Raw genomic sequence first — 61641 nt, forward strand, 5'->3', positions numbered from 1 at the left:
AAAAGGAAACTAATCAGAAGTAGGGTTTCCATTTTCGGAAACCCTCTTCTCTCTCTTACCCCGCGCCTCCATCACCTTCTCTCTCTTCTCTCTCGCCCTCTCCCCGATTTTCTTCCTTTCCTCAGAATTTTCACCGACGATCTCGCCGACCCGTGGTCTGTGTCACGCACCTCCGCTCCCAAAAGCTTCGCACTGCCCTCCTCGTCAAACCCTCAGAAGATCGTGCCCTCCCTCGTCGCCGTTCATCGCGTCGACTCACCCCGCCCTCTGCTACGAATCACCGTCGTTCAAGCCCTTCTCCGCAAAGCTAGGGCGCAGAGCAGGTGCGCCTCCATCATTCCTCAACCTCTGCAACACCTACGATCGAAGGAGGCGACGCGACGACAACTCCTCGAGGAATCGACTCGATCGAAGCTCCACCGTTTGATTTAGGTGAGGTTTGATGAAATTAATTGTTGTGTGTGATTGTATGATGTTTGGGAGTGATTGGGAGGATTTAGGAATTGATTTGGAAGGATTTCGGAGGAGAATCGGAGGTGTGGAGGAGAATGGAGCACCGCCGCCTTAGGCGGCGCGTGTGGTGTCATGGGGGAGGTTAGGGGCGGCGTGAGGGCGTGAGAAGGAAGAAGGAAGGAAGAGGGAGGTTTTGGGCGCGGCGGTGGCGTGCTACGCGCCGGTTTTGGGCTCGGCGCGTGTGCCCCACGCGCCGGTTTTGGGCTCGGCGCGTGTGCCCCACGCGCGGTCTACCGGAGGTGGCGCGTGCACCCCACGCGCCGCCACGTGCAGCGGCGTGAACAGTGATTCCGAGAAGGGTATTTTGGTAATTTACTTACGTACGGTAAATGTAAATGTAAATTTTATTTACGTACGGTAAATGTAAATATAAATTACTTTCAGTAATTATAAAAAGTAATTTGTAAAAAGGTAATTAGTAAATTTTATTTACTGAGATTGTATTTACATTTAAACAGTATGTATACGTACAGAAATACATAAACATTATGTATACATACAGAAACCGTATGTATACGTACAGAAATACGTAAACAGTATGTATACGTATAGAAAATACGTATTATTTTGTGTATTGGTACATTAATACATGAACAGTACAGTGAATAGTAACCGTGAACAGTAAATTTGTAAGACCGAAAATTGCTGAACAGTAACCGATTATTACTGTTTCGGCATTTAAAGGTTTACGAAACGTTTCTAAATTCTTTTCTTATCTTTTCAAGGTGATCTATAAAGCGAGGAAATGAATTCTCTTAGGAAATTGTGGGATTACGCTCGACTCGATAAGGTGAGTAAAATCTCACTTATGTACGAATCTACCCTTGCGGTGATTCCAAGATTTTTGCAAGAGTTTTTAATATTGAATTACGACACGTATACAATATAGTGGATTACGTATATATTGTATAAATGGTAATAAGTACATATATATATAGTTTGCTATATTATATACTGTTATGAATTCATTGGAATTGGTCATTTCGAATGACGAGAATTAAATGTTGAGCATGTGATTTGATTTTTGTACAATATGAGGTGTGATTATTGTACGTGATTTTAACATTGAGATTGTTAAAATGTTGATTTGTCTTCGGACATGATTTTTGGTACAATATGATGTGAGATTATTGTACGTGATTTTAACATTGAGATTGTTAAAATGTTGATTTGTCTTCAGACATGATTTTTGGTACAATATGATGTAAGATTATTGTACGTGATTTTTAACATTGAGATTGTTAAAATGTTGATTTGTCTTCGGACGAGATTGGTACAATATGATGTGAGATTATTGTACGTGTTTGGCAAGTCGGAACCTACCCTTTGGCCGGGCGAAAGTTACGATACAGTTAGAGCTCTAGTATGTCTGCCTTAGTACTGCATGTGAGGTAACGGGTGGTTATCTGCTCATGGGTACTCAGATTGTTTTGGATGTTGGGTAGCGGGTGGCTATCCAATATCGGCGGTGTATTACGAGAGGGGTAACAGATGTGTACCAGCGTTCTTGGTACCCGTATTATAAATGCATTTGGGTAACCAGAAGGGTTACTTAATTTCTCATGAGAGCTTCTTTTCATATTTCTTTGGGACAACCAGATGGGCCGTCCATTGACTCATGAGTGCATTTATATTTGTTTGATTTGTGGATTTTCGTATATACATTAATATGCGAGTTTTATTTTCATTTTACTCATACGAGCTGTAAAGCTTACCGGGTTTGTGTTTACAATCCCGGTGCACCAATTCGATGGTGTAATGGATAACTCCGCAGGTGTGGATTAGCGGGATTTGACGGACTGCTCAGAGGACTTGAAGTTATTTATCTCCAGCTTGTGTGAGGATTTGGTGTGACTATCTTGTGAGGTTGTTGTGAGGATTATACATTTCCAATTGTTATAATGTTGAATTATAAGTTTGGGTTGTAATAATTGGTTTTTCTGAGTTGTATTGAGAACTCAGTGATGATCCGCTGTGCACGTTAAATGATTTCGATTTCATTGAGATTATTTTGGTGTTCTAACGACTTTGAAATTTTGAGTTTTTAGGCTCGAAATTTTAGGGTCGTTACAGTGCAATTATAAAAAATTGTCCTCAGTTTCTAGGGAAATCTTTGGTATGTAAATCACTTGTACTGGGTAAGAATTTGAAGGTGCTAGTTTAACGACTAGCCCCAATTCTGGGATTTATAGCACAGTTTTATTGTGCAAGTACAGGAAAACCTTTGAGTCCTTATTTGTAGATCACATGCTTCGCCTTCTAGTCTGAACCTTAAAAATCTTACATATTCACCACATAGTCCATTGGTCAGCTTTACACATAAGTCATAGTTACACAAAATGCATGTTACCTTTCAGAAATAAATGAGCACTCCTTGCCACATTACATAATGTTTTCCTCATTCCAGTTATTACTGAGGATAAAGAAAACATAATGTTTACTTATTGGTGCTATGATATCAGTTTCTATACTAACTTCATCTGCAATTACTCTGCTTCAGAAATGTACTTAACAAATTCATATGAAAGCCTTTGTTTTCCCTCGTGTTTTTTAGTATTCTTGTCGCGGGTGCCAATAATTGAAAAATCATGTTTGGTGTTTGCTATATATGTGTTAGAGTTAATTCCCTCTTTTCTGTTTTTTCCTGGCCAGATTAAATCCACAGTTATATTCTTATGCCGTGAATTAAGTTTAGTCTGGCGCGCGCAGTGTAAAAATTGTAGGTCTAACAAGATAGAATGATAGTGAAGTTAGAATCGACAAGGACACCTCTGGCGTCATGGCTAGCCCTGGTATGTTAGGTCAGCCAACTCAGTCTATGCACATGTTCTTTGAGGAATCAAACTCTCTTGCATAATTTTCTGGATGATTTCTGTTGGGTTACATTGGATAAGTTCTAGAAGAAATTGTCATGCATAGCCTTTATCCCTTGATTTTTTTAACAAACTGACGCAATATCTTGTCCTTCAAATTGAAACAAATATAAATTTCACTTATATGTCACTCTGCTATAATCAGAACAAAATACAGAAAGGGAAAATATTTTTTTGTATAAAGCTCTCTAATTGAAGTAGGAACTAAAACATATAACACAAAGTCTCACTAAGAACCACGTACTGAACCACTGAGAGTGAAGAATAGTTAACAGACGTACGAGGATAATCTCATTCTGATGCTTTCAACCCAATTACACCAAGCAAATCACCGCATGTAATGGTATGCTGTGAGTTGGACAAATGCTGCAACCTTTGAGTTGATAACTGCTGAGAGACTTGCTTCATTGTTGGACGAGATTGTGGATTAGCATTAGAGCAGGGAAAAACAAGCTTCACAATAAAAAGCACTTCCCCTGCACCTTCATCTAAGACATCCCAGTGTTTTTTACTTCCCCCGCTGTACTACTCAGAATTTTCGGGTTCGAATTGTATGTGTTCATGTAAATTATTAAACTTGAAAAATTGAATAAATCACATTTTTCGTTCTCTCGACGATGTCAAAACGAAATGGAACCGACTTCGGGAATTTAAAATTTAAAAACGTTACGTTTCGCGACACGGGAGTCGACTTTTACTCCGTCGCTCGTCTCTGAAAACTTCATTCACAAAAGTTGTAGAGCTCATCGATACGAGTTCGTGGACACTTCACGTGCTTTAATCAGATGTCGTACGTGAACGTTATTGTCGACGAAAGTTGGTTTCTGATTTTGGAAATTGTATAAAAGGAGATGTTTGGAAAACCCTAGTTTCCAAAACAAGAAACCCTCTCACCCCGCAGCCTCTCTCTCTCCTCCCCCCCCCCCCCGACTCTCCCTCGTCTCCTCCCCTCTCTCTCCGGCGATCTCCCTCCACCGGCCACCGTGCACGACACCGCCGATGTCATTGGAACCGCATGGCCATAACGCGTCGACCGGTGATGACGGCGACTCACCCCAGGCGGAGCACCAGCAGCGCCGACGAAGCACGGCGTCACAGGAGCTCGGGGTCACGACTACGAGCCCTCCTTCCTCCTCCTCGATATGATTCCACCAACGGTGAGGCTTGAATCGAGCTGCAGCAGTTCCGATCTCCTCTCCTCGATTCGAGACATTGTGGCGGCGATTGCGGCGGTTTCCGACCTGTTCTGGACAAGCTGAAGGTACGGTTGTGATCTCCTCCTCATGCTCTTCATTTTTCATGTTAGATGTGTGTTGTTTTGATGGGTTTGGCAGGAGGTGGTGGAGTGGCGCGTGAGCGCGAGTGGAGTGATACAGAGGCAGCATTAGGCCGTGGAAAGGAGGAGGAGAGGAAATGAGTGGGTTTTGGGTGGTCGTAGGCAGGCCACGCGCACGATTGGAGGAGGCGCGTGAGCCCCACGCGCTGTTACTGTGGGCGGCGCGTGAACAATGATTTCCGAACAGTAATTTTTGTAAAAGTAATTTCCATACATTAATATAAAAAGTAATTTATGTACAGTAAAAAAGTAAAAATAATTTATGTATGGTAATTGTAAAAGTAAATTTCAGAATAGTAATTCAGTGATTAGTATTTACATAAACAGTAATACATGAATAGTATTTACACGAACAGTAATACATGAATAATATTTATGTGAACAATAATTACGTAAAACCGTAATTTTCTCAACAGTAAACAGTAGTGCTGATTTGGCATCTGAGGTTTTACGTAATGTCTCTAACCACTTTATTATACAACTAGGTGATCGACAAAACAAGTGAAGGATTGCTTTCGGTATTGTGGAAAATTACGCTCAGGAAAATAAGATGAGTAAATCTTACAATGACGAGTCTACCATTGACGGTGATTTATAATTACGTTTTATTTAAAAGACCGAACTATGACATGTATATAGTATAGTGGGTTGTGTATGTATATAAATGGTAAATACGATACATATATATGGGTTGCTATATTACATACTGTCATATTCTTATTTCCAAATGAGTTTATTTATAGCACCAATATCTATTTTATTTAAGCATGAGTTGCTTGGTTGTTGTACAATTACATGTGAGGATTGTTTTGTACGTGGTTTTAACTTTGAGTAATGTGAGGATTGTTTTCTGTCTTCGGACGTGTTGGCAGTATTGGAACTTAGCCTTAGCCGGGTGACAATTACGATTCAGTTAGAGTTCTAGCCTGTCTGCCGGTATACTGCATGAAGGGTAACAGATGGGTTACCTGGGTCTCATGAGTACCCATATTTTTGTGATATTGGGTGACATATGGGTTGCCCAGTATCAGATGGCGTAGTGCATGAAGGGTAACATATGAGTACCTCGGTCTCATGAGTACCCGTATTATAAATGTAATTTGGGTAAACAGATGGGTTGCCCAATGTCTCATGAGTACACATATTTACAGATATTACTGGACATCTAGATGGGTCGTCCTATGTCTTATGAGTGCATTTATATTTAAATGTCATTTGTATCTTCTTTTGGTTACTATGTGTGTTATACTGTTGATTTACTCATACGAGCTGCAAAGCTTACCGGGTTTGTGTTTACAATCCCGGTGCACCTATTTGATGGTGTAGGGGATAGTTCTGCAGGTGCGGATTAGCAGAATTAGAGGGCTTTCACTGAAGATTGTCGAAGTTTGATTATTCGATTTGTGGTGAGGACTGAGCGGATTTTGCATTCCCATTTGTTATAATGTTTGAATTATAAACTGGTTTTGTAATAATCAAATCTATTGAGTCGTACTTTGAACTCAGTTCGATTCGATGTAACTATAATATGATTTCAAACTAATTGAGATTGTTTTAGAGTTTTTCATGGTTTCGATTTCGAGTTCTTTCACTTGAAATTTCGGGATTGTGACACCCGCGGCTGGACACAGGTGCACATCTGTTCTTGTGTTTACTAAAGTTTACTAAAATAAACAGTGACAGTCAGTTTTGATTTATAATTTTTTTTTACTTTAGCACTACAAGATCATCAAACACCATACCAACTAATAAACATAGAGAAAAAAGAAAAGAAAAATCAACAAAAGAGCAAAGAAGCTCTATAATCTTGAATATACTTAGTCCTCCAAATTGCCATAATATCTTAAAGTCAGGTAATCACTTGATAAGCTTCCTCCAAATCACCGTAATCTTTCAAGGAATAAAGGTCTCAGGATAATTGTACATACGTAGATAGTCATCTAAAACTGTTGAGGCTGCTACAGTAACGTCACCTAATGGGTATACTACACGGTTGACAAAGCCAGATCTTACATCTACAAAGAAAACATAGATTTCCTGAAGAGTGTTACTCGTGCAATACATGACATGTTCCCATTCCCCCAGAGGATATTCAAACTCGGAAGGGAAACAGTCTGGTATCTTGTTATTGTAGTACATCTCCTACAGTTTTTCTTCTTGATCGAAATCTTTCAACGCCCATATCTTGATATTCCTCATCTTACCACTGCTAAATGACCAGGAACTCTTTGTCCTCACAATGGCTAAACAGCCTTTCAAAGTAAACAAACTCATATTCGAGTCCAAGTAGTCCTCCTTCGAGCTTTGTTGCAATGCGGGAGGAGTTAGGAGTAGGGGTCCAACAGAAATCTTCTCTCTATTCTATCATGTTTTGTTCCTGTCAGCAATGCACAGCTCCATTTGCGCATGCCGGCATCTCGTCTATGTATATCCAACTGAACTCACGAGGAGGGAGTGAGGATATTTGTCTCCACGAGTTTGTACCCAATACAAGAACATGTACTCCATTGCTCTATGTCTAATTTGATCATCTCTTTCATAAGTAACACATAAAATTTTGTATGTACTGGTTTTATCATCAAATCCCATACCAAACCAATAAACAGGATTTACTCGGGAAAAATCTCTCCTGTCTGGCAGAAATACATTCGGGCAGCCGTTGAACTCCCCTTTCCCCAAGAGAGTTAACTAACATGGAATCTCCAGTCAAGCAGAATCCAAAGCAAATAATGTTGCGGAAAAAAAAAACGCACATAGGCGGCAGTGGATGACGAGACAGTGGTTGTATATCTTTTGTTGAGGTATTGTCCTTGTATCTCAGTGATTGCAAAGCCAATACATTCTCATTGCGAGAGCGACTTATGTTTTGAGGTACTTGATCAGCAACGGCAGCCCATAAACGCGTGTGAAGTGTAGAGAAGGAGATGTTGCTCACTGTCTTTAACAAGGTCTTGCATACACATTTGATGCAGGCTACTGACTTTGCAGGCAGTCTCAAAAGAATATCCACTAGTGTATCGACCGGTAGCTCCATCAGCCGCCCCCTTTCCCTCTCCATCGGTCTTAAATTTTTGTTTCCACGAATTAATTGTTAAACAGCGACAAGCGTGGCCCGTGGACCAACTGTACCGATATTGTCCAAACTTAACCACCTCACAAGTGTTGGGTTTTAATCACAAAAGGCCTCGGTACAATTGGTTATTATCCACTCACTTATAAGCTTTATTTTCTTTGTCACTTCTTAAATGTGGGATCTCTCCTCTCCAACACGCCCCCTCACGTGCAACATAATTTTTAGGTTTGCACGTGACAGATTAACATCCCACATACTGGGACGAAATAAACCAAGGTCCAGTAACCAACGACACTTGGTGACCATCCAATCGGAAACTCTCCGATGACATGATAATGACACCCATCTTGGGCCCATGACAAAGTGGCACCAAACTCGGGCCCACGACAGATTGGAGGCGCGACTGGAGAGTGACCCGCTCTGATACCATGTTAAACAGCGACAAGCGTGGCCCGTGGACCAACTGTACCGATATTGTCTCAACTTAACCACCTCACATGTGTTGGGTTTTAATCACAAAAGGCCTCGGTACAATTGGTTATTATCCACCCACTTATAAGTTTTATTTTCTTTGTCACTTCTTAGATGTGGGATCTCTCTTCTCCAACATTAATTTCAGTTCCTAGTGAGGGCTGGATGTCTTGTTAAATAAGAAAATCTCCTATTTGGATTAGAAGAGGAAATCTAAATCATACACTAATCATGAAAAGGTATAAAAATCCATTTGGCACTCGGTGAATTTGTTTGACAAGGAAAGTAACAGGGTGAGGAGGTACCCCTGTTAACTTGACGTCTATACTAGCGCTAAGATAGATATCAGTTGCCATACTAACTTCATCTGGAATTTCTCTGCTTCAGAAATTTGTTTGGTGCAGTGATGGTTAATTTCAGCCTTTGTTCCCCTTGTGTTTTTCGGTATGTTTCTCGCGGGTGCCAACATTTAAAATATCATATTTGGTGTTTAGTATGTGGTAAGAGTTATTTCCCTCTTTTCTGTCTATGCACATTTCTTTGATTCCTTATACACTCTTGCTTAATTTTCTTGTTGATTTTCTGTTGGGTACATGGGATAATTTTATAAGAAAAAGAGAAATTGTCATGCATAGCCTTCAGCCCTTGAATATTTACACTTATATGTCACACAGAATTGTTTGAATACAAAAAGGAAAGTGATTAGATTTTATTGAATACCTACTTGATTCATTGTTGGACGAGATTTTAATTTACCATTAGAGCAGGCAAAAGCTAGCTGCACAATAAAAAGCACTTCCCCTGCAACTTCAATACAGAATGGTCTAAAACAGAACACAAATCAATTGCAAATATCAAATCCCAGACCATACAGTTGAACTATATCCCTCCATATGTTTTATTACAATAAGCAAACGTTTGATATTGCTCCAAGTAGAGGAGGTTTAGGGTTTAGGGCACTGAGGAAAAATAAGATAAGACGGGACAAAGTCTTGAGGTCGTCTAACTATTAAGAGCAAGCAATTCCCCACATGTTATCATAGATATTAAATTCGACACATGCAATCTTGGAGTTGAGAGGTGTTGAGAATCTTGCTTCATAGTTGGACGAGATCGTGGTCTGAGATTTAAGCATGCAAATGCGGTCTTCATAATAGAGAGCAACTCCCCTGCTACTTCATGTGTAGGAGCGGAAATGCGTTTGTCCAATACATCCAGAACTGGCACTTGATGGACTGATATTGCAGCTGATGATGAATAAAAGCTTAAACAAAATATTCAACAATAATTGGACATGTTCAATTTTCTGTTTGATTCAAACAAATTAGTTCTGACAATGGTGAAAAGAATTGAATGTTTTATCGGTACAAATAAAAGATGGAGATCAATATTACCTGGTGCCACATATCCATATGTGCCTGCAAGGGCAGTCCAATTAGCCGAGTCTGGGTTTAAGTACTTTACAGTGCCAAAGTCTGAGACAGAAGCCTCATATTCAGAGTTTAGCAATATGTTTTTGCTCGATATGTCACGATGCACAATTGGTGGCAAGCAGTCATGGTGCATGTAAGACAAGGCATGAGCTATGCCTTTCACAATATTCACCCTTTTACCCCACCCTAGTTCCTTTACTTCATCATCTTTACTTAGAATGGTGGCCAAGCTACCTCTTTCTAGATATTCATACACCAAAAATGAGTGTCGTTGATGCGAACAAAAACCTAGAAGCTTCACAATGTTTCGGTGCCGTATGTTAGTTAATGCCCTTATTTCATTCAAGAATTCCTTCTGAAGATTCTTCTCATCATTGAATAGCAGATGAAGTTTCTTCACAGCCACCACCTTGTTTGCAGATGACAAATTAGCTATGTAGACGCTTCCATGTCCTTCTCCGATACAATACTTGGGATCAAAATCTTCTGTTGCCTTTATGATTTCCTCATGCATCAACTTCCCATCAAAATTTAATTCAGAAGGAATCATCTCGGCATCCATGTTTTCTTCCGTATGTTGATCCTTTTTTCCTTTTGCTAAAAAAGAAAATACACAGACAGCAAATAGAAGTGCAAGTGCTCCTAGAAATGGGAAGGTAATTAGAAATATCAGTCTGTGATTCTTCTTTGAGCTACTTCTAATGCAGGGTTGCAAAAGAAGAACATTGCCACATAACCCTTTGTTTCCTTGTACTGCCTCTGGTGGAGCATTTTCAAATGCTTTGTTTTTGGGAAGGGGACCTTCCAAGTCATTGTAGGATATGTCTACATAGGATAATCCGCGCATGCCTCCAAAGCTTGTCGGAATGACACCGGAAAGATTGTTGTGGGAAAGGTTGAGGATCTCCATACTCTCCATGTTGCTCATTTCTGCTGGTATCTTACCTTGAAGTGAATTATGACTCAAGTCTAGCTCGGACACATGATCTAACTTCCCCAACTGGAATGGAATTTCTTGTCCGAACTCATTGTTGCTCAAATTCATGTTAATTTGAGAAAGTTCCCTAGAATGCCTGGAATTGACTCATTTAGTTTGTTAAAGGAAAGATCAAGGTATTCTAAACCCACAAAGGAACCAAATTCTAATGGTATACTTCCAGATAGTTGATTGCCATTCATCATCAGCTTAAGCAAAAAATTTAATCTTCCAAGGGCCTTTGGAATTGTTCCAACTAAATGGTTCGAAGAAAAATCCAGCTCTTGCATTTGGGTTGCATTTCCGAGATCAGGTGGTATACTGCCTGTAAGGCTGTTCCCCGCCATTAATAGTGTTGCTAACTGCGGGCATTGTCCCCAGTTTTGCGAGATTTCACCATAGAAGTTGTTGTTGCTGAAATCTGCATAAACAAGATTCGTAAACACGCCCAAGTCTTGAGATATATTGTCTGTCAACTGGTTCCCATCAAGACGGAATCTACGTAAGCTCTTACATGCTTTCAAGCTTTTGGGGATTGGGCCAATAAAATAGTTGTCTCTGAAAGAAAGGGATGTGAGTGATCCACCTTTGCAAAGGTTTTGGGGCAGATAACCAACAAATTGATTATCACCCAATTGCAAGTTTGTCAACTTCGACTGATTTCCTAATCCTTGGGGGATTGAGCCAGAAAGGCGGTTGCCTAAGAGGTTCAAGACTTCCAATTTGCTAAAGTTTCCAAAGGAAGTGGGAACTGAACCCGAAAGGTTGTTGTCTGACAGGCCTAATTCCACCAGAGACTTCAAGTTTCCTAGTTCAGAAGGGATAGTGCTAGACAGAATGTTCACACCAAGATAGAGAACTGTAAGGCTTGTCAGATTGCCTAGTACTTTTGGAATTGAACCACTGAGATCATTATTACTCAATCCTAGAGCCACGAGAGATTTCAGGTTCCCTATATAACTAGGAATAGTTCCAGAAAGCTCATTTATACCGAGAAAGAGAGAAGTAAGGGTTGTCATATTGCCTACAGATGTTGGGATTGAACCGTTGAGTTGGTTATTAGAAAGATCAAGATAGACGAGTTTGGAAAGGAAGCTGATTTGAGGTGGGATAGCATCAAAGAGGTTATTTATGCTCAAGTCGAGATATTCAAGATTAGGGAAGGACAAGAATGAAAACTCTCGGAGCGTACCTTGTATGCCAGAATTGGTCAGATTCATCCTGCTGACACTTCCAGCAGTGTTGCATGATATACCAGTCCAAAAGCATGGACTTGATTTTTTTTTTCCGGGAAGGTAACTCCACGAGGTGAAATTGTTCAGTGTGTGGTTTAGAAGGCTCGTTTTCCATTTGAGAAGCGCCTCTGCTTCTGTAAAAGCAGAAGCTACTTGGTTTGGAGATATAATTAGATGAAGATACAGTATTAGGCAACATGCTAGGAGACATGTTTTATCATAACAAGATGAAAAACCCATGATACGGTGTTCTCTTTCTTTCTTGTTTAAAAATCTCATGAACTTATACCAGTAGTGAATTTTTAGTAGCTGTTGTTCAAATATAAAAGGTCTTTCGATGTCTCTATCTTTCGCTTTTCATTCTATACAGTTTTCAGAAGACTTTGGTATAGAAGTTTGTGTCTTTTATCTCTAAAGTCTTAACAAACTTCCAGCTTGTTCATATCATTTATTGAATTGAAAATGACACAGAGAAGTGAGTTGAAGAATTTTCTGGTGTTTATATATTTTTCTCCCACGTCTTAAATATAAATGAGAAGAAAGTGCAGACTAATCAACTGTTTGACTCTTGAAGTTTTGAAGGTTTTCACACCTTATCCTTTAAAGTAACAAAGAGCATTAAGAACTGTTCCATTTCCTCAATCCGTTTTTTTTTTGCAGTTGCTTGGGTGAATTTTATAACCTCTTTGAGAAATAACTGCAGTTGAGGTTCGCGTTTCCAATCCTTCTCCAGTTAATTTATTTTGATCACATCATGTACATTCATTTGCATTCTTATTCATCTTTTGAGACATAAGATCCTAAATGAGTACAAGATACCAGATTCTTCAAGTAACTTAACAAATATCTACTAATCTTTAAGAATAAAGTAAAAATAAGAAAAAAAAATGTAAGAGCTACAAAAGTTCATCAGCAAGTTTCACATTGTTGGCCTGTAACCAAATATAAAAGTTCATCTGTCTAAAAATTAACAAACAGATCATTCCTGCAAAATACCAGATCAAATCTCACCAAACAGATCAATCTCCTGCCCCTTTGCATATCCAGTTATCCACCAGTGTATCAACTGGTAGTTCCATCAGCCGTCCCCTCTCTCTCTCCATCGGTCTCAAATATTTGTTTTCACATATTAATTTCAGTTCCTAGCTTGTGAGGATTGGATGTCTTGTTAAATAAGAAGAATCTCCTATATGGATTTGAAGAAGAAATCGAAATCATACAGATATACACTGATCATGCAAAGGTACAGAACTCCATTTGGCACTTGGTGAACTGGTTTGACAAGGAAAGAGATAGGGTGAGGATTGAGGAGGTACCTTTGTCAACTTAACGTCTATAGTAGTGCTCTGATATCAGTTGCCATACTAACTTCATCTGCAATTACTCTGCTTCAGAAATTTGTGAAGAGCAGTGATGGCTAATTTCAGCCTTTGTTCCCCTTGTGTTTTTCGGTACGTTTCTCGCGGGTGCCAACATTTAAAATATCATTATTTGGTTTTTTTTATGTGGTAAGAGTTATTTCCCTCTTTTCTGTCTATGCACATTTCTTTGATTTCTTATACTCTCTGGCATTAATTTCTTGTTGATTTTCAGTTGAGTACATGGGATAAGTTTTAGAAGAAAATGAGAAATTGTCATGCATAATTTTCTTTTTTCCTTAAAAAATAGATTATTTTTTTAATCCATTCCTAATTTTAATCCTCAAAATTAAATTTAAAGAATTAACCAATTAAAATTAAAATTTATTGAATACATAATTACAATTAATTGTATTAATCATCAAAATTAAAATTAATTATACTAATCAATACAAATTAAAATTAATTGTACTAATAAACTTAACATAATTGTACTAATCATCAAAATTAAAATAAAATGTATCAATCATAAAAAATAAAATTAATTATACTAATTAACAAAACATAAAAGTAATTGTACTAATCATCAAAATTTAAATTAATTGTATTAATCATCACAATTTAAATTAATCACATTAATAAAAAATTAAAATTAGATGTTGTTGATAAATTATAAGGACCTATTGAATAAACAAATGATATTTGCTCTCTACTCAAATGGCTAAAAGACATTGTTAAGGGCTAAAAAAGACATTGCTTTAGTCCTTAACAATGTTTTTTTAGCCCTCACCTAATGCATTTAGCCCTTAATTTAAGGGAGTTGGAGATGACCGACTCCAACAATCACATCATTTCCACATTCTTCAACTTAAACCCATCACTGATAAGTTTGGTCAACCCGGGTTGCTGGAGTTCCTTCACAACCAGTTCAATATCTTTTCCTTCAAACTGAACAAATGAACAATGAACACAACACATAGAAATAGTTAAGCAATTGCATTAAAAAGAAAAAAAAAGCATAAATTACATAAGTTCCACAAACATGTACACTCGTACACATGATTCATGAAAGAATCGAAAGAGAGTATTAAATTACCAAAGAAATATCATCACTCCTTGCATGTATGTACCTCTCTCATGCCAAAATAGCTCTGGGGGTGAGCTTGTGGCCGTCAATCTCTGTCACGAGTAATTGATGGATAATGATTTTTTTTTCTTCACGTTGGATGTTGATATGGTGGAGAATACTATTTTCAGCTATGAGGTTATATATAGTACTTGAATTTCATGAGAGAGAGAGAGAGAACTTGATACATGCATGAAAATCGAGGAAGAGAGGGAGGGAGTAGACACTGAGTCAAATTGAACATACTCCTTTTACATAAGTGTACATTTACATTTTTGTTTTTACTTACCTTGATATTTACGAGAGAGAAAGATAAAGAGTTTGTTCAAACTGAGGGAGGGAGGGAGTGTGTGTGTGTGTGTGTGTGTGTGTGTGTGTGTGTGTGTGTGTGTGTGTGTGTGTGTGTGTGTGTGTGTGTGTGTGTGTGTGTGTGTGTGTGTGTGTGTGTGTGTGTGTGTGTGTGTGTGTGTGTGTGTGTGTGTCAAACTTAATGCTTAATATTATTTTTTTTAGAAACTTAACTCTTAATTTGTGCATAATTTATTAAGTTATTCTTTTTTCCTAAATTTTCATCCTGATGAATAAACTGCTTTGCAAGATGAGTTACTCGTGTCTTAATGCTCAAGTGAGAGACGAAATTGGGGCTTCTCCATAATTTTGCTTCTGCCATTTGAATATGTCTTCAATCCATGTTTATGATTTGAACATTTTTTCTCATTAATTATCTTTTCTATTAACTAAGGTTCAAAAAAGCGATAATCAATACTTGAGCGGACATATACCTCCTAGCTCCTAGGTGGATTCAAATTATTAAATATTAATTTATTTATATATATGTATTTATAATTATAAAAATATATAATGATAACTCATGTAGTTTTGGTGGATAATGATGGTGGTTCAGAGAACCCGTACTATTACTTTTGACTTTTTGTTCGGACTCTCTATTGTATTTGAGAATTGACACTCATATGTGAATCTAAGCACCTTGTTCTGAATTTTTATTTTGGTTTATAATCTAAAAAGAAATTCTCTACGCATATGGTTATGGCCTTATGATGTCACCATTATTTTATACTTTTAATCGCATGTCATTTTCACAAAGCAGTATGATTAAATCTAAGGAGCAACATGGTTAGGGCCCAGTATAAATTTAGGGTGTTGGTTTATTTTCCTCTGCTTAGTCCCTCTGATGTTTCGAACCTTACTTCTCTAAGTTGAAAAATTGAAAATACGGCAATGTAGTGTTAGTTACAAGTTGAAAATACGACAATATATATTAATGGTTGAAAATGTGATTTTTGCTAAATTTTTGAGTTGGGGTAGGTTGAACATATGCTCTTGATCTTGGAAATTTGGTAATTGTGATAAGTTAAATTGGGTATTTAAAGAACCTACCATGTAGGGTTTTTTAGACCACCTCTTTGGTATCTCTGTTTGCACATATTACCACTTTTAATCTCCACCTAAAATAAAATAAAAAACAAAAAATGATCTTGTCCTGCATCAAATTGAGGAAGGAATCAATCACTTAGTGTTTCCTTGAATTCAAAAAAAGCTTATTATTGTGTAAAAGAAACCCATTTGTTTATAAGAAAAAGTCAGAGCGGGGAAATGATCATCACAAAAAGAAGGTGAATGAGATTTCTTAAGAAGACCAGAATAATGCGGGAGCGAGTATTAATCAATTAACTCATTCATATAGAATTATATATATATATATAACAGTGTGAAAAGAACCAATTGATTATGCAACTGCCCATTTATATTTTGCACCAACTGATTATGTGGTTGCCTTATTTATTGATAAGAGTGCTTTTCTCCGGTTGTATTTTGACTGGGATCTGCTTGTCACAAAAATTAATTGATTATAGATATGATTTTCTCTTCTTGTGTTTGACTACTAAATCACATAGGAAACTATTTTGTCCGATGATGAAACTAATTTAGAGGATGAGTTGACTCATGTGTTGATGGTGGAGGTCTTAATGGCTCAGGTGAAAAAAGAAATTGGGGAAGCCTTGTAGTTATACTACTGCATGTTTATGGTGTGAACTTTTTTATTCATTATCCTTTCTTGCAGCTAATGACTATGCAGAATATCTAAAAGAGATGAAAGATCAACTAATGGCTATGCAAACCATGTGTCAAAAACAAATTATAGAGAAGCTAATAGCTATCGAACAACTTGAGGCTGATATGGATGAGGTAGTACAAGGATTATTAGAGGTTGCTCTGGACAATGTTTTGAAGTCTAGTAATGCTGCTTTGTGGGTGTATGCAACAACAGCTTCGGGATACATATGTTGAACTAAAGAGAATGAGTGACTTCTTGAACAAGGACATTTCAATCATGTTAAAGGAAGTGATAGAACAAGAAGTATCTGCTCTTATTTCCGCTTTGGAGGAAAATATACTTTTAATTATATCTGATTGCTCTAAGGTAAGAGTTTAGATTGTCTGGCTTTTCTTTTGCTAAAATTGGCTTTAGTGATCTAATTGATGCATTGCTATAGAGTGAGATAACATTAGTTGGAGCGCATTTAATCAATTCACAAGAACGATCTACTCAAAACTTGAACATATTATATCCATGCAAATCCAGGCTCAGTTTCAAACTTCGGATAAACAAGTGATTCATGTATGTTCAAGTATCATAGTAACTTTGCATTTGTGATTTCAACTAAAATGCGCTTGATTTGGTTCAATAAACCTTTCAACTAATTATGTGTGGTATTTTCGCATAGGATGTTGTCAAGTATAACATGGAAGCTACAGTGGCACCTACCTTTGAGTTGTCATGCAAATCCATGTTTAGGTAAGTACATGCTACATTCTCGAAAGTAATTACTAAACATACAAATGCTACTCAAAAACACTTTGAGTATGCGAATTAGCCATTGACACATGTTTTAAAAGTCAATTTACTCAATCGAAGGTCCACACCCATATGACTCTCTCTTTTTTTCTCAACAACTCCACCATAGAACTCTATCTCGGTTCGCTGAAAGTAAGCATCATGAAATAAAAGTTGTTCACTTCTCACATTTGCGAAACAAATGAACAATAGATAAATTTATGAATTTTTTATTAAAAAAAAGTTCTTTGGAAACTCCAAATGAATTCACTCTCCCTAATTTTTGTGCATACATTACTCACTTTCTTTATACCTTCCCCTCTCTCTTCTTAATCTCTTGTCCTGATCTGGCTAATATGTTAAGAATATGATTATTAGAATAGGGATAGAAAAAGAACAAGAGAGATTTAATAGTTAATCATCATCCCTCATAATTCACCCTACTTTAGAATACAATAGATATAGATGTCTAAACCGTCTTGGTATTAACTACCTAAACTTAGGCCTTTAGGCCCTACTTCTACATAGATGGGCTAAGCCCTTTACATCAACTATAATCAAGAAGAAATTCTCCTACATAATTACATAGTCTACTGATAATATTATAGCATATAAGAAGAGCTTCATCAATACTGCCCCTTGAAAGGAAAACTGACCTCGATTGCCGAACGATCTACATAACTTGTTCCCCTTTATCCTTCTAACGATATGCATATGCACCATCTTCATCATAGGTTGTAGATTCTAATAGTAGATTGACTGATTTTGTACAAACATGATTCTTGGACCACTTTTCATAATAACAAAAACATAAACCTTGTGCCCGTCGTTTTCTCTGTTCCCGTGCCGATAAATGTAGAAAGTTTGAATCATAATTTGGCCTTTGTATATTTGAAGTGATTGAGATGGTTGAGAGAAGATTGCAGGTTCATATTGGTGCCTGGCGGAGTAGCACACCACGAAATAGAAGAACGAGATGCATAATAAGCCTTTATGTTTGCGAGTATGGCTTCATACAATCGAGCTAATCGATGAGCCATCACCAAAGTTTGAGATTGCATAGCTTCAACATCATATCGAAGCTCTGGTTTCAACCCCCCAAGAAACATAGGTAGCAAATAGGTGTATGTCCAACACTCCAACCATAGGCCCTACATGACAATTTAGTAAATGCTAAAATGAAATCATTTACCAATGTCGTTTGTTGAAGATGCACAATGCAGTTTGAAATTCAATAATTGCTCCAGCCCCATAATGCTCCAGAAAGACAGAAGCAAATTGATGCCAAGCAGCCATTGGATTGTGCTCCTTGAAGGCATTCATCCACATGCAAGCATCCAGACCAAAGTGAGAATCTACCATTGCTATGTATTCATATGGAGGAATCCGTTGTAACCTGAGATACCGCTCAGCCATAGTTAACCAATCGAATGCATCATCGCCACTAAATTGCGGTAAATCAAATTTTGAAGTCATAAAGTAAGAAATATTGTTTGGTGGTGGATTAGTTGGTGGAGGATTATTTGGCGGAAGATTTGTCGGTGGAGGAGTTGACGGCGGAAGAGTAGGTGGTGGAGGATTTAGGGCATTGGTTGTATTAATGGTGGAAGTATAGACCAGACTACTATTGAGAAAGAGAGTCTTGAGGATTTGGTGATTAACTTAATGTCAATGCTTGGAGTAGTGTGTTCTGAAGGGAATAAAGTTGGGTAGAAATTTGGTTATGAAATGAGGCTTGATTTTGATCAAGAGTAGGCCCGGGACTTAAGACCTGAAAACAATTTAGAACCGTCTGAACAACACTGAAATGATCAATTCGATTCCAAAAAAAAAAACTAACTCTAGATGAACCGCACCGAAACAACTAGTTCGATTTGACTCTAGTTCTTATTTTTAAAAATAATTTGAAACTGTTAGAACCGAGTCCTCACGACTATATAAGAAAAACAAAAACAAAAACAAAAACGTATTTTGTCGCCGCTCCCTCATCACTTTCTTTTATTTATCTCTTACACTCTCATTGATCACTATATAAACAAAAAACCTTATTTGTTTTGCCTTATGCCCTCACTTCCTCATTTTTCTTTGCCCCACTTCCTCTATTATTCTATAACTCCCTAAAATCCAAATTGTCCTAGGTTTGGACTCTCTATGTTCTATTTTAGATAATTAAATATGTTAATTGTTGATCATTGGGTAATTGTATTAGAGATATTGCTGACGTTCTGTATTTACATTTTGAAGTTGGTTTATTATATAGGTATTGTTTATGGCTTGGAGGTAAACAAATATTACAGTGAATTTTTAAAACTGTAAAATCTAAAAACTGACACTATATTTGCCGGTTCCGGTTCCTTTTGGTTTTAAAAAAATGATACTGAATCCGGACCGCTTTTTCTTTTCCGATTCTGGTTCCGGTTCCAGGAAAAAATTATTATTTTGGAACCGATCCCAGACCTAGTTACGAGTAGTGATGGTTTGCTGCATTTCTTCATGCAAAGTGGTAATTGCGTTTTGAATTTCTTCAATTTGTAGTTGAGTTTGATTTCTAGGTTGAGATGAAGAAGAAGGTGAAGATAGCAGTGGAAAAGATTGCGAGGACGTAAGAGGTGGAACATTGATGGTGGAAGTAGGTATATTGGAGGGTTGGGAAGTGAATTGATTTTGTGTTACCGGAACCATAGCGGCTTTGATACCAGACGTTAAGAACAAGATTATCAGAATAGGGATAGAAGAAGAACAAGAGAGATTCAATAGTTAATCATCATCCTTCATAATTCTTCCTACTACATAATACAATAGATATAGACGTCTAAAATGTATTAGAAACCGTCTTGGCATTATCTACCTAAAGTTAGGCCTTTAGGCCCTATTCCTACATAGATGTGCTAAGCCCTTTACATCAACTATAATTTAGAAGAATTTCTCCTACAAAATTACATAATCTACTGATAATATTATATCATATAAGAAGAGCTCCGTCATCTTACTATTAATAAAGCAAACATGGTTTGTCAACTAAAATGTACATGAAGTTACACATACATCCTTGTATCATATGTTAATTTGAAATTTATTTTTAATAATTAAGGGGTATAAAAATAAATAGCAAAATCAAAATAAAATATTTTAGATATTATCCACACTTCTCTCTGCAAATAACTACCAACTAGCTACCATAACATACTGATCGTAACCGCTCACTGTCATCACTCTTGCGTATTTTCTATAAAAAAATTAAATATGTATTTGCAAGTTATTTCCGCATGTGTTTATGGCCAGTAATCTCTTGCTAGAGTATAGAGTAAGGTATTAAGGTATTTGGTAAGAAAAATTTAAACATTTTCACACAAAAAAAAATAGAAATATTAAAAAAAACATTAATAAAGAACCAAACAAGAAAAGCAGGCATTGAAAGTTTGCTCAACCAAAACCAAAAAAGCCAAAAGCAAAGGCCACAACTTCAGACGCCCCGTTCGTCAATTTCTTCTCCCCAATCCCACTCTCAATTTTCAACGGGGTCTTTCTTAACTTTCACCTCTCTATTTTATTTTCCATTTCCAATTTCATTTTCAGTTATCTCTTTTAGATTTCCTTAGGTTCTTCCCTAGATCGAGTCGCAGAAGATCCAAACCCCGATCAATCTCTAGGGTTTGAGCCGGAGGGCGCGAAACCATGGAGAATATGATGAACAAGCTCCGCAATTTGGACGCCTACCCCAAAATCAACGAGGATTTCTACAGCCGTACTCTCTCCGGCGGCGTCATCACCCTCGCCTCCTCCATCGTTATGCTCCTCCTCTTCCTCTCCGAGCTTCGTACGTTCTTCCTTTTACTGATTCCTAAGCTTTGATCCTAGTTTGTGTGCTTTGATTGAAGATCTGTTGGATTCTAGGGTTTTGAATTGTGCAGTGTTGTGAGTTTTGAGTTTTCGAGTTGATTTTGGCCTGCATTTGGGAGATGATTGTGTGAAATTGTTGTTATTGAAAGTCGAATTGTTTTCGGATTGTCGATTTTTTGTTGCTGATTGATTTTGTGGAATGAGCAGACTTGTATTTACATGCCGTGACGGAGACGAAGCTTGTGGTGGATACTTCAAGAGGAGAAACGCTGCGTATTAATGTAATGTTGTTTCGTCTGATATCGCCCGATTTTAGTTTTCTGATATTGTGATTCAGTTAAGCTAAGGATTGCCGTTTTATATATATGCTTGTATAAGTGCAGTTTGATGTAACCTTTGCTGCGCTTCCTTGTTCGATACTCAGTCTTGATGCCATGGACATTAGTGGAGAGCAGCACCTTGATGTTGTACGTATTGAGAATTACATTATTTGGCGCACTGAAATTCTTACATGCGATTGTGCTGTAGACTTGTGTTCTTGTGCTTTAGTCGAGTTTGTCACTCGGTTTGTAAATTCTGTTTCTTACTTGACTTTGCAGAAACATGACATTATCAAAAAAAGATTAGATTCCCATGGAAATGTTATAGAATCAAAACCAGATGGAATTGGTGCTCCCAAGGTAAGTAATAGCATTTTTCAACTTTGAACCACAATTTTCTGACAAAATTTTGTTAATATATTACATTTTGATACATCTTTGGAACTACCAAACTTATCTAAGAGGTTATCCTAGATAGTTAAATTGTTTTGCTCTCCTATTGATATTTCAGCAAAGTCATTTCTTTCTTTTTACTCTGTTGTTATTGTACTTATTTTTTCTTGATTGTAACAGATTGACAAGCCTTTACAGAGGCATGGTGGCAGACTTGAGCACAATGAGACCTACTGTGGCTCGTGTTATGGTGCAGAAGCGGTAAGCATGTTTGTTTGGATTATGCGTTCGTTGGGTTAAATAAATGTGGAAGCTTTTATATATATCTATTCAATATATTGTGGGTTGGTGAAGTATAAAGGACGCAGCAATCCGTCCTGTATTTTCAAGTATTGTACCGGTTATGATGTATAGCAATGGTCAAATCACTCCAATGAACTTAAGATATTTTGATATATAATCATATCCTATCTGATTGCACTAAACCAGAAAGATAGGGGGTGGGGGTGGGAATTTTGGGTGGGAAACAGAACGTCGGGCTGCAAAGGGTAAGGTTGAGTTTGTTGAGGGGGTGAAAATAGGATATTCTATTGGAAGTGGGAGCTTTTAAGAAAGTATCATTTATCATATGCCCAATAAGTGAGGATTTCTAATGGGTTATACCAATATGGTGGCATAAATTATTATTTTTTGAAGAATCAATTATTTTAAAATGCTTGTAATCTTCTTTTCCATGTTATCATTGTATATATATGTATAGTTTATATAATTAAGACTTGTGACTTTATTTATTCCAAGAGGTAATGTACTCAGCACGTCTTGGTACATCGGTGTTTTATCAGTTAGTTATGCTTGTCATTATCTCTCCATTCCAACTGCGCACTTCTGTATCTTTGTGTATTCGTTCTGCTTGGGATTCGTGCAATTCAAGTTGTAGAAATCTTTTTCCTTTTGGATTTTATTCTGGGGCTATCACAAGGCTTTACTAATATAAGCGAAAAAGTTGGTCTGTAATTGATTATCTTTTATTCGAAGGAAGTTTTGTTACGGGTTTCTTACGTCTCTTTTGGTCTCCATTTCAAATTAATGCAGAATGATGAGGATTGTTGTAATAACTGTGAAGAGGTCCGTGAAGCTTACCGGAAGAAAGGCTGGGCCATTTCAAATCCAGATTTGCTTGACCAGGTTTGTGAGATTAAGAGCTTAATCCAGGCTAAAAATATAATAGTATTTTATTCCTTTGATTTTGACATGCCTGTGTGTGTAAAGTATATGTTTGGGATATATTTTCCTGTATGGGTCATATTTGGTTCAAACATTATATGAATATTTGATTGAGATATTGTGTAAATTCCCCTGTTTCTTGTTATGTAAACCTAAATTCTTGTTATTAAAACCTATATCTGAAAATCCTATTCCTCCATCTCCCTTTTTCTGAAATTTTGACTTTAGATAGTCATTTATACCAAATATAATACCTTTCATAAGCAGTTGGATCTAAAACCATGTGCTAGCTTTCCCTAGCAGTTGGACCTTTCTAGCTACTACCATATTTTGCAAAGTTATTGATGGGCTAGCTTTTGAGTATTGGTGATTGGACAGTAGTCTGTTGTATAGCCAGAGGAATGCGACTATAATGGGTAGTGTACGGTATCTGATAAATCTAGTAGTATCAAGCTGCAGTGATTCGTATTATTTTGGGGATGAGATGCATACTGAAAATTTAATAGTGATAGTTTCATCATAATGCACAAGTCATTTGGATTTTTCCCAATTTTCTTGTCCTATCACTGTGGTCCCTGTACATGGACCTTTTCTCTTCCCCACTCGGTCCCTTACATGCTGATTGGTATTTCTAATTTTATAACACTATGTTTTCATGTGTGGCATGACAGTGCAAAAGAGAAGGGTTTTTGCAAAGAATTAAAGATGAAGAAGGTGAGGGATGCAATATCTATGGGTTCTTGGAAGTCAATAAGGTGGCTGGAAACTTCCATTTTGCACCTGGGAAAAGTTTTCAACAATCTAATGTTCATGTACATGATTTGCTGGCATTTCAAAAGGATAGTTTCAATGTAAGATGTGATCTATGACATTTTTTATAAATTATTTCTGTACACCCAGTATGTATAATGAATATACAGAGCTGAAGTTATATATCATTACTTTTTCTTGATGCAAGTTTTTAAAAATCTCTTTGTTGGAGAAGCCATCTAATGAATGTGTTATATGACACAGATAAGTCACACAATCAATAGACTGTCTTTTGGAAACTATTTCCCCGGTGTTGTCAATCCTCTTGATGGGTATGCTCCGCTCCTCCTTTCTTCTAGAATTTATTGAATTCATCTAGGTGGTGGCTATTTGTTTAATACACATTGGATACTAATATGTGCATGTGCATGCTAATATGTTACTGGTTAATCTTCAGGGTGCACTGGACTCAGGACAACCCAAGTGGGATGTATCAATACTTTATCAAGGTCGGGGTCCGGCAAAAATCTATGCCTCTTTTCTTTTCCGATGAAAGGGGCATTATATTGTCTCAACTTTCTTGCTTGTTAATAGAATCTTTGTTCTTTTTTTTTACAGTATTTTTAATTTTAATTTTTAGAGGAAAATTGATATCATTAGGGATTGATATCCTCTCAATCTATTAATTTCTTTATAATGGCCTTAGCTGCCATTCTTGGTTTGAAACGAAGGATGATCTATCAAAGCAGAAAAAAAGCTAGGTGTCAACTCAGCTGCATGCTTGATATGATTGGACATCTGCCCAACCACTACAAGCATGCAAAGAATATGTTATAGATAGTAAAGGGAAAGAATTAAATTTTAAGGTTAACAAGTTTGCTCATTATTGGACAACTTTTCTACTAAATCTAATAAACCTCTGCGTCTCTTCTCTCTTAGCTATGGTACATGCTTTCACCACATTGTTTTTTTGGGATAGAAGACAGTGCCCCTTTGCATGGTCTGCATCTAGAAATTGACTGTACACAATTGTGCCCGTTGATTTTGTCTTAATAATAACATTCAGAATTTCAAGCAAATTACTTTGGTACTGCATGATGATTCACCGAGTTTGTATTTTGCAGGTTGTTCCTACTGTGTACACAGATGTCAGTGGGCACACTATCCAGTCAAATCAGGTGCGTACCTCAAACCAGAAATAGAATAGCAGGTGCCCCAAAATCTTGAATTTTATTGTGTGCTAGCAGAATATAACATTTACATTTATAATTGGATTTTTGCAGTTCTCTGTCACTGAACATTTTAGGGGTACAGAATTCGGCAACATTCAGTTCCTTCCTGGAGTGTTTTTCTTCTATGACCTTTCCCCGATAAAGGTGGGTTTTTGCTGCTTATCCAATTTAGCAGGAAGTTTTTTTTTTATATCTAGGTCACTTTTGTCGATGGGTTTTTTTGGTCTGGTGTCTCATTTAGCTGATTTGCTTGTTCCAGGTAACTTTCACAGAGGAGCACATTTCTTTCTTACACTTCTTGACAAATGTGTGCGCCATTGTTGGAGGTAATTACTAAATGTTTCTCATCCTTATCTAACTTCCCGGTATTCTTGCACTGTCAATCTCCTAGTTTCCATCCATTATTGTTTGTTCTTGTATGTATATATAGCGTTTTATATGAACCTGTATTAACTTTGTGGTTGAGTATAATCAATCACCTCAACTCTTGAGAACTTGTTTGGAACCTTGGCAACATGGTACTTTCTTGAGAGTCCTTTCTGTCAGTTATATCTGATCCATGTGGAATGTGGGTCTCGAAATCGCTCATACATTTTTCATCGCTGTTATGGGTGTCTTTCGTTTCTTACTGTTTTGATGCACAAACCGTGTTTCTTTTTTCTCAGGTGTTTTTACTGTGTCTGGAATATTGGATTCATTTATATACCATGGTCAGAAGGCTATTAAAAAGAAGATGGAAATTGGCAAATTCAGTTGAATGGTTCTGTTGGCATAAGTTGCTGCTGTAATTGTTGATTTGTCAGTCAATGGCTTTCTGGACGGAGGCGAGATAGGAATGAGGAAGCATGTAATGTATTCGTCAAAGTGGATTCGGCTGGCATCGTATGACCCACAAACTAAAATTTTGTCATGAATGGGATTTGATCAAATGGATTAGAATTAAATTTTCTTAATTTAGAGATGCCAAATGCCACAATAGAACAGTTTTGTAACCGCAGTCATGATGTGAATATGCTTCAAAAGTTACGGCGTTTCCAATTGTTGCAAACACCTAAAGTAAATCCGTCGTTCGCTCCCCTCTTGCTTTTAAATGGAGTTCGCTCTTTCCTAAACACTACTGGTTCTTGTAGTTTCTCAATTCTCACCCTTAGTTGAAGGTATCTTCAATTCTCAACTTAGAACCAAGAGTGGGAGGCCATCACGGTCCCCGTGACCGGTTGAACGGTTCAGCCGTCAATGAGTTGGATGCTCAGGTATATCTTATTTCTAGGTTTGCTAAAATCGATATATAATAGTGTGGACTTTTTCTTTCTTTTTTGGTCAAGAAAAAAAATAGTGTGGACTTGGTTATGGAAGTTTAGCTAAGATGAGATTGTCGCCTGTCGGTCACCCGCGATTGCATTCAGTACATAAAACTTTACTCAACATGACTTGGGTTAGGCCATCAAGCATCATTTCATTGAAGTGATTGCATTGCGGTAAACATCGTCCTGATGATGGATAGGAAAACATCAGCTACACATGATAAAGTTTTGAATTAAACTAGAAATTGCTAAGAAAAAAAAATAAAAAAGTGATTGTAGGACAGTCCTATACCAGGTTGCACAATGAGATGGACGAGTGTCTTCTTAACCCGCGGGGCGCGGCCCTAAAGCTGCTTACGCCCCGAATCCTTTGCTAAATCATATTTGATTTTGCTACCCACCCATTGAGGATGGGGTTTCCTACTAACCCGAGGGAGGGTGTGCCTAGCATTGCTCACCATAGTGGGCTAATAATCAAGACTCGGGCACCTCTCTTAGTAAGGCAACCAATTTCTACTACTATAAAGTCAAACATTTAAAAGCTTCACCAAATTGTGAATTATTAAATTTATCCCTCTAATTTTATCCTCACATATAAGATAGATTGATAATATTGTAAAATTACACATATTTTTACTAATATGTTTTACCAAACTATTCTTTGTAGAAAACTGAATTATATAAGAAGATTATATTTCAAAAATATATTTTAAATAAAATTATGTAAACCGTGCCATCAAAACACATGTATACGAAACTAATCACTTTTAATTCTTTAATACCCTGCTTAGTTACAAACCCACGCTACTAGGTTCGGCAGTAACTTAGGCAAGTACAATCTATACAAAGAGTTGTTTATGCAAACTTTATCTGATGTGGGATTGTACCAAATATAAAATACTTTTTAACCTCCATTAGGACGCACTAATATGTCTGCAAATAGATTGATATACAAGATTAAGTCATGGTGTTTTTTATCGAATGAAGGTAGGTCGGAATTTTGATATCATCTATCGAAGAAGTTTTAATTAGATAGAACAGTTCAATTAATATGCTAAAAGCCTCAAATGTCTTGAACATCGCAGACTCTCTAGGCCAGCTCTAGGTGGCACCATGGCAACTTTTGAAGGTGCGTGCATATCCAAAGAAGACCACGGTTGAGGCTTGAGGAAGCGGTTCTGCAAACGCCACACTATCGTTTCGGCCGGAAAGTTGCCGGTGTGGGATGGTTTGTAGATGCTCTGCAGGAAATGTGCAAGAGTGTATCAACTAACTAATCCACATTAGCCCTCTGATTTGGCTATGGGCAAGTCATAGCCGCTGCTTCATCAAGATAACATTGGAATTTCTCAAACTTTTTGGCACCTAAATTTCTCACACCAAAAACAAAATTAGTGGGCACCATAGAAAATAAAAGACTGAAAAAGCTAGCCTATTCAAATCTTCATATATATATTTCTTACAGAGCAAGTTGTGGGGATTCTTCCACAACTTATCAGCAGAAGGATAGCCTCAGCCTCAATGATCTAGTCACCTTTTGATCAAAAAGAAAAAAAAATGCCAAACATATATCTATTCCCTTCATCCAAAACATCCTTTGCACTATTATCCTATAGCCATTTCATACGTCCATTGCTTTTCCCATAAGTGCTTTTAGAATGTACAGAAGAAGAAAAAGTATTAGCACATTGTCCTTGTCTTTAAGGAGCAATCACTATAATTTATGTTTAAGAATCAAACCCAATTCCTTGAATTTGTAGCAAATGGATTCCAAATACCCTACCGGCTTTATCTCTGGACCTTTTTTTTTTTGGCAAACTATCTCTGGACCTTGTTTCACCCTCTTTCTGTGAACTTTCTTATGCGATATGGCGGCTATGCAACCTTGGAAGTTGGAAGGAAGAATAAGAATAAAAATGAAGATCAACATCAAAAGAATAAGAACAAATATTTTGGCCAATCTGCCTATTATATATAGGGAAACCCATGTATTTTAATCATGGAGCATCAACGATAATTGATCCACTGTTTGTCCCTTTGATCGTTACCGATCACATTGATCTGTTTCTTTTTTGAAGAATAGAGAAAAGAGTTTTCATTCATACATTGATACATATATATACTATAATAACCAAAACAAGTTTTGGCAACTAAAAACTATGTGAAAATACATTAAAAATCTTATACTATAGGTTTTTTTTTAAAGGATACTATAGGTTAAATAAAAAGCAGATTTTAATATATGAAGGATATAATTGTAAAAATCAAATTAATAAATAATAAAAAATTCAAAAAAGACAATAAATCAGGAAGTTATCCTCCATATCTAATTTTTCTCTACAATAACTACATTTTACAGTTAATTTTTCAAAAAATAGGTTTTCCACACACATTTGTGTGGACTGACGGTAGTGTTGATTAGGTAAACCGTAAACCCATCACTTGAGTTGGCTCGAAGTATGTTTGCTACAAATTAAGACTCGTCAAAAAAGTAAATTTTTACGCCATGTCTTAACCATTTGTTCCGAACTAAACTCACAAGTGGAAGTAACTAGTAAGAGCCTAATCCTAGATGGAACGAGTGGTACTCTGATCATGAGTTATATCACTTATATCTTTCATCTTAGCTATCCAGAAGTGAGGTTTTAGTCATGCGGTCAAACCATTAGATTTGTCCGGTATGAGCATCAATTGATGTTATATGTGCAACTTTATGGTAAAAAAAAAGGACCTTTAGTTTATATATATATATATATATAAGAAATTAGGAGAATTTCAAACATGAGAATTATGAGACTCCAATTGGAGGGTGGAATGCTCTACGTACCAAAATACTCAAAAATCACCTTCTAGGCGAGACGGTCATAATACTCAAAATTCGATGACTTTCTGAGTTTTGGTATCAAATGACTTATGAGTTTCCCATTCTTCTCTTCCCTAAGATCATTTGACATAAAAACAAAAATGAGGGCAATCTAGGGTTCTATCAATGGCCTGCATCGCAAGACACCTAGTATTGCTGAAAGGATTAGTTAACTAATAACTCTGCTTCCGAGTTTCACCATTGCATCTGCTTCGTGCACGCATAAATCACCAGGGCAGATCTCCAATACTCTCAATTCTTTATTTTCTGGAAATATTTGACTAGTTTTTGCGACATAAATTTCACAAAGCACATGCACAGACTGCTCTTACAGAAGTGAAAATTCACATCTTACTATAAAAATTGAGCAATATTTTGCTTTCACATTAGTCTCAGTGACAGTGCCATGAACCTTGGGAGAATATTCTTCCTATAGCAAATATTTTATTGTGAAATGAAAGCATGATGAACTAATTTTATTCAAGCACTTATTGATATTGTCAACTTTGGCTAATTCCAAATTCAGTAAATCATGTAACCAAGTTCTGCTTGACACTTGGTGTCATCTTGACGTATAAATCCTAAAGATTTCTCAGATGAAGCTAGAGGACATTTCTTTCAATTTACTTGAATAGTGGTTTGAACGCATAATCCTTTTCTTTATTTAATTTTGTCTTTAGTACGAGAGGTACTTAACAATGTGCACAGTAACATATCCAATTCTTTGATAGATTCAAACCGAGTGTGGTCATTGAAATTGGAACTTCTTCCTTCATGCATCCACTTAGCTGGTATTAGTAGAGTTGAATGTGAGTTTCAAACTAGAGATGAATCGAATATAGTATATATCTTTCAGCTAAGAACTTGCAGACCTATAAACCTAGAGTTCTTTGAAGCACAAAAGGTTTCTACTTTGCTCATGTGAAAGTAAATGTTGTTTTTCTACCTTCATAAGGAAGCACTTGATGAATCCTTAGATGAAGAAGCTCCCTAGTCCCTATGCAACTTGTTCTACTTGTTAACCTAGCTTTAGTCTGCTTGAAGCAGTTCGTCCAACATTAATGGATCATTTTCATTAATGATGAAGGGTGTTGCAACCTTTGCATCTGCAAGTGTTGATGCTGGCGCTTCTTCATGTATCAGCTACCATGCCTCATCTTTAAACGCATTTAGCAGTTGCAGAAGCCACTGTTAAGTGACTTAGAGATGAAGGGTGTCTGGGAACAAATCTGTACGTGCATCATTTTCCAGATTACTTGGGATCTAAATCTCAATGAGATCATCTTCCCTAGTGGTCATAATGGAGAATAACCTACACATGCCTAAATGATTACTGCTCGTACATGAATCAAATGAATCATTTTGCTTGGATGAACAAGCCCACTTCATTACTTCGATTGATCTCGATTGATAATAGAGAAGAAAGGCTGGCACCACTCATCCACAAGAGAGAAAGAAACCCTAAACCTAACAACAAGGCGTGTTAAATCTGAAGGGAAAAGGCACCGGTACCCTTTACTTGATTTAGTAATAGCTGCTTCATCTACTAGGGTAAATTGTTCAATGTCCGAGTCATCCAGCCAACCCTTTCAATGTGAAACCACAAGGACAATGATGGAGTAACCAAGTTAGGTGATCCGTGACTTTGCCACTTTGAGAAACCAGAACAGTAGTCTACCCAGATCTCTCGGCAAAATCTAAATCCAAATCGGGTCCATTACACGTATGAAAGACAATCTCTTGACTCAGCATCATATGATGTTTGAATATCTTCCAGATTTCTGTACCGCTGAAAGCCTCAAAGCTCAACCACAGAGTACAAACTCAACCAATACCATCATCAACATTATCTCCAAATTGTTATCAAAGAACCAAAACGAATGCGCGACTACTCACTCGATAAAATAACAGTAGGATTACATCACTTCAAAATATGAACAACTAAAAGAGTACATACTAGAATAGAGGAATATTATTACATAAAAGTTCAATCACTCATGGTCTAGCAAGAAAAAAACCAGCTGACCATGATGAAGAGGATTACATTCATAACATTAACATAAACCAACTACTAGCTGAAACGATTCACTAAACCCTAATTTTCCAATACTACAATTAGGCCCTGCAACCGCCAAAAACTTGCTTGCAGTAGCCATCTAAGTACTTACTGACCTTAAGACTCTTTGACTCTTTCTTTGAACAAACTAAAAGCATACCCAATTACAATTACACATGACCGAAACTGACTTAATTCGAGTTTTGATTGAGAATCGAAGCCCAATCAATCTCGGATGGATACTTCTCCAACATGTAACTCTCCGGTCCGTTGTTCTCCCAAGGCGATGAGGATTCTGTGTAGTCGGCAAAGGTCAGATCCGATAGAGGAGATGACCCTGCAGACCCATCACTATCTGTCATCACCGGCGACAAGGAGGAACTCTCCACCTTCACTGTCACAGCCTCCGGTTCTGGTTCCGGCACTGGTGCTGATTTCGGCTGCGAGCGGGCGGCGGAAGATTTCTTGGCACCACCACCCGCCTGCTTCCCTGCCTTGCCCTGTTTCTGCGACTCAGCCAAGCCTTCGCAAATGGCCTGAAGCTTCGCGTCAACAGAGGAATGCAGAGGCTTGTACTCGCCGAACTCACCACCAACGACGGAGCCAGTATGCTTCAAATGAGGGAAATTGAGACGGGCAAAGTCACCACGGAGCTTGTAAGCTGCTTTGTCATAAGCCAAGGCTGCTTCTTCAGCCGTGTCGAAAGTGCCGAGCCAGAGGCGGGTGCGGTTCTTGGGTAGCCTGATCTCGGCGACCCATTTCCCCCAGTGCCTCTGCCTCACTCCCCTGTAAAGCTTGGTGGGCTTGGGCGGCGAGCCGGACAGCTTCATGGGAACAGGTTTGGGACAGAGAAAGCTTAGAGTATGAGACGGTGGCTGCCACGGCATTTGGGGTTGATTCTGGAGCTGGAACTGGGCCTGGATCTGGTGAATCTGAGTAGAGGTAAGATGGTTCAGCCCGATCGAACCTTGGTTCTCAAAACCCATGTTAAAGGTTGAACTACCGTCTTGGAACAAACCGGGCTGAGGAGTAGGGATGGAAGGAGAGAACGAAAGGTAGTTGTAGGAAGGAGAAGAAGTCGAAGGAATAAGAGGGGTAGGAGAACAAGAAGAAGAAGAAAAAGAATAAGAAGAAGAAGAAGAAGGGGTTGGGATAGAAGGGTTGATGAGATCATATGAAGAAGAAGAAGAAGATAAAGGTGGCGGAGGAGATGCACTCTTCATAAAAGGTTCAAGTGCTTCCATGAGCTCACCGGTAAAAGGATCTGACTGAAGAGGTCTGCTACTGTAGATATCCATAGCTGCCATTCCTTCCGAATCAAATTCTCAAATGATACCAACAATAAAAATTTGTTAAAAAAATTAAAAATAAAAATCGAACCTGGTTCTTCGATAAAATTAAAGAAACAACAGGTCACTAAAAAAAAGGGTTAGGAGCTCGAAAGAGATTTCAAATAATCAACCTCTTGATGCTCCAGAGGGATCATAAACAACCCTCGAAATAGATTAATGAAAAACAAAAACAAAAATAAATACAAAAGCTGGATCTCGATTCCGAAGAACACCTGAGAATTTTCCGAAGAAATCAATATGTTCTAAGCTTGAAGAAAACAACAAACCCAAGAAACCATTAATCTTTTTGAGAAAACACAGATGATTAAACAGAACGGGACTCAGAGAAGTAGGGGACAAATTACAGAACGGGGATTTTTTTTAAAGACACAAAGCAAGAAACCAACACAGAAATCTGATCTGATCTGAAACTCTCTCTAACACTCCTGTTTGGTTTTTTTTTTTTTTTTCGGTGACTCTCGGCCTCACTTTGTTTCTCTCTGACTGGCAAAGCTCTGCCTCTTGGCTTATATATAGGCCGGGAGGGGGCTTAACCGCCTCCCGTTAATTACGATGCTAATCATGATTATCTCACTCTAAGCCCCACTTGCTTTTTTTTATTTCATTATTGCATCGTTCTCCGGTGAACCGGTTTCGGGAGTGACGTATGTATAGTTCATCATATGAGGTCGGGCGAATGAGGGCTCGAAACGTGCTGTAATGCGTTCGTGATTAACACCTGTCGCTTCGGTGACGGGCACCTGTCGGTGTGGTTTTGGTTGGGCGCGGCTCTGATTTGTTGCCTAGCTTGTTGACTATATTTAAAGGGTTTCACACCTTCCTCGATCTCGTCGGGTTCATTTAGTGCTCACTATTTGAGCTTAATATATTTATTTAAAAAAAAACGATTATGCTCGGTAAGACAAATCCTTATTACTCCTATCCATTCCTCCATTTTCTAAAATAAGTTTTCTGTGCCGGGGAAGTTCAGGTTATTAGGTATTTGAAGCAATATACAACAAATATGGACTTTTGATTAAGTGGGCTAATTTCAGGTGGTAACAGTGTAACGAGTAATGAGCTAGTGAGACACTTTAAAAGTTGATGAATAAAGTATGTTTTGTATAGTCGGTGTAACGTTTTATAAAATAACATTTCGATTACTGTTTTGAGTCAAAACATATTAACATGAGTCTGGAAATAGTAGAGGCTTAACAAAGTGATTTCACATTATTCATTGAATGAAGTTGAACATAGTATTGAACTATCAAAACAACTAAGACTTTTCAGATTGTAACGTACTCTTAATGTTTAAGTTGGTTTCTTTATATTATCGATACATAGAGTGACGTCCTTACATTTAAAAAATAAAAAAACACCTCAAAAATATTTTCATTCAAATTAACTTTCTTTTGCAATGACCTCTCCCAATAAGTACCTCTTGTTTGGAGTACGATTATTTTTCTACTCATCGTGTACGAAAAAATGTCTAATTTTTCTCATTTTTAACTAGTACTAATCTCAAACTAAATACGGCCTACCCCAAACGACCTTAGGACAATAATTAATAAAACAAAGTAGTAATGAGCACACGAACATGATCCTCCTAGAGTCGCCTATGCGAGCATGATCCACTGTGTCTGACAAACACTCATTGCCTCACCCCTTTATATTTAATTTAATATTATCCGCTTGATCAACTTTAGCTCCCATTTCGTTGAAAAAAACCGACGGCTAGTGATCATCATAATTGGATCACCACTATCGTGACTCCTAAGGCAATTCGCTAAATTTTGATTTTGGTCTTAAAATATAACTTTTCATTTCCAACGTCTTATTTTAAGAGGTTTTAGTTTAATAGGACTCGGCCTTAAATTAAGTCTTATATCTAATAATTTTTTAAGATCAAGACTTCAACCATGTATGGGTCAACATCAATTTAATTATGTCATAACACATTCATATAACACTCAAAATCATATTTTAATCAATAATTGTGTATATAACACTCCATATAGCAAATAATTGTTGGAAATAGATAAATGAGTCGTATATGAATAATACAATAAGGGGTGCTAAAAAAATATAACACCCCAAATAGAGTTTATGGTTGGAATTGCCCTAAGCTCCCTAATTTCCCAGTTGACAATTTTTCCATAACCATTATTTTTTTAACAATGTACAAACTAGTGCAGAGCTTAGTATAATTCGTGTTGAGTACACCAAGTTTCTTTTTTTGACAGATTAGGACAACCCATTTTCGAAATAGACCCCTCTGAGCCATAAATAATTGATGAAAAACTCCTATTAGCCTAATCTAATCCAGGCACTAATCAATCATGCATCCTCATCCTAATCTTGAAGCCTTTCATTTCTATTAGTTAACTAATCACGTATCGTTTTCAATGGACGTCGTATACGCGTACCAAAAGCAGAAGAAAGGTAAAGTGTTGATTTCCAATTTGCATTGTGCGTGAGTGATAAGGACTTAAAGGAGGGCACGACAGCCGTTGATGAGGGGAAATGAGGGTTTTTGACGTCAAAATGGCATGGATCAGATGGCTGAGGTTGACTCCATGTCTGTTTCATCATCCTTTAGCCCTTGGGAGGGTTTGTATTCGCATAAAACTTTGAGACGTGGAAACCCTCATGCGTTTCATCTCTTTTGGGTTTTTCCAAAAAGGCAGCGAGCGACTCTCTCTATCGGAGTATCAAACTCCTGCCCAAACTTGTGATTTGATTCTTTTATATGTGTACGTTTGATTTCGTATGATTTGAAGTATACCAATTCCTAATTATTTGATCCGTATATACCTTTTTTTGGTTGTAGAAGTTCATTACAATAGCTAAGGCCCTATAGCATCCGGCAAACACTTTCATTATGAGTTCAAGTTTACTACTCTAGCTTTACATTATGTAAGTCTATAAAACCAGTAAATTTTAATTTATTTAATTTAACGTGATTTTAAACATTAATATCGAATCATAATGATATAATCTAAGTTTGTGACCATTGTATGAAATATAAATCTGAAAATTGAGCATCAAAAGGAATTTATAAGTTATAACTAAAGAGTTCCGAAGCTAAAATATGGTTTTTCATGTTATGGAAAGTAAAGAGCGAACATTCTAGTATTATGTTAAATATTCTAGATTTTTAGTATTATTGAATCAACCTAACCATGGTTTCTTTCCTCGTCGACCGTGGGTTGGGTTTCGGCGGAGAATACGCCGTATAATACAGACGGAGCCAACACGTCACGTGCCGCACCCACGCGAGTGGGACAATCTCTTCAATTGCGGCGCCAGAACCTTCTTTTTAAATGTTTGACCCACGCGCACCACAATCATTAAAACCCACCCTTTCTACTTGTCTCTGTACACTTTTGGATAGGGTGAAGCCCACGCGCCTCTGTTAAACGTGAGCTGATTAATGAGCGTGATAAATGCTTTAAATAAAGGGAGTAACTGAGGCACGAAGGCGTTGGTTAAGTTCGTTGACCAAATCGGGTCAAGAGAGTCGCGAATAAATATTGGGCCATGTCGGGTGGAACCCGAAGTCCGATACTATTTCCTCGTGCAATTATTTGTTTTCCTAGTCATACAAAGGCATGTGTTCAAGTCTCTCTGATAGAACCATCGCATTTGTTTCCCACTTTGTATTAGAAAACGAAAATAATTTTGAATTTTCAACTCTTTTTATAGCATAATTCTTGATCAATTATGTTAGTGTGTCATTGCACGTTAATTCACTTTGATTAAGGTATGAGATTGCATTGACACACTTTATATCCCATAATACAGCTGAATCTGGATCATAATGGGAGGTCTGAGTGGTCTGACTCTAGAAGCATAATTCAATATAAGTCTCGAATAAATCACTGTTCAATTTATGTATCAAAATTAAGTTTATGAATTCGAAAAGCTAGATTCATTTATTGCTTATATGTGTTGAAAATTAGTAAAATGATCACGTTAATTGTTCGTACAGTTTCAATTTTTCATTTACGATTTTAAAGTTAGGATAACATCTTTGATGTGGCTAAGCCGTTTAGGTATTTAGTGTTGAAGTTGGTTTATGATCTTTACGAGATAACAAGTTAGTTCTAAATTGCATTATAAAGTTTGTTGTATTTGAATGATACACAATAAGAGAAAAGGAAACAAATATGGTGCCAGACATGGTTACTTATCATACTTAGGGCGACCCTTAGAGACGCAAAGTAAAGCAAGTGCTTCAGGTGATTAGCTATGAGAAGGGTACATGTATCTTATTATTTATAGCGCATTCATAAAATCTAAATAAATAGTAAGCAAACGCTAAATATTTTTAAATTTCTATTTCTCATAATCAAGGTCTGTGCTGCTTGAGTAGCTTCAAAGTTTTTATTTTCCCTTACAAATTACTTAAATCCTCTAGAGCATGCATCAAGATTTTGACTAGCTGTTGTTGTCTTGAAATCCCTAAAATTACTGATATTAATGAAGCAGTACTCTGATTAATTTTGTAAAGTTGCTAGTAGGTAGTCCTTTACAAGTCACTCTTATCTAATCGTACATACATGATAATTACCTTTTGACTTCGTTACCACATTCCTCCAAATATTGAGTGTCAATTTCTTGCTTCATTATGAGATCATCCAACTGTTCTTGGCCGCTTTTATAATTTGGGGGAAGAACACAACCAAAGCAACCAGAATTTTCTTGAATAAGAGGAAAGGAGATCGAGATCTTTAATTTAAATTCCAATTCTCAGACAATATTAGATGGAAATACGTACTCACATCATATCTGTCAATCTTGTCTACTCTACGTCTCTGCTTGTTTTCTAATCAAGGATGCGCTTGTATGTGTAAAAAAAAAAGAACTTGATTATATTTGTCGTTTTTTATAATTTGAGGGTTACTGATGGACAATTTGTCTTTTCGAGCTATAATTCAGGTATTAAGGTGATGTCAAATAATATTATATTTTGATAAAGTATTCACGGGTGATTTACTGATAAAGACTTAAAAAGCGTATTATAAAGATATCGGTACATGATTGAAAAATTAGTCTAATAACTGATTAATTTGGAGAAAATAGTTATGTCCAGTAAATTTAAAGGTTTAACTGTTTAAAAATGTTGTTAATCAATATAAATTATTTTAATAAAAATATATGAATTGAAACAAAAATCGTTTAATAAGTCGTTTGATAAATTAATTAATAGTCTTATAATCAACCGTTCATTTATTTGATCAATCGACTTATTAAACGATTTTTGTTTCAATCTATATTTACAAATATAATCTTTATTAATTTATTAAACTTTTAAACAGTTATAATTTTAAATTTATATTGCCAAAAATATATTGAAAAATATGGACTGAAACATCCGTACTAGTATGGACACAATTACTTTCCTTAACTCGGTGTCATGAAACTCACAAGTTCTCGACGGCTAAGCTACAGTTTAATTTGCCTAAATATGATCGACTCTTTCTATTATTGTCTCTGGAGAATGCATATCACGCGCGAGGAGCGGAAGTGGAACGGCGATAAAAAGGTAGCGTAAAGATGAAGCCAACTATTTATGGAGCGTTTGGGACGCGGTTTTATGTCCACTGCCGCCAAATGTTTCCATTACTACACCCCCCAGTCTACGGTCTACGGTCAAATAAGGCGCACGTGTCTACAAGGTCGACCCACCTAGCCCCTCATGCACCTCACGTGATTGGAGAAAATTTAACTCCCTTCTTTTTTTCTTTTTCTTGTGATCTTCTTTAATATGAAAAATGAATGTTGCAACTCCCTAATAAGATGGATATGTTTGGGTTTTCGGTTCTTGTTACATGTCATTCTCCACTATGATACTAGAATAGGGGCTTGAAGAAGTATCGTTATCACCGTATAATTACTTAACACGCAATGTTATTTGAATTTAATAATATATGCAATGTTACTTAATATGAAGTTGGTGTTTAAGGCATACAAAATCGTTATTTGAGTTTACTAATATACGTTATTTATGTCTAATAATGATGGTATTGGTGAATTCAGCTTGTAGATGCAAGAGGAAAGTTTAAAATGTAACCAATTAAGTGAAATTGTGAACGTAGTCGGATTTACTTTTCTTACCATTACTAAGCAATCGAAAGCTTCGATCTAACTCGCTGGCAACACTTTGCTAGCCAAGTTCAACTCCAATGCATCAGCGAGTGACTTTCGACCATTAACGATGGTCACATTCGACGATAGTTCGATCTCAATCATCTCATTATACATCATGTAGATGATTATTGAGTGGTCTCATTAGCATAATGACATTACTGAAATTAGATACCACCCACTATGAGTACGACAAGAAGATGCATACAAAAAAAGAATAGCTTATCATTTTGATTTTACAAGATGACTACGTTTTGATTACTATATAACTAATGGAAAATAAGAGTTGGTGCCTCAACGCAACCTAATGCTAATGAGAGATAATCCTTGTTTATGAGTTGTATGAAAACGATCTTCGAATTCCCATTTCCTCTTTTTTTTAAGGGGTTTGGAACCCGGCCAAGCTGGGAGGCTCAGCCCCATGCCCAGTTCCAATTAATAAAAAACGAAAAAATAAATAAAATACATAGCAATGGGGACTATATCAAAACTTTGTCGAGAGAAAAAAAAACTCAAAGATAAAAGAAAAAGAATGTAGATAATCCTACTATGAAAACTGATAATTCGAAAATCTCAAGTAATCAGCTTGTAAGAACTTAACGAGCACACTAGGAGGACTATCATACCAAGCAAAATAGTCATTGGTGAGGCCTAAATTGACCATTATGTCAGCTACCGCATTTCATTCTCTGAATATATGACTACATCGAAAAGACATCAGACAGACTATAGATAGATAGTTGTGCCAACAGACTCTTAAATTTCACGGGGGAGAGAAAGATTTGGAACAAACACATGTCACCACACTTATAGAGTCACTTTCCAACCATAAGTAGAACCAACCTCTAGCAATAACAATTTCAATTGCCAAATCCACAGCATAGAAGCTCAGAATAAAATGAAGAATTCAAACTAAGCGATTAACAAAAACCCCCTAAAAACCACCTGAAGAATCCCGAAAAACACCCCCACATGCTGCTGGACCTGAGTTACCTTTAGCCAATCTGTCAGTGTTAACTTTAACCCAAGAATAAATTGGCGTCTGCCATAAAACATGATATATTTTTGGAGCCTTATAGCGGTTGGGAACAACATCTAGAGAGGCCAATAAACAAGCATCAAAAACACCTTTAAAGTGACCAGGAGCAAAATGGCTAATTTGACGAATCCAAGCCAAAATTGAGCAACACAACTTAGAGAAAAGAGTGGGACGATTGTCAAACCTTAGCCTATTCCGAACCTTCCATAAAACCATGAAGGTAAACATGCATGCCGCTAGCCACAGATTATAAAGCTGAGAGGAGAAAAGTTTTCAACAATAGCTTACCCAAAAACCTATCAGAGAGGCAAAAGTAGAAAAAAAAAATCTCAAACTGAACCGCTAGCCACCTCCAGACATGTTGAGAAAAGGGCAATGTAAAAACAAGTGCAAAGAAGTCTCAACAGAGCAATAACAAATATGACAGATGGACACTACATGAATTCCACATATTTGCAGCCTATCATTAGTAGGTAGCCGGTCAAAAAGAATTCTCCAAACCAAAAAAAAGTAACATGGAGGAATGTAATACCGCCATATATTAGATGCCCACACTTTCATAGGGAGATGATGCCTCAAAAAATCATATCCACTAGAAAAACACAACTTACCAGAGGGAGAGGGTTCTCAAATAAGCATATCAGGCTCATCAGAGAGAGGAATGGAAATAGCAGAAATCTGCTCAACTAATACAAGAAAATTGTGAGAAAAGAATGGAGGAAGCTGCCATGAATTATTGGAAATAAAATCAGCCACACGAAGATTGCTAAAATGAGACCAATTTGAGATACCCAAAGTCTCTAGAATAGGCATCTCAAGCCATTTATCTTTCCAAAAATTAACCGACTTTCCATCCCCAATTAACTAACGACAACTTTGCTTAAAGTGAGAAGCAATTGACTGAAAACATGGTCAAATTGAAGATTTACAATAACCCAACTTACAATTAGACATAATAGGATACCTTGCACGCACATAAGCACCCCATTGAGAATGAGAAGAATAAGAATCTCATGCAAATTTTAGAATAACAGCTGAATTCAGAGAAGATAAATTACGGATACCAAGTCATCCTTCTTGCTGCGAGACACACACCTGAGTCCAAGGAACAATGACGATATTTCGGATCCCAATGTTACCAGACCAAATAAAACTGCGAGCCCATAATGCTAACTTTAAAACGAGATAGACCGGCCACTGATACACAGTAAAACTATGAAGTAACATACTTTGAAAAACTTATTGCACCAATTGAGTCCGACCAACCATAGAGAGAAGACGCCCTTGCCAGCCCATAAGTCTCGATTTTGCTTTATTAGTAATAACTTGAAGATGACATCTCCGAGGCTTGCCACAAAATATTGTAACTCCCAAATAAGTAAAAGGAAGCTGACCTGCATGAAAACCCAATATGCGCTGAACTGACCCTTGCCGATACTAATACTTGGCTCCAAGGTAAAAAGTACTTTTTTCTCGGCATTTATATATTGACCGGAAGCATAACTGTAATGATCAAAGAAATTGCGCAATTGAGTAAGAGAATGTTTGTCCCCACGGCAGAAAACAACAAGATCATCAGCATATAAAACATGAGAAGGAGGTGCGCAATTAGGAAAATATATTGGTTTTAATCGATCATTCGATCAGTTTGGAGCAACAAAGATAAACCACGGCTGAGAGCTTCTTTGGCAAGAGGGTCCCCTTGTCTCATACCACGAGAGCAAGAGAAAAAGCCGTTGTCTTGCTGAATTCTTAGTAAATCCTCATGAGCCCGATTAACGTTATCGTGAACATCCCCAAAAACTGATTTATTCCAAGCTCGCAAATAAGCTTTTAAGGCCTTTAATTTCTGCAGAGTGACATATATCGGGCAACCATAGAAAATACTAGACTTTAACAGTGTGCTAATGTTTCATGAAAACTGGATGATTCAACCACATAGATTGAAACTTGAAAGGCTTAGGACCACATGCAGAGAGCTTAGAAGCAGAGAAAATTAAAGGGCTGTGATATGAGACAACACGAGGCAAAGCAACACATCTAGAGGAAGGCCAAGCTCCAAACCAACTTGTGCTACATAGAGATTTGTCTAATCAGAGCTCAACATGTACCCTAACTTCCCATTAGTTCATCCAAGTATAACGGGCACTAGTAGTGTCTAAATGAACAAAATCACAAACATTTGACATATTCTGAAACTCTGAACAAGAAATACGAGATGGAGGAGGACCCCTGCCTTTTCATGAGCTCCCAACACTGAATTGAAATCCCCAATAACCATCTAAGGAATAGTTGTCTGAGCACTGATAGTTGATAAGTCATGTCATAATTCCTTGCGTTTAATGTAAGAAGTAGAGGCATAAATAAAAGAAAATTGACTTAGTTCGTTATCAAAAGAAACCTGGATAGTAACTTGTTGCTCTGTATTAGAGATTATCGATGGACTTGGAACGTAACAACCCTTTAACAACCAAATAGTTGGAAGCCGAGAGCCACGATCATTAGCCACAACAAACTCCAAATTTAAAGAAAACAAAAAATTGGAGATACTGAGTTAAAACCCACCATTGGTTCAACAATGCACATAAAATCAGGCATGTGAGTACGACAAATATATGAAAGTTAGAGTCATTGTTGCCAGCTCCTCTGATGTTCCAATATATAACCTTCATTATATATACATTTAGTTCTTTTTCCTGTCCCTCTTCGGATAAGGAGTTTCACCGACCACATTTAGCTTGACTTGTTGCTTTTGTTTTTTCTTCTGTGATCTAGAGAGTATCGTGACAAAAAAAAACATCCTCCACCACTGCTCCGTTCTTAGCAAGGGTAGTAATTAAAGAAATATCTTTAGCCAAAGTGCCCACATGCTCAAACTAGGAAGAGCTCCACCCGTAGTCTTCTCAGATGAATTAGTGTGGTCTTCCTCTACCATGTCATGCCAACTTTGACTACCATGTGGAGAATTAAAATGACAATGTTGGAGATGCTCTAAAATGTTATGGCGTTGATTACTTCCATCTACATATGTATCATCATCACTCAAATCATCCACATTGACATTAGGAGCATTTAAATTAATTGCATTACCAGTAGCAACAAATAAAGGAAATTACATTTCATCTACCAATGCTTTTGTATCATTCCTAGCAAGAGCAACAAAGCTATTCCCATTGATAGCTTGAGCAGGTTCATTGACTACTAAGTCGGCAATACAATCAAACTCTTCTTCCACCACCTCATTTGATGTTTGGTCTGCCAACTTAGCAAACACTACGTCCAAATTAACCTCTGGAGGTTGCTCAACCACATGCTTAGCTTTCACTTTGTACTCTTGTCGAATTGTAGGTGTTATGTGCTTGGAAGACTCCACTACCACATTAGAGTGCTTATCTTGATGACGATGTTTACACCGATCAACTATATGACCATCTAATCCACAATGATCACACATATTTTCATAGACTACATCAATTGGAAAACAATGCGTTTCTCTTTCTACCATCAAGGAAGAAGGCATATTGGCTGCCAGGTCCACATCAACAAGAACCCTAGCGAAGTAACCAAATTCTCTCTTTTGTAGCCTTGTCCAATTGCAATGGAGTTCCCACACCTCTAGCTATCTCCATGAGATATCTTAGATGCCAGTAATCTTGACTCAAACCATAAGATGTGACCCAAAGCTGAGAGTGAGTTTGTCGTAGTGCATCACCAGGTTTGAAATCAGGTTGTCATTGTGAAAAACGAAACAAACCATTAGCCAACGTGCAAGTACCTCCACCCCAGACACGTCTCATATCCTCTTCAGTGTTAAAATGAATATCAAAATAGCCCTTTCCCAGAGGAACAAGACGCCATGGAGATGAGACCTTCCACAAAGAAGCAAGAGACACTTTCAGATCATTAGTCTTCAAAGGAGTAGAGCTTTTGCGGAGCAACAAACAACCAATCAAATTAGTCTTGAAAGTTTTCAACTGATCTTGATAGAGTTGTTCATTGATTTTGACATACGTCATATCACCACGGACAACTGGAATCGGCAATTGACTGAGAGCTACAGTCGACTCAACAGAAATGGAGAGAACAGAGACAAAAGTCTTTGCCTTGGACGCTTGTAGCGGTGGCTGGAAAACTCCCCAGAAGATCCCAAAGCATTTATAAAGGACCAAGGGCATATCGCCCTCGGCTCACCAGAGGAAAGGGCCGCCATGGAGGCCGGTAGCGGCGGCGTGTGATTAGGGCGAAACCCTACAACAACGTTTTTTTTCTTTTCAAATTCCCATTTCCTCACAATAATTTTAGTCACACCACTCTGCGACACAATTCTTTATGAGGCAACTATTTTCTCATATAATTAAGATGATAATGTGTGTTGTATAATTTCATTACCTAAGATAGTAAAAAGAAAGGAGATTCATTAGTGGACAAGAGCTATAGTAAATAACCGATAGTGTCACAAACGATAACGTAATTGTCACAACTTTAGCTTTGTTAGGTAAGTTTTGAAGCTAATATTTTGTTTGAACTCTATATGGATTTACTCCATCACACTAATATCATGAGTTCAAAAAGATCAAATAATGAGCTACACTCGGTTTTAAATACAGTATTTCGAAATTGTTCATTGAGATTTATATAAAAAAAATTTAAACTATATTTGCAGCAAATTACGTAGCATCCCGTGACCTTTGATCCTCTATAATGTTGAATTTCTTAAGAACCAGCACGCTACATATGTATAATGTATGGTTCGTTGGTAACTCAAAATTTTACTCTTAATGACATTGATAGTTTCTCGATTTCTCGTATGTTCTTATGAAAGTTTTTTGATATAATCTTCTAGTACATCTTAGCTGCTGCTAATATGTACAATTTTGTGAAGTCGGCCCAATAATTTCAGTAGTTGTATCACTTGTATGCAAGTAATACAACCTAACTTTGAGATGGTTGAACCAAATGAAAAACACTTTAAACACCTGCATTAATTAAGAGGTCGAAAACTCTTGACGAAACTATAGACCAAATTCAGGTTACAAATTAGCCACTATTATTGAACCCATTTGAACCAATTTCAAAATGGAGTACATAAGTTGAGCTATCCCCCTAGCCTCTTATTTTCTTGGAATCACTCTGGTGGTCATTGAATTGAAGACGATTGGCCGACTAGGGTTCATTTTCATGTGCTTTACGTTTTGAACTTTTGATCAACGACACCTCTCTTCGGTGCATGTTTTGAGAGAACTTGTAAGCAGTGACGAATGCAAAAATTTATATTTTTCGAAGCTAAGATATGAAAAACATCTACATATAAAGTGGTTACCAGATTATCTTAATTCTGAGTTTCTTTAAAAGTTATCAATTGTACGTCTAGTTTTGTTTACAAACATGTACACTTTTTGTCATGCCTAAACTTGTTTCAAACATCTTAACACACATGGTAAAGAAATGAAGGAGAAAACCACTTACTGACTTCCATACCCTACAAGAACCGGCATAATCCACAAGACTATATGGAAAGTAATGGGGACGGCAAGCCATACTAATGATTCATCAGTTCAATATGCAGAAGCAGATTCAGGGGCCATGGCCATTTTGGAATACAAGTCTTGGAAGCAAAGCAAGCGATAGTTGTTGTCACTTTCAAAGGCAGATTTCATGTCATTATAGCCAAAGATATTTCAGAGGATTTGGTAGGTCGATCAAAAATTTCACTCGCTCACGACACTATTGATGGCCCCCCAACTCTTTGTTTTAGGTGAACACAGTCCTTGTTTCTTCAAGCTTCGTTCTCTTTCTGCTATATGCTAATAAGCTTTTGCAGTGTGAATTCAATTACCTGAGAATGGGGTAGTAGCAGTGTGCCAAGTTTCCAAGTTTGAGTGGAAAGTTGGAGACACTACTAATATATAAAAGAAGAACACTGTTGAATTAGTTGAGTGGTGAGGGAGGGGTGAGCTTGAAGACTTAGTGCAGCTGCTAGACCAATTATCCGAAGCTGATATTAAACAATGGAAAACTTTAGCAGCATAGGTTGGAATGTTGCTCAAAAGTGAGCAAATGGAATTCCCAAAAAGTCTTGTATTTCGATCTTTCACATCTCCCCTTTATGTTGTTTAGGGTTTTGTTTCTTTTTGTTGTAGACCACCATCTTTGGTTATGCACCCCACGCGGGTTTGAACTTTGAACTCTCTGAGTTGAGACCTTGGTCATGCGCATGTCAAGATGCTAGAAGCTTCAACTATCAAATGTGCCATGTACAACAATCAGGAGATATGAAACTCCTCTACGGAACTACGCAGGCTAGACAATTTTCAGCCATCTCTAAAATTTATGGTGACCTTCAATTCGGATTTTTATGTGTTTGTCCAACTTGTTTGATACAGGTTGTAAAATAAAATAGAAGCTCGTATGTTACATTTGGAATCAAAAACTAAATCAGAAGTCTTATGTTTACTTTTGTCGAAATAGATTACATGAGTGATGAGTGGACTAAAGCGTAGCGTTGCGAATCCGGCATACGAGTTATTTTTCCTCTCTTTCCGATTTCGTTATTGTCGTGGAAATGACTATGGGATGATGGCTATCATAGAACGAAGTTAGTGCCACTGTGAGAGACTAGACTATTGGTCTATTGTTATGATGATAATTGTAGTATACTAGACTAGTATATAATAAGATGGTGATGATTGACCTAATTACCTCCATGGGTAACGTCCGTAAGAAGGTGTCGATCACCATGTCCCCAAATCACAGAATTACCAGTGGCCTGTAAATCTTTCCTATTCTGTCTTTTCCTGGAGTAACCATGAAAACTCCCATGACCGTATGTTCTTCACAAATCAAGAACAGGCTAGTCAGTAATCACCAGTCAAGAGCCGCGACTACGTCTTAATACGGTTACTGAACCAAGACTAACTGCAGTAGGTGATTGACCTTCGCAACCTAACTAAGGAAGTACACACTTTTCTGTTTAAGCAACCACCAAATCCCAACTATATATGATGAAACTTCTTCATAGTAAAACAAAAAATTGGGATACAATCGAGTTATTAACAATCCATGAAGATAAGCCATATGTTATGTACTTAATGTATTTGCTGATGGATAAGGAACAGTCTTAAAAGTAATACCCAGAATTATAGCACATAAAACATTCTCGGGTCTTTTTCAATTGTGTTCTCATGAAATGGGAAAGGTCAGGTCTCCATGAAGAGGCATTTTGGACTTCAAACAAATAATACAACGATTAAGTCAGTCCAAGAATACAACACATCAATGCAATCAGTACAGAATGGAAGCAAAAACTAAACCGTAACTGTTTTACATGCACACACTGGTGGAAAGAGATTTTACAAAACCAATAGTTATTTGTTCCATTTCTGCTGGATGAAAAAAAAAGGTACCTCTACAGAAATGGAGAAACAAAAGCGTAAAGGCTGAGAAGGCAAGAAGAAAAAAAAAAACTGAAAACAATTTCCTAGATTCTTTTTTTGTACGTTTCCGGATGCATGAACTTCTTTGTCCTTGCCCATATGTAGTTGTAAATACAGTTGGATAAACACATCTCGAATAAATGAACACCCCCCATCTTCCCACGACTGACGGACTTGAACTAGAAGATCATCTCTTGATAGGAATTGTAGTGCCTCTTATTGAACTCCAATACACTACCATATGCGCGATCAGCAACCCCAACAAACAAAGCTTCAGAGTCGGGGCTGAAGGATATCCCCGCAATCTCACCAAACAGATCAATCTCCTGCCCATTTGCGTATCCGGACTGCGTATCGATGATGTGAACAAAGTCTGCTGGTTCAGCCATGGCCATGAAACGACCATCGGAGGTGAATTTTATAGCTCTTATTGCTCCCATATTTCCCTTCAACACAGCTAGGGACTGTGAGAGGTTCCTTACGTCCCATAGCCTACAAGTAGTGTCTTGGTTCCCAGTAGCCAGAATTCGTCCATCAGGGTGCCAAGCTGAGGAAAAGCAATAGTCTAAGTGCCCTTTGAGGCCCCCTACTGTCTGTATAAAGTAGGTAATATATCAGTGCTGTGCACAATGTGAGCATAAATATAGGTAGAGAAATAGTATAGCAACTTACTTTTCCAGACTGAGCATCAGCAATCAAACAGTCAGCACTATCACCAAGTACTGCGAGAAGCTTACCATCGGGACTAATAGAGGTATTCTGTAAATCAATAACAAAGCCCACATGAGCTAAATGGAAAAAGAATAACAGATAAAAATATAACAAAAGGTGTCTATACGGTACTCACATTTACAGACCACTCAAATGAGAAGCAGTTGAGGCAGGCGAACTTTTCGATGTCAAACACTCTAACTTGAGCATCATTATTTGCGGTCATTACTCTCATTGAACCACTACACACAGATTATTCAGTCAAAACTTGGTTGCGTCAAAGTCGTCAAACAACACGCACCATTTTCTGGAGGAGAACTTACGTTGGGTTGCGGAATATATCCACCGCATTAGTGATGGCATTCTCATCTGTTGTTAGTTTTGAGCAGAAAGCAACTCCACGTTGGTTCATGTGCTGCCCAAATAAATGAAAAATTAGAAACATAAAATAAATACAACTGACTCAGTAAGAGCAAAGAAACATTTGTTATAACACCCGCCTACCTTGCAGATTAGTTCACCTTGGAAGCCCCCAGCAACCAACAAATTTTCTTTGACAGCCATAGTGCTTATCTGCACTCTAGAGAGTGGCCGCGCCAACAAACCAAGTCGTTTCTGTAAGAATGTAGCAGCATAAGACACAGCAGATTTTTAGTCTAGATTTTTCAAGTAAAATCAGCCTAGCATTTTATACCTCAGTAGGTACAATCGGTTTAGCAACATTGAGTACTTCGGTGCCTCTCCTAAGCAAAGAGTTCCAATGCATTACTGAAAAGTTCTGCATCAGGTATACATCATGCTTTGATGTGGCCCATAACAAATTCCTTAGCTGCACAAGAAGAACGAGTTGAGGGACCTGTTGGCAAAATGATACAATACCAAGAAAGCAAATAAAACCATTTCATTCTTCCCAAAAAAGAAAACTATTAGATGTGTAAAGTATGCATCCATCAGCTCATTAAAAGAACCATATTTGTCGAAAGTATGCAACTATTAGCTCATGCAAGAGTATTGCCGTTTGACTCAACACCACAATATGAAGTGGAAAAACTAAGAAACATATACTGGAATACCTAAAGCTCAGAAGACAACAAACATGCCATCCAGTAAACCATAAAGAAGTGTAAAATAAATGTTACTTCAGAGTTAGGAAGCTCATATATTGTTGACAAATATATTAACTTAAACAGACGGAGTAAAAAAAAAAAAAAGACTCAGACTCTGCTAGCCGGAAGTGACGAAGAGATTATGGATAAGAATTTATGTGGCCGCATGACAGGAATGAATTTATAAAAGATAGGCAAAACTGAGGGTCTATAAATTTGGTTGGTTTGTAATAAAAATTTTGTTTGATCAAGTTATGTGCCTACAACTGTGTAGTGCACTAACTGATTACTCTCTGCGCTTTATCAGAAGTTAATAACTCCAAAAGAAATTTTGCCCAAAGATATGAAACTTGCACAAGACACCATTCAATAATAAGAAAAAAAAAGAAAAGGAAAGGACTACCTACAAGGCTTCAATAGGCACCAGAAGATAGTACATAATGAAGGAATCAAGGATAGTGCTTATAGATATCTATTACGCAATAACACTACTTAAATAACAGGAATGGCCAAACTTGGTACAGAGGCCTCTTAAATGCTCAGATGTTTCTCCTATCATACCATATAACCAAAGTCGCGCCAGCAGCTCTAACTCCACCCTGCTTACAAGCTGAAATAAGAGAGCAATAGTAATCCTAAATGCAATATAATTATATTTAAGAGACATCAGATATAATATAAGCAAAACACAAAGACCAACGACGGATGTAAATAGTAACAGTTTGTCAAATGACTACAAGATTTGCATCCAGGGCAGCCTTCAGACATATACCAAAAAGGATCCAACAAATACACCCCAGGTGACACTGTGGTCATCACAGTTTAAGCGTTCTAGGCCTATGTAAGTGCTTAAAAGCATATCTCTGACATGTACCTTAAATCAGTTATTATGGATTAACGAACTCTATCAAATTTCCTAAAATCACACTGCAGGAATTCCAATAGAAGATCATAGAAGAAGAAAAAAGGGGTGACTTATATGTCATAGAGATCTGATTAGGTGCACCTGTTTTCAGAAGACACGAAATAATGCTTGCTGAAAATATGATTTTTTTTTGGTTTTCTAAATAAGTTCGGCAGTGATTTATAGATATCTACACATCAAGGATAAGTTATGTTATGTTGATCACCCTTCACCTATAGTTTTAGGTAAATTGTTTACATCTCAGATTCATGCAAGTTCTATATATGTGCCCAACAAAGACAGAATTTTTTATGAACTCCATACCTTCCGGTGAATGATTGACGCACAGAACCATAATCATAAACTAAGGTTATCCATCACAAAGGATTTTACATGTTTTTATAAGACCTGCAAAACTACCAAATTATTGATATACGCAGAACTAAAGCAACAAGCAGCTATAATAAAAAGGTCACGCGTATGTAGCAGCTAGCAAAGTACGAAAGTAAATAAGATATCTAAACCCCAAAGTTTTTACAGACATATCAATTATATGAAATTTGCAAGACCCTTCATATGAACAACATGCAAGAAATTACATAATGCAAATTGAAGGTATATGCTACATATGGAACATCACAAAATTTGCCTTACGAAATGAGTGTAAGGACTTGTACAACACAAATTATATGCATTGTGCACCGCTACATATGAATCAAATTTCAGAAAATGAAAGGAACATCACAAAAAAAAAAAAAATACCCTATCCATTTACCCAACAAAAATCAAACACTAAATTTTGTTCAAAATCATTTCAACCAGCTACGACGAAAATCAAATTCACAATCTCTACCTGAAAATGCACAATTGTCGACTTGACAAGCCTCGTGTTGTAGTGGAAGTCATAGAACCTCTTCCCCTTCTCGACTTGCAAGCACTCCTATAAGATTTAACACTTCACAACAATTAACTACACAAAACAACACAACAAAAATTGATCCACCTGAAAATCAAAACACTCATTCAAACAAATCGAAAAGGCTAATACCTTCTCGAGTTCTTGACGAGGCTGAGCGAGGCTCTCATAGTTCTTGTACTGCTTCAACCTCGCCTCGCGGTACTTATCTCTAGTGAAATTAAGCCTCTCCCATGGAATCCCCTGTATATCTCTCCCATTTCTAGCTTCCAGAGCCGACGTATCACTCCTCACCTTGCTCTGCAACTCCATAAACACAGCTCGCTCCCTCAGCGAAACGAAATCAAGTAAACACAGTTACACCAAAACGAGAAAAACACACGAGCGGTTACCGAATCAACGTGATCTTCTTCTTCAAAGTCGTCGTCGTCGTCAGAATCGTGGAGGCTTCGCCGGGGCTGGTTATCAGCAAAAGCGTCGTTGTCGTCTTCCCCGAACTCCACGACGTCGTCGCCGTAGTAGTAGTCGTTGACGACGTACTCGAGGTCGTCGTTTTGGAAATACGCCATTGGAATAAAAAAAACCTACACATAAAACCGTCCGATCATCTCAGAAATTCAGATTACGAAAAGCTCAGAAATCTTACCAGAGAGAATGAATCAGAATCAGAATCAGAATCAAAATTACCTGATGAGGTGAGGTGGGAAGGAAGAGTGTAGAATCGAATAGATAAGTGGATTTGGTTGTTAAAGAAAAGGGCGAGGTAGGATGAACCATTGTTGGTGTACTTATAGACAGTGGTGGTGAGCTGATCTGAGAAACGGTAGCAGGCTTGGTGTGGAAAGGAGATGCCAGCTCATGCAGTAACAATTCTTCATGGAAATGACTAAATCAGTGTAGTGCACTAGTGTGTGTTTTTCTTTTACTAGTAAATCTAAATTAATTGGTGTGATTATTTGAAGATTTTTTTATACATACTTTGTAATTTCTTATTATTTAGGTTTGTCCTTAACTCATTATAATGACATGATAAAATTTTCCAGCACCTCACCTGTTTACTGCTCGGTGCTTACTGACAACTTAAATTAATTTGCTTGAAAAATGACTTATTTAGTAAAAATCATATATTATAAATGATATATTGAAATTGAAGTGATTAGCTAATCTTAAATGATTTAAGAAGAAATGTAGTATCTTTTATGTTTGATAGAGACGTGGGAAATCAAATTTTTTCTTGAACAATACGTAGCAAATTATTTACCATGTAAGATTTCCTTATCACAATATAATTATTTAAAATCTCGATAATAAATTCATAAATGAAATTCTAATGGGCTTTATTTTTTGTTGTAAATGTCGACGAAACATCAGAAGGGGCAAACCCGTCTGTTCAAACAAATAAATAAAAATTTCGTCACTGCTACGAGTTGACCAGCCGGTCACCCCAACCACGAACAAATCACTCGCTGGACACTTGTCAGTTGCTCCCGCCTTACCGCCACTGAAAGAATATACTTTACTACTCGCCCGGGCCCTACAGCCTAGGTCCCACAAAACCCCATTGGGCTTCAAAACAATAGAGCGAGTCCACCTGCACAGTACTATGGGTCCCAGGTGTTTGGCTCACAGCCCGACATCTCTCAACCATGGGTTACTTAGGGGCCACCACGTGGCTCATGGAGCTGACGCGTCCCTCTTGCCTCGCCGTTACGGCTTCAACGCCGCCCGCCTCCCCGCCGTTAAACTCCTCTCTTCACTCTGCGGCGATTAGTGGCGGGGCTAGAGTAATTTTGCTTATCTTTTGAAAAGCAAGGTCGGTTGAGATGGGTCCCACTACAATTAACCACCGCCTAAGGTGGAGGGTGATCTGAGCATTGACCATTGACCAACTCTGCACTTGTTCGGGGGAGATCTGAAAGGACGAAGAAGTAGAAGGAAACAGGTGGCTTGGGATTAAGAAACCACGCAGCCAATCGAATGGTATATTATTAAGCTGAGGAGCCATGACGTACGCGGAGGATATAGGGGAATATCCTTTTCTTCAATCGCAGGCAGTATTTGATTAAGCAGACACGAGTATTCATATTAGACACGATTCAATACATAAATACGGTATATAGAAAATTTTTTGGACACAAATACGTGGTGAACACGTTAATTAAATATTATTGTTAATATATATATTTATTTTAAAAATTAATTTATAAATTTGAAGTATTTATATATATATATGTCAAAGTGTGCATTAAAATGAAGAAAATATAACTTGTTGGAACGGCTAAAGACTTGATCAGTACCTTGGATAACCAAGGTTTGAATCCCACCACAATCATTCTTATTTTTATCATGAGTTTATATATATATATATATATATTAAAATGTGCATAAATATAACAAAATTGAATATATTGGAATGGTTGAGAAGTTGTTGGGTACCTTGGATGACCAAGGTTCGAATCTCACCATAAGCACTTTCACTTTTATCATGAGTTAGTGCATGTCCAATTCAGATACTCGCGTGTCCATTACGTATTGCAGCGTGTCCGAGCCGTATCCAAAGATAATTCGCGTAGCCGAGCGTGTCCGTATCCATGTCAGACATGCGACCTAAATGACGTGTCCGTGCTTCATATGTATTTGATGAAACACAGTTTGAATGTTTGATCTTTGATCATTCTCTATATTTTTTTACTACGTAGAAATTACCTAGTTCGTTAATTTCATATCGAGCTCCATCACATTTTAAAGGGAGCATGCATAATATATGGCTTATTATAACTTGATAAATATTAAGACATGCATAATGGCTTATATATAACTTCATACTACTGCTTTCATCTGAAGGAAACTGCTTTATATCTCATTTTCTGTAAGAAGAACAGTAGATTTCTGAGAGCCATATATTCGAGTAAGAAGAAGAATCGATCATCATCATCATACAACACGTCGTACACATTTATATTAATGTCATCCTCAGAAGAACTAATCTTAACGAAAGTATGATGATGATGACGGGTAGAGGTAAGTGTAGGTTTGCTGGATCGGAGAAAATTAAGATCGATGTGTCCCATGATAAACCAGAGTTATCAACGACAACAACAAACCCAGTAGCAAGAAAGTTTCGTCTCAATACTACTCCTAGTTCAATTAGGATTAGTTAATATCCTAGAATATCTCTATATCCGATAGAGATCTTGTGAGCTGTAGCTTGATTTATGATAGTAATCAACTAATCATGTAGAACACTGATGTTTATCAGATGTGCTTGTAACCATTATATATAGAACACTCACAAGGCTAAATCATTCAAGCCTTGACATTCTCAAATTATCTTCTGATCTTTCATGGTATCGAGAGCTACAGTCTAAAGACTTTTTTTTTTCGATCCGCTTCCATGGCTTACAATCTCCCTCCACCACCTCCTCAAAACCACTCTCTCCCTCCACCCCCTGAACCAAAACCTGATGTTGGTGTCCTTATTCCAGTTGCTCCTCGATCCATACCCTCCGAGCCCATTGCACCCACCGTTTCTCACTTTCTTTCCATTAAATTGGATTGTACCAATTATCCATTATGGCTAGCTTAGATTCAGCCTCTCATCCGCATTCATCGACTCATGGGACATGTTGATGGCACTCTTAGTTGTCCTCCTTGCTTTCGAAGTGATGTTGAAGGCAATCTCACCACTGAAATCAATCTGGAGTATGAACAGTGGATTGATAATGATCAAATGATCCTTGGATGGATCAACAATTCTCTGACCCCAGCTGTCCTTGCAACGGTGTCTCATTCCACCAGCTCTGCGTTCACTTGGAGAACTCTAGCCCGTCGTTTTGCATCTCAATCTCAAAACCGAATTCTTCAACTGTGTGGGGAACTTCTTCGAACTATGAGGGGTAATATGTCCATCTCTGAATTTCTTGATCGTATTAACTCGATTGCGGATAATATTGCTCTTGCTGGTAATCCTATGAATGTTGACCCCCTCTATGAAAATACCGTGAGCTCTGCTCAAGCGAGGGATACTCCAATTACATATGATTCACTTGAGGATCTACTCCTCTCTATTGAGCAACGTATACAAGATCATCAACAAGCTACTCTAGATGTGACCTCACTCTCAACAGCATTCCAAGCCATGCATATCTCTAACAGAGGACGCAGCCGTGGTCGTGGTCTTGCCTCGCAATCGACTGCACGTCCTTTTTCTAATCAGTCTGGGAGAGGACAAATTCCTGCTCAAGACCGAGGAGGTTCTGTGCTTGGACCTGCTCCTGCTTCAAATAACATCAATAATGCCTCCTCACGGCTAACCTGTCAGATTTACAACCGAGTTGGTCACATTGCCTTTGACTGTTTCAACCATCTCAGCTTATCCTATGAAGACAGTGTACCAACAAGCAGACTCAGAGCTATGGGTGCTTCTACATCAACTCCAGCAGAACCAACATGGCTCCTTGACCCCGGTGCCAATATTCATATCACCCATGACGTGGGCAATTTGCAAAATCTGAGGGAGTATCAAGGCAATGACAGAGTTGGAGGGATATGTAATCATCTTTCTATAGCTCACGTCGGTTCAAATTCTCTCTCTACTCCTCATAATCAGTTTAAAATTTCCAATATCTTACACTGTCCAGATGCTACTACCAATCTTTTTTTTATTCATTGCTTTACAAATGATAACAATTGCTATATGTTAATCTATCCTAATTTCTTTTTTTATCAAGGACATTCAGACGGGGAAGATCCTCTTTAGAGGACCTAGTGAAAATTGCCTCTATCCTCTGCGTCTTCTTCAAGATCATACTTATAGTCATCAGTTTTTAACTTTCATAGGTGCAAAGGTGTTTGCTCAAATCTGGCATTCCAGACGACCACACCTCTTCTAGGACATTGTCTCAAGTTTTATCAAATAAGGTCGTGCCTCTTGCCGGTAGTAAATCTATTTCGTTTTGTGGTTCCTGCCCTTTAGGCAAGATCACTAAGTTTCCTTTTGTACTTTCCAATTCCATAGCAAGTAAACCATTAGAGTTGATTCACTCTGATGTATGGTCGTGTTCAACATATTCTACTCAAGGTTTTTGTTATTATGTTCTCTTCGTGGATGACTATTCTCGTTACTCTTGGATATTTCCTCTCAAACATAAAAGTGATACCCTTCAAACATTTATTAAATTTCATCTCTGTGTTGAGAAACAATTTTCTTATCACATCAAACAATTTCAAATTGATGAAGGTGGTGAATATACTTCAAATGCTTTTAAAATCTATCTTGCCAAGCACGGCATCCATCATCGATTTGCTTGCCCTAAACATCCTGAACAAAATGGCTTGGCAGAGCGCAAACATCGTCACATTGTGGACACCGCGCTCACACTTGTCATACATGCTAAGATGCCCTCCACTTATTGGGTTGAAGCTTGCAATGCCGCCACTTATATCATCAATCGCTTACCTTAACCACTTCTTAACAATAGTACTCCCAATGCTTACTTATTCAATAAGGAACCAAACTACAGCTTCTTACGAACCTTTGGCTACACGTGCTATCCATACTTGCGTCCTTATACTAAATCCAAACTTCAACCTCGTTCTAAACAGCGTGTGTTCCTAGGGTACTCTCTCAATCACCACGGTTATCGCTATCTTGACCTTGAGAATCACAAATTTTACCTATCTCATCATGTTATATTTGATGAAACCACATTTCCCTTCCACAAGGCCATTCCCACAAGTCAAGTTCGTTCCTACTACTGATCAAGTTGCTGACATTTTTACGAAAGGGTTGTCTTCAACTCGTTTTCATTTCTTGGTTACCAAGCTTCATGTCCTTCGAAGGCCACTCCGCTTGCGGGAGAGTGATAAACCAGAGTTATTAATGACAACAACAAACCAGTAGTAAGAAAGTTTCATCTCAATACTACTCCTAGTTCAGTTAGGATTAGTTAATATCCTAGAATATTTCTATATCCGATAGAGATCTTGTTTGCTGTAGCTTGATCTATGATAGTAATCATGTAGAACACTATGCTTATCAGATGTGCTTGTAACCATTATATATAGAACACTTGCAAGGCTAAATTATTCAAGCCTTGACATTCTCAAATTATCTTCTGATCTTTCATCACACTGTGCAGCTCTGTTGGTTGAAGTCGACAAAGACGTACCCGTAGACACGACTGGATTTGTAGGTTATCTACGATACGTCTTATAACTAAATCGTTCATGCTGGTTTCAAAATGTAACTGAATCATGCATCAACGGTATTTATATAGCCACTGTTATAGTTTTGGAGATCTGCTAACTTTATGGAGTTCTCCGTCCTAGAAACTATACCATTTTACCAAAGAGAACGACTACAGCTTAATTACATAAGGAAGAACTTATCTTCCAATTTTAATTAGCTACCCTCATCTTTTAATGACCAACCGTCGATTCGGAACATGGAAATAGATAGATTGATGATCTAAACCTTTTTAGGTGGGAAAAAAAATTAAGATCGATCAATTTAATTAGTAGGGACGAGTTTCCAACATACGTGAAGGGCGTGGAATTTATATATTCGATTGATTGATAATATATTAAACACACAACACACCTAGCAAACAATAATACACACACCTATACAAGCTTAATTAGCTACCACATCATAGAAGTAACTCGCTTCTTTCTTTCTCTATCTCGTCGAATTGAGTTAGGTTAAGTTCTTTTGCTTAATGATAGGAGCATTTTGTGCGACGTTCTTAACATGTTTTTACCTCAATTTGTACTTTGCTTAGCCCTTATTATTTTACTATTGAGTCATTGAGTCGTAGTAAGAGTCTTGTGCGGTATTGGATGTATTTTTTTGCTTACATGAGTTAAAAACGCATAATTGGTCTAGAGTCCTAGTTTGACTAGGAATCCTTGTTAGGTTTTGAAACTAATTATCTCTTACTTATGATTTTATTTTCTTATTTTCAGATTGGATTGAAGAGATAATTAAAAAAAAAAGATGGAGCCAAGTCATGCAACAATTAAATAGAAGATGATCATTAAAGGCATAAAACATGGCATGTTTTAGGGAATAAAACATGGCATGTTTTAGGGAATAAAACATGGCATGTTTTAGGGATTAAAGCATGTCATGTTTTAGGGAATACAACTTTCCATGTTTTAGGGATTAAAGCATGACATTATTATAGGAAGAAAGAAGCAATTTTAAACCCTCCATCTTTCCTCTATATATACATGGTTTCACCTCTCAAATATCATCACTTCTCATTTGCATTCAAGAGCCAAACCTCTACCAAAATACTACCTCAAACATCCTTTACCAAAACAGCAAGCCATTCTCCCCATATACAAATTCCATCTCCACCGAAATCACCATTGAAGACACACCTCCAAGGTTCCTACAACGTGTGATTTTCGCAACTCTTCCCCACGGGTTTGTTCGTTTTTGATTTTTTACAATACTTTGTCTATGAAGATTGTAGTATGATGTTTGTGTGGGATTATTGTTTTGTATTAAGAATCGAAATTTTCAGATTGTTGTATTGGATTTTTGGTTCTTTACCAAATTAATGGTTTCCTATAATTAATGAGTTTGTATTTCTATTGTTGTGTTCCAATCATCTTTCTCATACTTTTAGATAATTTTCAGATATGTGCATATGAATTTAGTGCTTGGATGTAGTCCCTAAGATTGTGTTTGAGTGCTAGATTCATCAACCATATTGACACAAATCGAATCATGCCCTAAGTAGGTTCGGTTTGTGTTGATTAAAAGTGGTAAAAATTCTGGAAATTTGCATGTAAAACCATGGTGGGTGACGCCATACATGAAACATGTCTCCAACAAAGATTTGGTGCTTAAATGTAATTGAATTTGATTTATACTCTAAGTGTTATTGAATTTGATTGCATGCAAATTTAGATTAGGCCCTAAGTCAATCTAAATGTTAATTGAAATCTTGCATGATTAGATGATCCCCTAAGGCTCTAATTGTATTGGTGTCTAAAAAGTATGTAATTGGTTGAATTAGAATGCATGATAGGTTCGAACTTGTAATTATGTGGTGTAATGGTAAATTTGGTTTAAGTTTGTTAAAGAGAAGTCGATCATGTAAATAATAATTTAGGTTTTATTTTAGTAGTTAATAATCAATCTCAAACCCCCCATTATTTGTTAACACTAAAAGTTTAGAGTTCCCTTCAATTCCCCGGAAAGAACGATCCCTGCTTATTCTATACTAACGATGATGTTTTACAGGGTTTATTATAGACGTTTTAACAAAACGCTCTATCACTTAATTAGATCAATTCTTGAACACGAATTGGAGATGATATGTGCTTTGCATCGATCGGTATTTATGAATTATGTTATTATGTACACCATTTGTATGAGCCGGTTTCATTGCTTGATAACGAATATGAAAGCGTACATAATATTATGAATTCTGAATCCTAAAAAAACCAACAGTTTTTTATGCATGCAGTGGAAATGTACATACAATTGTTTTTCAACTTAAATAAATTATTTTCATTTCTTTTGTGCCTCAATATTTATATTGAATATGGAAAATCACCTCCTCCTCCACTAATATTTCAGATTTTCAGAAGACCTTTCTTTTTTCTTTTTCTTTTTTGAAAGGGAAAACCTATCTTTATATTCAATGCAAACGGGCTAAAGGGATCGGTTGCGTTTTACAATCGTCTTTGAAACCATATGCTGAGATGCTCACATATTTGATATTTCAAAGAAAACTATCGCATTCATAGGGGTGACCATCGAGCATAATTAAGTATTGGAGCGCACTTAATTTCTTCTAATCGTCATAGTGACCGACATTCAATATAGTATATAGGACAGAAGTTAGTTGGATAAGGTTTGTTTCTTCTTTCCCACGAGGAGAATGCTCGATCTATTAGACCGGAATATAAACTGAATAACAATGATATTTTTTTTCCATTGGTTTCAACTCATCTGATTAATTGTTGCGGGCAGAATTGACTCATTCTCTCTTCCTTCAAGGCTTTTAACTTTGACTTCTATGGTTTAGGTTGAACCTCTACTGTAATTTAGTTGTTTCTTTCTTTCTTGTATTTCCATCATCGAAAAAACTCATCTGATTAATAAGCACAAATGAATATGGCAAATAATCCGAGCTCTACTCTGAATAAGATATACACACACATACATATATGACGAATGTCAACAACTTTTATAAATAAATAAAACTGCCAACAATAAAAAAAACCCCACTAAGGCCGTAAAAAATTAACATCTCTAAAGCCTCACAACCTACTACATATGGCTTGTGTCGAAAAAAACCTACTCACATATGGGATTGTATGTATATATCAAACTACCCACTACGATCACATAGGTATGATTATAAGTTAACTCATTATTTTGGGCAGAGTACGCGCACCTAAGTCTGCTTAAAATTTCATACACCACCAAACTTGCATTAGTATGGATAGAATTAGAGCTAACTAGTTCGTAAGACGTTGTTTGTGTTCTTTATGAGATCGTAAGACGCAAGACGTTGTGTTGGTTTTCAATATTTCTCATCAAAAATAAACTTATTGACAATGTTCGCCCAGGCAGTGAATCTTTCATCACCAAAGCCCAAAGGTGCCAATAGCCCACATAAACATCTTTATCATAGATTGGCAGCCCACATTAACCAATACTGATCAGTGATTACCTACATCGGAAAGTTGGCGTGTCTTGTTATATTCTGGGCGACCGCGAGAACCGAACCCTAAGATGAACCAGATCATCATCCATACCCAGGTTATCTGATCTGATATAGATGCATGTCTAGAAGCACAAATACCCTCTTTTTTGGTTCGGGTGAAAATTTATGAGATGACATATTTTCACTTAGAAGAAGACTAGAAGAGCGTGTTGGATTGGTTGATGGTCTTCCTCGTTATGAGGTGACCTTGGCAGAATGTTCTTTATGGAATCTGTTGATGGCCATTTGTATCTTATTGATATCTAGCTATTCTCCTTCTTATATTAAATTTGAAGTGTTGGAGATGGGGAGTGACTATTCTGGATGTTTTGTTAAGTCCAATGTGGATCTTGATCCTTTATATACCGCTTACCGACGGCTTCCGCTACTTATCGTTCTCTTTTAATTTGGCTAAAGGGGAAAATGAAGAAGAAAGTTCTTCTCTGTTGGTGCATGCTCCTGGAAAAGTTTTCTCTTACAATCTTAAGAGTAACACCTTTAAATCGATCGACTTGACACCCCAACCCGGCGTTGATGATTCTTACTGGGAAAGAGTTGGCCCGCTTAATATACATGGAGAATTGGCTTGTGTGTGACAGATTTTGCTTCTTTTTCTGCTACCCTCAAGAACTGTGATTTTGGTATGTGTATTTGACATTTGATGTCATTTGAATTAGCATGTATTTTCAGTGTCTTTCCATTGCTTATACAATCTGTAGTTTTCTTTTCACTTACCTAAAAAAAACATCAGAAAAGTTGGCCACATCAGAATGAAATCCTGAATTTGGAGGTACTCAATAGTTTTTCATCATCATGCATCTCAATTTTCATCCACCTTAATCGATTCCTTTTTGATTATCTAATATGTTGATTAAAAAGTTTGTGGAGACTCACATAGAATGCGAATTTATGTGAAATAAAAATTACGTAAATAAACTTATTTGGGTAAGTAAAAAATGAACTCATTTCTTGACCTAAAACAAATGGAAACTAAACGTATCAATTGATTTCACTCTCATCAATGTGACACATTCATGAATTTTTGTGTACTAACTAAAAGAGTGGCGTCTCAAGAGGTCGAAGAAAG

General features: G+C 37.3%; 3 protein-coding genes and 1 pseudogene across 5 annotated transcripts; 1 reads left to right on the plus strand and 3 right to left on the minus strand.

Annotated features, from left to right (window-relative positions):
* Positions 1–9154: 9154 nt before the first annotated feature.
* On the minus strand, positions 9155–12036 carry LOC126795223 (MDIS1-interacting receptor like kinase 2-like; annotated as a pseudogene).
* An 8633-nt stretch (positions 12037–20669) lies between these two features.
* On the plus strand, positions 20670–26043 carry LOC126795228 (uncharacterized). The gene is made up of 13 exons (XM_050522073.1): positions 20670–21068; positions 21299–21372; positions 21475–21558; positions 21691–21771; positions 21985–22065; positions 22897–22989; positions 23700–23879; positions 24043–24110; positions 24236–24287; positions 24903–24956; positions 25062–25154; positions 25270–25336; positions 25676–26043. The coding sequence occupies exons 1-13, from the start codon at positions 20927–20929 to the stop codon at positions 25765–25767; spliced, it is 1161 nt and encodes a 386-aa protein (XP_050378030.1). The 5' UTR covers positions 20670–20926; the 3' UTR covers positions 25768–26043.
* A 5088-nt stretch (positions 26044–31131) lies between these two features.
* LOC126794246 (ethylene-responsive transcription factor RAP2-4) lies at positions 31132–33053 on the minus strand. The gene has a single exon (XM_050520913.1). It carries the CDS (start codon positions 32538–32540, stop codon positions 31425–31427), a length of 1116 nt encoding a protein of 371 aa, XP_050376870.1. The 5' UTR covers positions 32541–33053; the 3' UTR covers positions 31132–31424.
* A 13986-nt stretch (positions 33054–47039) lies between these two features.
* LOC126793434 (uncharacterized WD repeat-containing protein C2A9.03) lies at positions 47040–51609 on the minus strand. Of its 3 annotated transcripts, none has more exons than XM_050519953.1 (10): positions 51511–51609; positions 51216–51407; positions 50956–51123; positions 50761–50847; positions 48592–48726; positions 48402–48512; positions 48221–48312; positions 48034–48139; positions 47859–47945; positions 47040–47779 (listed from the first exon to the last, which is right to left on the minus strand). In XM_050519953.1, the coding sequence occupies exons 1-10, from the start codon at positions 51598–51600 to the stop codon at positions 47366–47368; spliced, it is 1482 nt and encodes a 493-aa protein (XP_050375910.1). In that variant the 5' UTR covers positions 51601–51609; the 3' UTR covers positions 47040–47365. The 3 variants fall into 3 exon arrangements, with proteins under 3 accessions (XP_050375910.1, XP_050375913.1, XP_050375911.1); XM_050519956.1 differs by lacking the exons at positions 51216–51407; positions 51511–51609 and adding exons at positions 49565–49613; positions 50232–50315 and having other exon boundaries at positions 47041–47779; positions 50761–50877; positions 50956–51103; XM_050519954.1 differs by lacking the exons at positions 51216–51407; positions 51511–51609 and having other exon boundaries at positions 47041–47779; positions 49565–50847; positions 50956–51017.
* Positions 51610–61641: the final 10032 nt, after the last annotated feature.

Source organism: Argentina anserina, chromosome 5 (genome assembly GCF_933775445.1).
Source record: "Argentina anserina chromosome 5, drPotAnse1.1, whole genome shotgun sequence".
Taxonomy (NCBI): Eukaryota; Viridiplantae; Streptophyta; class Magnoliopsida; order Rosales; family Rosaceae; genus Argentina; species Argentina anserina.

Bases quoted from the DNA above. Each gene is read 5' to 3' on its own strand.
- LOC126795228 (XM_050522073.1), top strand. From the start codon at position 20,927: ATGGAGAATATGATGAACAAGCTCCGCAATTTGGACGCCTACCCCAAA. The intron at 21,069-21,298 runs GTACGTTCTTCC...TGGAATGAGCAG, and splicing joins CCTCTTCCTCTCCGAGCTTC to ACTTGTATTTACATGCCGTG. The intron at 22,066-22,896 runs GTAAGCATGTTT...AAATTAATGCAG, and splicing joins CGTGTTATGGTGCAGAAGCG to AATGATGAGGATTGTTGTAA.
- LOC126794246 (XM_050520913.1), bottom strand. From the start codon at position 32,540: ATGGCAGCTATGGATATCTACAGTAGCAGACCTCTTCAGTCAGATCCT.
- LOC126793434 (XM_050519953.1), bottom strand. From the start codon at position 51,600: ATGGTTCATCCTACCTCGCCCTTTTCTTTAACAACCAAATCCACTTAT. The intron at 48,313-48,401 runs GTAGGCGGGTGT...TTATTTGGGCAG, and splicing joins AAGGTGAACTAATCTGCAAG to CACATGAACCAACGTGGAGT. The intron at 47,780-47,858 runs GTAAGTTGCTAT...TACTTTATACAG, and splicing joins CTGATGCTCAGTCTGGAAAA to ACAGTAGGGGGCCTCAAAGG.